Raw genomic sequence first — 72,089 nt, forward strand, 5'->3', positions numbered from 1 at the left:
CAGCGAAGCGCAAAAAAAAAATAGTAGAAAGTGTGTACGTAACAAATAGGAAAGGAGGCGAATGTGAATGTGAATGAGCATACGTAGCGGACATATATGCATAAATTGCGGCCAACGTGGCGTATACACAACGTGGAACGTGGAACGTAGAGCGACGCACACAACTTGCAGCAACACCGCATACTCTGGCGCATATTTTTCGCCTTATGAATTCGTAGTTTATATGAAATTTGCTTGTTGGGCGCCGCAACTGCGTGTGTATGAGTGTATAAGTGTGTGTGTGTGTGGCGTGAAGTTGCCGCGCTGCTTGTGGCATGGGTAATTTCAGCAGCGTTGCAACACAGCAATGCATAAAAATGCCATATTTCAAAATGCAAATATATTCTTTTAGCTTTTTTTGATAAATGACACCGCGGTGGTCTGATGAAAATGCTTCTATGCTGTGTAAGCAATATGAAGCGTGCCAACAGCCAAGTGCAAGTTGAAACCTTGCAGCTGCTGCTGTGCAACAAACCTTTTGAGTTTGTGTTGCGTGTTGGCATTTTAATTTAATTCGCCCACACAGAGGCATTGATAAGGCGCCACAATCTGTTTGCTTTCTTTCTACTCTGCCGATTATCAACACACAAAAACAAGGCAACGAGTGTCAAGTGCATGCCCTTAAATAAATAACACAATCCTTTCAGTTCTTTTTCCATTTCAACAATTTTATGGAAATAAACTCGAATTTTTTCTTGCTTATTTTAAATTTAAATTCGTGTGTGTGTGACACGTTTAAAATAATATTAAACACATTTCTGTGACGTATGCGCAATTTATTAATTAACCATACGCACCGTACGACGTGTTAATTTCGCATTTTTTTTTTTGTTACCGATGAGCTGCCTTTTGTTGGCTTCATTAAGCTTGGTGGCGGCAAAACCCGAGTCTTTGGCAACCTGCATAGCATTTATTTAATGATTCGACGATGCCGATGCCGATGCCGACAGACAGCAAAGCACCGAAAGCCTCGTCGGAGTTTGACATTTTTGACGTGGCTGCAATTGCAGCACGTAACGGCACGGGAAATTGCGTGGCTCAGCGGAAAAACGGAAAACAGCAGCCAAAAGCGAATAACTAAAAAATGAGAAGCACACACACACACGCATATGACAGCAACAATAACCGAGCGGATGTAAGAAACTGTAGAATGTTGCGTTCAACTAACAAACACTCTGCTTTAAATATTCGATACACAGCATTAAATTGTTGTTATGAATTATACAAAAGACTGCAAACAGGAACTTTATTGTATATTATTTAAGCAAATAAATTATATATCAGCTACTTATATGTATTGCGACTTCCTGGTGTGATTAAAAGGCGAAACTAACATTACTTGTACATTTTATTTTTATTGCTTTACTTTCGGCTTTCTGTGCTTATGATTTGAAAGAGACTTTGGACTCTGTTGCTTGTTGATTAGCAAGTCTTTGCATTCTGCTAACAAAACAAATACTATATTGAGGCGATTTAAATAATAACAACAATATTAACTCAATTTTATTGAAGTAGGTTTAATAACCTATTAATATTAACTTTTCTAGTCAGCTATATAATGCATTATTGATTGTAGGAAAGCAATTACGATTAATGATTCGCATTTGACTGATGCCGTTATGAATTTAGACATTTCTGGCTATCTTTATCTTATGGTATTGGTTTTAAGACATGGTAATTGAATAGTTTTATTAGAATAGAATATTCTCTGATTTAAGATATATCAATGATTTCCTCTTTTTCTTACAGTTGTGTCGATTAAAATTTGAAAAGCGTCGTTTTATTTTCTTATCTTGCACTAAATACTCTTTACTCTGAGAGAAAACTGAGGACAATAGCAACTATTTTATTTAAAGCGCACTTTTTTTACGATTTGTATTTATATTTTAGTCCAATGTATATTTTTTATATGTTCTTTCGATTCTTGTCAAAAATATTCCGATATTTTAGTTTTAATATATATTTTAGTTATATAGTAAATGTTAAGTGGTGTGTAGTGTATTTTTTTAACGGAAGAAGTTTTCTGTTGAGGTTTAACAAGTCACAAACTTATTTTCCGACTTAATTTAGCAATTTTTCGTTGAAATTGAATCTCTGCTTTTAATATACATACCCAAATGAACATTTTAAAGGGTAAAAAGCAAACATACTGCGTTTTTAAAGTCGCTAAGCGAACGTTGTCGTCTTTACCAACAACAGCAACAGCGACAGCAACAACAAAATGTCATATTTTTGTAGTCAAATAAACTGTCGCCTGTCCATCCCTTCCAAAAGCTGGCAGATGATGCACGAGCTGAGATTTCTTAGCCAAGAACAAGAACAACATCAAGAACAAGAACAAGACTAAGACCCGACTAAGACGAAGCCACAAAAGCAGCCGCATCGCAAAGAAAAGCACAAATACAAATTCATGCGAAATGACATAAGTCACCGCAAAAGTAATTTTTCACTAATGAGCTTGCCGCAGTCAACTTTGCTAGGTAAACTCCAGCACAGTGGGTCAAAGTGGCTAATTCACCTGTAAAAAAAATTGAGTGGAGCAATTCAATATCCATGTTCAATAAAAACAAAACAGAGTGGCATTATTTGGTATATTCATATACTAAATATACCATAAAGTATAAAATATGCCAGATATAAAATCATTTATATATTATGTGACAACACAATTAAACTTTTATTACATTAATCAAAAAGATAGCAATTTTTAATTTAAAACGATTTAAATTGCGTAAAGTTTTTATTGATATACAGCTCTAATAATCCTCAGGATCTTTAATCCCATTGTAACATGACGTTTATTGAAATTAAGAAAATAATGACTGCTGCTATTTTTACACAATAACATTATTCACACTTGGCGTAATAATTGGCTCACATTTTTCTCCGATTTTTGGTTTCTTTGCCATTTTAATCGAATGACTTTATTATCAAAGATTCTCACTGAAGCACTAAACGTAGATCTATCAACGACCTGTTGCTTTTCAGCCTGTATTCTTTCAGTTTCCTCACGATCCTGAAACTCTTGAGTGGCCTGCCTTTCAGCCCTTAGATTACAATTCACGCTGTTGTCTCGTTCCTGTTCACAACATTTCTGGAATAAGTTGTCTTTGCGTTCGTACCAAGAGCGAAGTAATTTATTGCAGGCAGCCAAATATTCGTCATTGCCTGTCTCACAGATGGGATCCGATGCAACGTCTCCAATCAGCAGGCACAACACAATGCTCCACAAGCAACAAGTTCTCATCTCGATGAACGTCGTCGTATTACTAAACACAGATTATTTTGTCATGAAATTTTTCTATTGCCTCTGCTTTATCTCTCCCGAAACAATTTTTCTCGGAGAGAAAGAAACAAGAGTTAGTTTAATCTCTAGTTAAGAATGTGATTTATTGAAACAAAATGAATTCAACTTTACTTGAACGAAGCGAAAATCGTTTACATTAAATTAATTTCATTTCAAAACTTTAAATCTTAATACATAATAATTATCCTTTTTCGACTTTTCCTTGCTATGGGATGGCCATTAAGTGTTCTCATATCAGGACCAAGAGCTACTTTAGGGACACTATTATCATCATCGGCATCATTATCATCTTCGTGTCGCTCTTCAGACTGCATTCGTTCAATTCCTTTACGTTGCTGTAACTCTTCAGTAGCTCGTCTTTCGGCATGTAAATCACACTTTTTTACGTCATTTCGATTCCGATCCAAACATTCCTGATACAGAATATCTTTGCGTTCGTACCAACGGCGAAGTAATTTATTGCAGGCACGATAGCCTTCCTCACATCTGGGTACCGATGCAAGACTCCCAATCAGGAGGCCCAATACAATGCTCCACAAGTACAGAGTTCTCATCTCGATGAACGTCTTCGTAACACTGAACTCTTGACATAGTCGATTTTTATATAAATTTCGTTGAGTTGTTTTCTTATCTTTCACCAAGCACTTTTTACTGAGCGAGAAAAACAAGAATTCTTTTTATCTTCACTTACACAAAATGTTAAAAAAAAACGCTAAAAATAACTTTTCACTTTAATTTGTATTTTACTGAGGGATAATTAAACATTTATTACAAGAAATGATCAATAATAAAAAAATACTTAGCGAAAAAACAGGATTGCTTTTAAGAATGCAAAAATAAACGGCTGAATATAACTTCAATTAAACTTTTATTATACAAAATGGTACATAAATGTTACAAGAACTCACCAACAAAAAAGGAGGAAGAGTTGCAGTCAAGTGGGCTCGACTGTGAGATTCTTCCAACCCAATGTTAGTATATGCAATACAGTGAAGTATTATTCTAAAAATATATCAAATCAACATACCGAAAAATACTTCAACATAGTGAAAACTACATTTAATATAAAAATTAATTATTATAGAACACAAAGTGTAGATCAGATTGTCAACGAAAACAACTTAGACTCGACAATATTTGGTATATCAATATACTATTGCATTCAAAATATACCAGATTGTCATACAAAATTATTTCTTAAATAACTTTTACAAGTTTTATCTGAACGTAACCAAATTTTCAAACATTTTAAATTAAAATTTGGTATTTTTTATTTATAAGTATTGAGTGTATGCTAATTGTTCGAAATTCTGAAATAAGTTAACTAACTAACTAATTAACTCACTCATTTGCTTAATTACAGTTCATAAAACTTTAATCTTTTAACCACTGTGCAGTAAACTGCCGCGGCACACGTTGCTTTACAGACTTTGTCTTTAGAGCTCGCTTTGTATCATTCTATTTAATCTAATGATGTATCTCAGGTGTTTGTTTGTGAAATTTATCGTGAAAATGTTATGCGTATTCTTTGGCTTAAGGCGTTTCACATTCCCCACTTCCCCCATTGCGAGACAATTTCCTTCCGCTTCCTTGTCTACGATTTATATGCAGCTATTAGTTTGGATAAGAAAAAAATGCGGCCAAATTGTTGTAGCATCTATTTGTTTTATTTGCCGAGAGTAAGAGAATGGAAAGTGGATGAGTGGGAGTGTATTTTTGGGGATTTTTGGGGGCTATAATTAGCTGGCTGGTTGGCGCATGCAATTACCAAAATATCCGCAACAAGCGCTCGCTGCTCTAATTACTGCAGCTGAAGTCGAACAACGAGAGTGAGAGAGCCACACACCTAATGCAGAAATTACAAAATGAATATTCATATTTGTGCTGGAGTGGCATCAACATCAGAGCATGATGCCGCAATCGTCGCCACAGCTTATTGCAAATGAAAGCCGGATAGTTTTTCATTATTTCGCATTTGCAGCAAAACTTGTTTGTAGCTCCTCTTCTCATTGTTCTTGTTGTTGTTGTTGTTGTGCCTCAAAATACAAATCTGCATGCAGTTGGAGTTTTTTTTTTTTCAAAAGGTTTTTCCCTCATATTGTGTTGTCTGTTTGTTGTTTATTTGTTTTTCGGGTGCCTGGACCTACAAGAGACGACCTCTGTGCCCAGCGAGGAATGGACTGTTGTTTGGCTCTTTTGCATAGCTTTACAGTGCGCTTAACAATGAAATTTGCGCATAACCACATGCAAATTGCCAACCCACAACATCCCACACACACAGAGACACACGGGGCAGATTGGAAAATTTACAAATAATAATCTACGCGCCAGGCAAAAGAGAGGTTTGCCTGGGATTGGAATGTCAAAACGAAATTTGCAGCAAGCCACAGAAACATGAAAAAAAATAATGCATATAAATAAAATAATAAGTGCATTACTCTATACGAACAGCAAATGCTCTTTTTATTAAAAAAAAAAGAACAACGGAAATCAGCAAACAATGCAAACAGTTTTGAAATTACATGCTAAAAGGAAATTAAATAGCAAACCATGTTTTTTATGCAAGTTTGTTGACCATTTGTAGAGCACATAACTTTGGCTGTACGCCTGGGGCACATTTAGTGGAGGTAGAACATAACAACATATTGCAACATATAACATGTCGTGGCTGTTGGATGGTTGCACACTCTTCTGGCCAGCGATTAATCGATAAACGGTATTATAATTGGCGTTGTGCTGCTGCATTACGCATACGCTATGTTGTCTACCATAATATTTCATTTTCGACAACGCACAACATTTTTGTTGTATTTATCAGTTAATTAGAATTTGTGCCTAGTTATAAAAGTCTGTGAAGCTGTCTCTGTCTACCCGGAAATGGCCAAAAATTGTTAGCAACATTTTGCACATCCGTTTCAATTTAACTTTCGCTTGATGTGATGCAGCAGAAGGAAAGAAAGAACGCAGAAAAAAAAAGCTGCAAACAATTCGTAAATGCAAACCGAACTACAGCTTGTTACTTTTTTGTTAAAAACTCCACACACACACACATACACACACACAGAGAGTCACACACATATACATGCTCATAAATTTAAAAAATGTAATATCCCTCTTACGGAAATGACAATTTATTGGTGGTTTTTACTATTCGCAATTTATTTCAACTCCGCAAGGAAATGCATTGCGGATGTAACGCCCCGACGTTCCACAAACGTACTCCCAACCTCCCCCTTGCCTCTTCCCTCCTCCCTTTGCACAGTTCGCAGTTTGCCGTGACCATTGCCATTTGCTCGGGCTGGCAAAAGTTGACGCTGCAAACAAACAGAGCGACAGAGCGAAAGACAGACAGACGGACAGACGGACGATGCACGGGACAAGCAAACATGTACGACAGTGTAAATATAAAAATAAAATAAAAATAAATATAAATATCGGCTGCAAAGTGGCCAAGGCAGCCACAGGAAGAGGAGGGAGGGAGGCGTGGCAGCAACCACAGCAGCCCACAGATGCTGCTGCCGGACACCAAACGTTGCCCGGGACGCGGCTGAGATTGAAAATCCGTTAAGTCATCGCCACTGCTAACCGCTGTGGCCATTGCTCCTCGCTCTTTTTTTATCCCACACACATTTCCCTGCTGCTGCTGCTATTTTTCTGTTCTTTTACTGACTGTCAATGCACGTTGTATTTGTTTGTACTGTTGCTTTGCTGCTGCTGTTGCTGTTGCTACTGTGGCCAAATCCTATGACAAATAAACGCTTCTCCTGCAATTTGTCGTTGCTGCGTTGCTGCTGCAACTTTGCTTTTAATTTAAGCGCCTCTCGCATGCCCAAGGGATTTGACATGGCGGTCATTGAGATTCACAAAATCCTGCTGCCAATACAAGATTGAGCCAACCAATTTCATACACTGGAAGAGACCTCACAAAACTGGGCTACAAACTGAAGCAAATTGCTGTTAACGTATTCGGAATGAAATACGAGCGGAACTTAAAATGTTTTTTTAAAAGTATCAGAAACTAAGAACTCAGAATATATCACAAAATAATTAAAATGAAATACGAGCGAAACTTAAAATGTTTTTTAAAAAAACTAAAAGAACTCATAATAAATCTGAAAATAATTAAACTTAACATTTCAATTGGCGGAAAGGTAAAAATTAGATTTATAAATAATGCAAAATAATATCGTTGAATAGAAAATGAACGAGAAAATAAATGTGTATTACTTGTATGCCAAGGGCTTTAAGGAAATTTTTATTTATATAGTGATTTCGCATATTTAGAACAGGAAATAAACTCTTTAGTCCCAACAATAATGTCTAATGTCATAACTAAGCTAAACTATAGTAAGTACCTAATGGTATGACTCTAATAACTTGTGAAAAATGTATCAAATAAACTTGAGAGTGAATAAGCTGATTCTTTATACAACAAATTCAAATAAAGTATGAAACTTTAACTTTCTTGAGATTTGATTCATTCTGCTCTGCGATTTTTTACAATGAATAATATGTTATGTATCCATTATATGTTATTCATTGTATCACATCATTCATGGAAAGAATTTTGAATGTTTTTGGAAATATTACTTTAAGCTTCAGAATCTTAATAAAGCTGAAAATTACAATTTAATATCAATAAATTAAAAGAATACATACAATGCGATTGATGAACTTATGAAAAAGTGTATACAAAGTATGGCCATGCATGGGAGTGATTAAATTCTCTGGAAAAATAACCCCTCCAAAATTCTGCGGGCTGTACAATATATAATGTGACATTTTTCATTGAAGAAATTCTTGAATAACATCGGAATTATTACTTTAAGTTTTGAAATAATAAACTAATTTAATACTAAAATTGCAAACTCAAAAGATGAGAAGGAAGAAGAAGAAGACTTTGTGTAAGTAATCCCATCATACTTTAAAAGAAACTCTAAAAGAAATCTAATAAATTTCCAATTTCTCTAATACTTATTCATTGTAGGCTTTTAAAAAATCTATGGAATCTTGTTCGTATTTCAATACACTACTATCACAAGGCAAACAATCTCAACTCATTTATATGCAGCTCGCGCAAACAGTTGTAGCAAGCATATAAATAATTGAACAATTACAAAATTAATAAAACAAGTATATATGCTCTACACTTCAAACAGTTCATTTATCAGTTGGGTATTCCACAATATTGCTCTTAATCTCATGCATTTTGAATAACGTATTTACCCACAAAATTTACATATATAAAACTTCCAGATAACTAGAACATTTTCTTGCTCAGATCAACTCAAGAGCCTACGCAAAGCTCGGCTCATTGAGAGCGTAAATGTAGATTTGGGAAAGCTTCTGTCCGAGCGTGAATTGTAAGCTTCGTGCTGTGACTTTATTGATAATTTCATTTTCGATTTCACTTTAGTCGTAAAGTAACGCAACGCCTGTCAACATGAATACAAGCACTTTGCTCTGTCTCGCAATATGTGGCTTTATGCTGTTCAACTACACTGTATCGTTGCCGGCCTGCGATCGTGTTCACCCGGAGCGGTTGAAGGATTGTCAGATTTTAGTGCGTCGGTGGTATGAGCTTAAAGATCAATTCTTTAAAAAGTGCTGTGAGGAGAGTAAAGCGCCCGGCTGTCCAGGCTGTGAAGCAGCCGCCAAACGTGATGCAGCCGCAAAAATTAAGGCCGAAAAGAAGGCTGCAAGAGATGCGGAAAATTTGAAAACCGAAAACCTGGATGCAATTGTGCCAGTTTCTATTGAGGATCGCGTTGCCTTGGGCTTTGGTAATCGCCGAACCAACACCTTCAGAAATAGCAGACATTAAGAGAATTTAATACTCGATTAACTAACATTTAACTATACGAATTTCAACGTGAAGTGGAAAATATTGTATTCGGAAACAGTTTTATATTCATCATCAATAAAACACATTATTTTAAAATGTAACTCTAAGAATTTCTAAGTGAAGTGCAATGAAAATTTGTGACGGAATGTGGAAAATATTGTATTGTATTGAGAAACAGGTTTATATTCATCATCAATAAAAGACATTATTTCAACTGTATGTTATAATCTTGTTTTACTAGCTGCTAAGCAAGAGGTGTAAAGCGCTAGTTCAAGCACTAGATTACTAGTTTTTGTGTTGACGTCGCGAGCTTTGTAATTATTATGATTATACTATAAAATGTGCGTCGCAGGCTTTGAATTCTTGTGGTTTCTTCGTTATTGTGCTTCGCTGATTCATTCAAATTGTATTTTGTATGTTGAGAATGACAATAAGACATTTCAATCGCGCTTGAGATAAGCGATGCCCGAGCTTAAAATAATTATTTGATTTTTTCAAGCGCTCGCTTATCAGCACGTTGATTTTTACGGCTAGAGCAAACTGCGATCGTTCATTGTGAAATCAACAGCGAAGCGATGAAGTCTTACTTGTCTTCAATTGTTCTAGTTTTTGTGCTGGAAGCTTGCTTCGCAGTGGCAGAGCCTGATTGCGATCTGAATCTAGAAGCATGTCGAAGGGAAGTGCGTCGCTTTTACGAGCTGAAAGATGAATACTTTGTGGAATGTTTTGAAACGCATCGCAATGTGGCAGAATGCAATCAATCTGCCATTCAAAAGGCAATGGACAAACTAAAGGAAACTGCAAAAATCATAGTTGCTGAGGATGGTGACTTTAGAAATACTATTGGGCCATGTGACCAAGAGTATAAAAATAGAGCAGTGTTTAAAAATCACAACAAATAACAGTAGAAAGCATTGAATAAAACTAAATCTCATATCATCTTCTAAGGAAATCTGTGAAATATTTATCAATTAGTGACATTGAATTTGAAGTAAACATTTCGGTTAAACTCTTTAGTGGTTGAGTCATTGAGAATTTTGTTTAAATTTTCGCTGGCGCACGCAAAATTTATAATAACAAGCAATTAGTTTAATGGACTCTAAACTGGTTTATCTGGATCTTAATTTTATGCGACTGTCATGACTGGCTTCGCTCCCAATACTTTCTAGTCTTCCCTATGTTATTGAGTTTATTTTCGCTAAAGTGTTTTATATTTTACCTAATCGGCGAAACAAATATGTTAAATTATATCATTAAAATGATCTGCTGTTAAAAGAGTGAAATTATTACACAATTTAATGTGAAGACAAGACAAGAATTTTATCATGATACAATCAATGATTTTTCCCCAGTTAAACTCGTGTTTCTCCCGGCAAGTATAAAACGTTTTTTTTTCATTGCTTTTTATTGTCTTGCTGACCCAATGCAAGGCGGCATATTCAATTCACACATTCACTCGCAAAACTTCGCAAATAATCGAATTCGCGTCGAATACTACAACAGGTCTAATACAAGACTAATTTGTGTGTGTTGAATATTTATATATATTTATACAAAATAATGTTCGTATCGATCGTCAGTATCAAAACATCTGCGAAACGATGCGAACATATCTCAAGCTCTGCATTTGGCTACTCTGCTTTATAATATTCATCACATTTGGCGATCACAGAAGCAAAAAAATGGATTAAAATATTCGGCTCAACGCGGTAAGCGTAAATGTCACACGAAATCTAATAAAAATATTTCATTCTCATGGTCGTTTTCATTCAATGTGTTTCAATATAAATAATTTCTATATATATTTCTTACCTTACAGACCACCGAACACAGGTCGCTGAATTGCTGTTGCCATAATGTATTACTGCAAATAAATAAAAATAAGATCATCTGTTATTATATATAATTTTTATAAGAAAACAAGAATTGAAAAATAAGTTTAAAATGATTTACGAATGTTATGAAATAAATTAAAATATTTGCATTTGAAATTAACGAATTAACGTAAGCAACAAAATGATAATCTGGTAACTCTAAGTTAAGCATATATTAATCTGGCATCCTTGTATTGTATTTCACCATAGACATAGAATGTTGTGAAATAAAAGAAGTTCGCTTTGAGTTGTGAAGCAAATGAGTTGGCTGTATAATAAACATTTATTATAATTTCCGCGTAATTAACCCTTGTCTTTTTATTTGCACTACTGCGATCTGATCGTTGGACCAAATTCCAACAGTTCTTAAAAAAACTTTGCCATGACCTACAACAAAACGCTTTGATAACAACGTATATAAATGTTATAAAAAAATATGCTTTGCTTTTTTTAATCTTTAGTCGTTCAAGCTATCAACTCTCTAGTCTACGATTGATAATACAGTGTTTACATTTGTTCATTCGCTTTCATTGTGTGACCTTGGAGCGCAATCACAATTATTCTAATCAGTTATAAATAAATTGAGATTCTCTAGAATATTGTTATCGGTTGCGGAGAACACGAATTAGAATAAAATGTAATTACCAATTAGCCTTGAATAATTTGCACTAGTAAATACTTAGAATTTTATTATCAATCTATATATATTAAGCTTAATATAATGATTGATAAGCCATGGATTAATTGCATTTGAGATTACATAGAATTTTATTATCAGCAAAGGAGAATAGGTTAATATATTAAGACACATCTGGCGATATTCTCACGAAACTGATTTACTTCAAAGTATTTTATAATGTTTTGTTTAGGTTTTTTAACCTGATAAGAAAAGTTGCTTGCTGATTAATACACACAACTAAAACAGACAATTATTTATAAATCACTGTTGATATAAATATAAATACTCTGCCTGATTACCAGTTCTATGCTGTTTACATATAGCTAGTAAATGGAAAAGTTGTGCCAACAAGTGCAGCATCTAACAAATTTGATATTTGCCAAGCGAAATTGCATTTTCCAATTGACTTGTGATTGGGCTGCAGCTGCAGCACAGCAAACTCGATTAATTATACGCTGAACTAATTGAATTAGAATAACTTAAATTAGGTAAACACAGCGCAACGAATTGAAGATGTCGACAAGGATGCGAAGGAGGGCGAAGGCCTCATGCTAATGTTATTGACAATATAAAAAAAAATAAGATAAAAAAACACACACAGAAAATGAAAATAAAACAAACATATTTTCAAAATCGAATTTGAAATGGCAAATGCCTTTTCCCTCGAGAATTAATTAAGTGCATTAAAACTTATTGAACTGTATGAAAAGCGGAAAGTGGTGGAATATGGAATGAGGCAAACAGACGACAGACAGAGAAGTTGCAGAGGAGATGGATGTGGATGTGGATGGGAAATGGGATGGTGCAAGGGACCAGCAGCAGCACTTTCCAGTTGCATGGAAAATTATTTAACTAGCACACGGGCTTTGCGTCTGTGCCCGTCGGAGCATTTGTGTCGTTCGCCTGGTTGACTGCAGTCAAATGCTAAATGCCGCCACAGAGGCGATGCCAACACACACACACACACATACACTTGTACACACACATGCATACACTCTAACACATATGTATGTATATATACAATTCTGGCACACACATAAAATCCACACTCACGTACGCGGCAGCACAGGAAAAGGAACGTGCCCCAGCACCAGGGACAGCCAACAGATACAGCTACAAATACACTAACGGACCCATATAAAAACGAGGGCCGCCTCTGCAGTTATATCAATTAGCTAGGCAATTGAGCAACAGATAGGCCAACACTTTAAGCAAAGATTTAGTATTTGACTTCATTATTATTATTATTATTTTTTTGATGTTTCGAATACAATTCCTTATTGCAATAAGGGAAGCTACTAGAGTGACTAAAGCCTTCAGACTCGGCTAGATAGTAAACTTATGGTATATATATTTTTGCATTCTTTTAAAACTTTTCTTTTGTACATTCATAAATTAATGATTACAAATTATTTACTTTTGCTTTTGTATAATTTACCCTTTCAGAAATTGAATTGCGTTGTTTTGAGTTGGCACTATTAAATATAATACTTATACTATTATATATTTTGAATATAGTACTATATAAATATAAAAAACATAGATTTTGGTAAATTTTGGTATTTTAACGGCATATTTAAAGAATAATACCACACTATTTCGCTTTTATTCGAAATGAGTATCGGGTATCTGACTTTTTATTTTCGCTTAAAGTTTTTATACAACCAAGAGATCTGGAGTTCATTTCCCATTGGAGTTTATCTTTGGTAGGTAGCGGGTATCTCACAGTCGAGTACACTCGACTGTAGCTTTCTTACTTGTTTATTAACACTTTTGTGTATTTAATAGACCTTTCATTATTTTGAATATATTTGAAATATATTGAAGAAAATTATATCACAATGTCAGGTGAATAAGAGAGAGAGCGAGCGAGAGAGAGAGAGAGAATAAATTCGGAAAAATGTATCTTGAAAAAAGGTAAGTTCAAGTTCAATTTATGAAAGAATCGAATAAATGTCTGATAATCAGCTTTTTATAAAATTACAAAAAATTTACTGCACTTTTCGATGAGGAAAATCAACAGCTGCTATTTCAGTGTGCATCCATAAGCAAACCTAACGGGATTTTTGTTTGTTTCTTATCCCTATATCACACTGCTATTTCATAGTTCAACTATTTAAATTTATTAAAGCATCAATTAAATGTCCGACAAGGTCTACGATAATCAGCTTTTCACAAAATTACAACAATTTTCGGCTCTTTTTGAAGAAGAAAATCAACAGCTGCTATTTCAATGTGTGACACAATTCGAAAGCAAACCTAATGGGATATTTGTTTGTTTCTTATCCCTATATCGCATAGTTCACATCTGTTTATATGTACAATATGTATATTGGCAATTAATGAAAAATAGTAAACAGTGGCAAACTTTAGTGACTGCCCTCGCACTGCATTGCCACTGTGAATGTAATGCGTGATGGAAAAGTTGCTGCTGGCGCGTGATTCCAATCGAGTTATTACAGAAATTAATCATGTTGAACATGCATGGGAATTGCATATATCGTACAGAAAGTGAGCGAGATGGCTGCAGTGAGTGAGTGGGACAGAAAGAGTGGGGATGTATATATACTTGTATGTATACATATGCAATCTGCTGCATTTGCATAGCACAGCGAGGACATTTGTCTGTGTGTGTGTGTGCGAGTGTGTGTGTATAAAAAATGGCAACCTGGCAGCTGAATGTGGAAGCAAAACGACCAAAGATTATCATTGTAAGCATTCTTTGAGTGAGTGATTAAAATGCGTGCATGAAAAATGTAAAATTGCGGTACAGCGAACGCTTGAAAAACGACTATTGTCATAGCCATGCACTCACAATACACACACACATTCACACAGCACTCACACAGCACTCACACAGCACTCACATAGTCAGAGTTGCACTCTCCGAGTGGCCATGTGTTAAGTTTAAAGCATTGTCAGAGCTGCGTAATTTGCATTGATTTATGTAAGGTGACCTGCAGCCTGTGTAGCTTGCAACCTGTGCAACTGGCAACCAGCAACCAGCAACCTGCAACCTGCAGTGGCAACTGTAAATGCAAGTGCAACTGCAATGGCAACTGCAGCAATGAAACGATGTCAAGGTGCCACACACATGTAGCAGACGGCGATGCACTGTTAATGTGTCTACGGCTACGTTCCGGGGCACGTACATTCAATTAAACGCCCTTGAGTGCCAGCCACGCCTCTGGGCGTACGCCTCTCTCCCCCTCTCTCCCCTTCTCTCTCTCTCTCTCTCTCTGTGTGTGTAAGGGAGTTTATTGGCATGTCAGTGGCATTGGCAAGCGACAGTGGCCGAGAGCAATGAGCTAAAGATAAATAACAAGCCATATAACGCATACGCACTGTATGCCCAAAGTGCAGGCGTGCGTTGCTTATGCAAAAAGAAAGCGCATGTGTTTGGCCATTGCCATTGCCCTACAAGTCTCCTCTGTCTCTCTCTTTGTCTATCTCTCTTCATCTGTATCTGTCTCTGTCTCTGTATGGGTGACACAATCGCTTGGCAAAGCCCGGACAACAGTAAACAAGCACGCAGCGAGATAGAGACTACCACATGGGCTTCACTCTTCTCTTCTTCTCCTCTGTCGGGGGTATAACTTTGGCGCTTGTCAACGCTGCCCACTGCCCGTCCAGCGCTTTTGTGCTTCACCCCGCTCCCCCTCCTCCACCCGCTTCTCTCTCTCATGTACTGCTGTCCTGTTTGTCTCTCGCTCGTTTTTCGGTGGAGCAGCTTGTGTGCGTGTTGCATGCTTTCAGGCGTTGATTTCCACAACTGCCAAACGCTTGTCTTTTGATCTTACCGTGACCTCGTTGCATGCTGTCCCCTCGGGTCCACCTACCTCCCCCTAGGACTTGCAGCAAATGCAATTTCAATTAAATTTTAAATATTTATGCAGCTGCAACAAAACAAGCAAATACACACAAAAAAAATTAAAAATACTTGAAACAAAACAAAACAATTGCAAAACCAAATGACTTAATCCGCTGCAGCAGAATTTCTCTCGCACTTTCTGTTTTGTAGTCGAGTCTATGGATTAGCATATGGTCTGCATTTCACATTCTGATCGGACATTCAAAACCAAAAAGAGTTGAACTGAATAAAAATTGTCATTGCCTTAAAAGTGCTAAGTTCAAATGTTATTCTTAAGACTACCGAGACATAGGTAAAGTATTAAAGGAATGTTTGTAATAAAGATATATATTTTAAATAATAGTTGTAAGATATGTTACAAACCACCACAGAAAATATTTCAGTTTAAATTTAAAATGGTAACAAAAAACTAAGCTCGTAAAGTCTTTTTTCTAACAGTATTTGAGACAGCTTCTAAAATAGTAAGTACATAAATATTCTCAACTTAAATTGATGTAAATTTGATTGTCAATTAATTAGAATAGTTCAAAATGTGAAAAGAGAGTATTAACTATCAGCCAGACTAAAATAAGTACTTGATTTAAAAAATTAAATTATAAATAACTTTTGAGTTCCATGCAAATAAAATAAATGTAAATTACATAAATAAATAAATAAAATAAAAACAAATTAATAAATAAAATGGAACAAGATGTACGCTAAATAGTTGATTATTTAATTATAAACAACTTTTGAATTTAAAGTCAATGAAGTAAATGTAATTTATATAAAAAAACACAATACAAAAAAAAATGATAAAGAATATTGTATAAAGTATTTGACTACAAAAATTGAATTAAAAATTACTTTTGAATTTAAAGTAAATAAAATAAATGTAGAATTCTCTAAATGAAGAAGAATTAATTAAATAACATTAAGCAACTTACAAATTGTTGAAAATTGAACGATTTTAAAGAATTTAAAGAAGTATACAAAAAATATAAGTATATAAAAATCATATTTCATGAGAAATATGCAAAACTTAAGCTGGTAGAGTAAATTCAAGGGAAGTGAACTTATCACCAAATATTTTTTATTTTGTCGATGTTGTGCTCCGCTGATTCATTAAATGGAAAATTCCAAAAACATTTAAATTATAACTTATGCTTCACATTAGAGATTTCTGCGATAAAGCTAAGCATTTACTTTGCCTCAAGAGCTTACTTATTGCTACGTTTCTTTTTTGAGAGAACAAACCGCGATCGTTCATTGTGAAATCAACAACGAAACGATGAAGTTTTACTTGGCTTCAATTGTGCTAATTCTACTGCTGGAAGCTAGCTTCGTGGTGACAGAGCCTGATTGCGATCAGAATCTAGAAAGATCTAGCTCTCACGAGCTGAAGGATGCAAACTTGTTGGAGTGTCTTGGGCCGAATCGCAATTTTGCAGTCTGCATGCAATTGGTCTTTCAGGAAGGAATAGTTAAATTAAGCGACATTACAAATGAACCGCTGGATTAATTTTAAAGTATCATTAACTTTAAATTATCTTTAACTTTAAAGTTTATAATGGACCAAATACAACTTTAAAGTTCGGCCTTATCGTGTAAAGAAAATGCTAAATTGAGTTACAAAATATAAAAGCATTGAATAAAACTAAATCTTATAAATAAATCTGTGAATTATTTCATCAATTAGTGACGTGGACAAAGTGAAGGATATTTGAAACTTAATACGGTCACGGTTATGCTAATTACGATATTTATAATATGGGCACATTTAAAAAATAAAGTCAGTTCTCATTTTTGAAAAGTATATTAATCGTAATTGGTTAATAAAGTGTTTGAGCGGAAATATAACTTTTAAAATCACTATAACAGAAAAAGTTTGATCGATGCTATGCAAGATTTGTATAATAAAGTTATTAACTAGATATAGAGTATGTGTTAACTCTTTCTTGGCTTGCATTATTTGCAGTGAAATAAGTAAGGAAATACATTTTAGTTTTAGCTAAATATTAATTAGAATAGTTCAAAATGTGGAAAGAGAGTATTAACTATTAGCCAGACATGTTTCCAGTAAAAGAAGTAAGTAAATGGTTTTGAATTTGATATGAAATTGTTCGGGAAACAAAATTGGTTTGTCAGAATTACATTTTAGGAAGAATATAAACTGTTGCCGCTTTTAAAGAAGACAAATTGTACATGACAACGTTACTTAATAAATAGTTAATAGTTTATACAGAGTATTAACTAACTGAAATAAGTTGAATTTGAATTTGAACTTAAATAGTTGGAGACACAAAATTAGTTTATCAATAGTTGACAGTTTAGGAAGAAAATAATATCTCGAACTTTTTAAAGAATGCATATGACAAAGTTACCAAATGAATAGTAAATAGTTTAGACGGAGTATTAACTCTCGGCTTGCCATTTTAGCAGTGAAGTTGCTAAAGAATTTCGCTTGGTTTATCCTTTGAAAAGTTCGCCAGGTAACCCTAGTGTGCTATGCGCTGCAATGTTAGCTCAAATCAAGACAAATTGATTTCAATTACCTCCAACTGTCTTTTACATCCACGAGCATTTTCTCACTTGCTCTAGCTCTAAAGCTATCTGCTGTTGTTGTTCTTATTCGTGTACTTCTTATCAGTCGCAAAGTTATGCTCTGGCTATGACTTTGAGTTTCCCGGCAAATGTCACAGTGGCCATAATTCACTGTCTCATAAGAGAGTGTGTTTTCTGTGTGTGTGTGTGTGTGGCGGAGTTAAGCGTGTAAATCATGCCAGACGCGTGAGTTGCCTTTGCGAGTTACTTAAAACGAGCAATTGTACTGCCACGCCCCTTCACACACACACACACACATATCGTAGCTACTTGACGGCCAAATAATGCCACAAATAAATCTAATAACGCCCCGCATAATTTGCATAATTCTCGTATTTAATAGACATGGAACGACGACGACGACGACGGCAGGTAGCCAAAGCAATTGAAGCTGCCGCAGTCTCGCGGCAGGTAATCGTCAGGATCTGGCTACAGTTGCCTGCTTCCCGACTGAGCGCCAACATAAAACACTCAAAGGATATGCTGACAATGAGGCTTAACTCGCATACTCACACACACATATAAAGTGACTGCAATGTGGCACGAGGCAACCATGGAGCTGAAGCTGAAGCTGAAGCTTATGCCCCGAGTGTAGCTTGTGCCTCGGCATGCGCCTAAAAGCGCGCTTAAATAAATTCAATTTAACGTGACTAATACCATTTTATCGCATTGTTTAAAGCATGAAGCGCTGCACAGGATACGAGCAGTGAGCTTCGCATTCTCGCCCCCCTTTCCACTCCAATTACCCCCTCTGTCTGTGTGTTCCAGGCAGGCAACCAGGCAACCAGGCAGATAGACAGACAGACAGATTACCTGCCTCACGTTGTCTTTTTGCCCGTGTGTTTGTGTGTTTGTGCTCCAACAATATTGTCAAATTTCATACACAATTCTGTTTCTGTTTATGTGTCTGTCTGTCTGTTTGTTGTTTCTGTTGTTGCTCCTTTTGTCTGTGTACTCGTGTATTACTATCTGTATTTATGTTTGTCAGTCTGCATGTATGTGTGTGTGTGTGTGTTTAACTGTTGCGATTTACGGACTAAACGGCAACCAGGACGTCGACTTCAACAACGACGAACGAACGAACGTCGTCGACGATGCAATGAGGAAATAATAAATACAACATTTGAGGAAATTGAATTGTATGTGCTTATATGTGTATCTTCAAAGTATACACACACACATATTTGTGCACACACTCACACGCACATATATAACATATACACGAGCCTACATACTGAGTGTTGGTTTGTATAAATATGACTGAGGCTCGTGCAGGCGACAAAAGTGAACCATATTGAATGCTTTTTGCAAACATATTATGATGCAGAAATTATATATATAAATAATAAATAAAACAAGTAAAAAAGTTACAGTCGAATGTGCTCGACTGTGAGATACCCACTAACCATTTTTAATAAAGGCAAAATATTGCGGTATTATTTTCAAAATATACCGAAAATACTAAAAAATATACCAAATGGTATGTTTAGTGTATTCGAAATTTTCAGGAATCATAACTACTATAGTAATTATTGTATATACCAAAACAACTTTAGCTTTAAAATTGCGCTTGTTATTCGATTATTTTGATTTGCGGGGGCGGAAGTGGGCGTGTCAAAAATTTGAAACAAACTTGATCTGCGTGCAAACATAACAAATGCTGTCGAAAAAAAATTATAGCTCTATCTCTTATAGTCTCTGAGATCTAGGTGTTCATACGGACGGACGGACAGACACACAGACGGACAGACGGACAGACGGATATGGCTAGATCGTCTCGGCTGTTGACACTGATCAAGAATATATATACTTTATAGGGTCGGCGACCTGTTACATACATTTCCTGCCAGCACAAAGTTATAATACCCTTCTACCCTATGAGTACCGGGTATAATAAAAATATATATATACAAATAAGTAAAAAAGAATTTGATTTCAAAAATTAAATTATCAATCATTTTTGAGTTGGAAATAAGTACATATGCGGATTTTAAAAAATTTAAAGAAGTATACAAAAAAATATAAAAAATTTATTTCAAATATGCAAAACTTAAGCTGATAAAGTAAATTTAATAAAAGACAATTTATCACAAAATTCTTGTTGTTTTGTCGATGTTGTGCTCCGCTGACTCATTAAAATTGTATTTAATATGTTGATAATTTCCAAAAATATTTAAATTTAACTCATGCTTAAGATTAGCAGACTTCTGCGTTTAAGCTAAGCATTTACTTTGTTTCAAGTGCTTACTTATTGCTACGTTTCTTTTTTGAGAGAACAAACCTCGAGCGTTCATTGTGAAATCAACAACGAAACGATGAAGTTTTACTTGGCTGCAATTGTGCTAATTCTACTGCTGGAAGCTAGCTTCGTGGTGACAGAGCCTGTTTGTGATGTGAATCTAGATGCATGTCGTCTCTTTTACGAGCTGAAGGATGAATACCTTCTGGAATGTCTTGAAGTGCGTCACAATGTGGCAATATGCCTTCCCCGTGCCACTCAAAGGGCAATGGATGAATCTGGAATTCAATTGTAACAACAAAAAAGCCTAACTCCTGTTGATCCTAACTGTAAAGCTTATTTCAACGGGTGCGGCCAAACGTGTAAAGAAAATGATAAGTGGAAAAACTATGGATAAAAGAATTGAATAAAACGAAATCTCATATCATCTTCTTAGAAAATCTGTGTATTATTTATCAATTAGTGACGTGGAATTTAACACAACATTTCGGTTTAATAGATGCATACAATATAATAACAACAAGCAATTAGTTTAATGGGCTCTTATTGACGCCGTTGTATTAGTGCTTCTTTGTATTCACGTCAACCTCAAAAATTTTACTAGAAACATTTGAACATTTCGTTGTTGAAATTTTTGTCGGCTAGCTGAGAGTTCTTCGCGTTGCGTCGCCTCGATTGTTCTGTTTGTGTATGTGCTTATAGGCCACTTTGTTGTCGTTGTTGTTGCTCTGCTGTGGCTGTAGCTGCAGCCAGTAAATACTACAACAACACTCTACAGTTCCCCCGCGCTTCATGCTTCAACATGCCGCTGGAGCCCAGCGTTATTTGTATTGAAGTTAATAAAACTGCCTTTTATGGGGCGCTGCTCAATATGTTTTCATGGCCATTTGAGCGCCTGAACGTATGCAGCAATCAAATTAAATGTTATGTACGCTTTTAAAGAGAACGGAAGTGAAGTGGCGAAAGGGAGAGAGAATGTAAAAGAGAGAGAGGAAGCTGATACATATTGGCGCATCGATGCGTTGATAGCCGACTCCCGGGGCCGATCATCGACAATGCCAATTTGGCAATTTGGCAATGCTTACTTATGCCAATCAAGTGCTCAATGAAATCACAAATTTTTGTGTCCGTCGGGCAACTCGTTTCCTTTATGCCAGAGGCTTGCTGTGATTATGATTATGCAATCATTATGGCCAAATCTTTGCTTTTATGCGAAATTTGCATTTTTCGTATGCTCCTCTGCTTCTAATTGAGTTAACAGCTTTGCTTTAGGCTGATACTCTGATGGAGCCCATAACTGAATATTAGTTAAATTTTTGAGTATTCAATATACATATATATGTATATATATTTTTTATATCTATCACGCACAGTTTTGCATAACAAATTTGCTCAGCTTCCAAATCCGCAAACTCAATTTGTGCTCGGTTTTTTTCCATTTGCTTTTTTCTGTTTTTTTTTGGTGTGGCCATGAAAAGCAAAAGCAAAAGCAAAGACATGAAAAGTCTGTGTGAAAAATCCATGGAACATTTGTCAATTTTATTTATGGTCACGTAGCGTTTATATTTTGCTTTAGATTCCTTTCTTAATGGCTGCAACAAGAACAATGCAGATGCCACAACAGCAGCAGCAGCAGCAGCGGGTGTTAAAGGCCACTTAAGTGCTGAAAAATGTTAGCTAGCAGGTGAAGCTTTAGCCTAAGTACGCGCTTGCAGTCTGCAGTTCACCTGGCATAATTACCTTTCGCTATTGCAACACACTCCACACTCCGGAGCACGATCGTGGGCAGCACGAAAGGTAACCAAAGTGTGCAGAAGGTGTCTGGGATAATGCACAAACAAGTGGCAGTAGCAACCAGGAGTTGTGTAGAGTGGAGGCAACAACATTCTGCTGCCATTAAATTGCAAAATATTTTCAAGGTTTATTATTAAATGGCCAAAGTCAGCGAACTGCGCTTAATGTGAAGCTAACCAACTTAAATTGATTAGCTGCAGCAACGGAAACAGCTCTGTAAATTATGTAGTCTAATACAATAAAAGATTTATAGCAACAATAACAAGCAGCTAAACAATGCAAATTTCTTGTGATACAATTCACACTGCATAACTTCAATTTCTGTGGAAATTAACTTAAATATTTAAGCAACCCACATTATTAGTATTTATTTCTAGGAATTCAACTAAAAGATGAATATAATGATGTATAACAATTTTACAATTTTACTTTTAAACGTAGTTAATAAAAGATTTTTACTTTTGAAGTTCATAAAGAAATACTTTTGTGTCTTAGTTACTTTGGCTGGATATGTGATAAATCTATGGTATATTTTGAATGTATTAGTATATTGATTTTTTATTTGACAATTTGGTATATTTTGTATATTTTCAATGTATTAGTATATTGATGATTTATTGGACAATTTGGAATATTTTATACTCTATGGTATATTTGGAATGTATTAGTATATTGATGAATTATCTGGCAATTTGGTATATTTTGTATTTTATGGTATATTTTAAATGCAGTAATATAGCAGAATTCCAAATATATCATTCAGTATATTTCAGTATCTTCGCGGTATTTTAATTTTGTATATTTTTAAAATATGGTTTTATTAAAAATAAGTAGTAATCTAAAGTAGTATTTTTATTATTGTTTATATTTGTGCTAATTAACTATTTACTTATTTTTAATATATTTTTTATTAAAATGGAATTAAAGGTTTTTAAATATTTGGCGTGTTAGTTTTTTAAAAATTTCGCTGAATCAAAAATGACCAATTACAATATATTATAAATTTTACTTTTAAACTTTTTTCTATTTTATTATATTTTAAATTCAAATTAATGCTACAAAAAGGTAACTAAAATCTTATTTATTTAAATTTTTTTTGCATTTCTGCTGTATTTTTCTACCCTTACATTTTATTTGGAGCAATTTGACATTCAATTTTGCAACGCTGGCTAAGGCGCAAACAATGTCAGCAATTTTAAGCCGCAACACTTAAAGTGTGAACTTGCACCGAGGCACTGTGTGTGTGTGTGTGTGTGAGTGCACAAGGAGATGCCACATTATGCCTTGTTAAAAATGCCCAAAGAGTGAAAGCGCCACAAAAACTGAAGCGAAATGTTATAAACTTGTGTACAGGTAAGTCGCACATATATATGTTTGTCTGAGTGTGTGTGTGTGTGTGGGTGGGGATTTGTGTGTGTGTGTTGCAAAGTCTCATCATCATTGTGTTAACAAAAGAGCATACTCAAGTTTCATACGAAATGCAATTCCACTTTTGCGCACTTTATGTCAACATGTTGTACGTAAATCTTTGTGTAAGACTATGCCAAACGCTTTGGCTCTTTTTGGGTTCAGAGGGTAGTAGTTCAGCACAGAGAAGGGGGAGGGAGGGGAAGGGGAAGGGGAAGAGGCTGTCATGACACAAGGGACAGTGTCCTGCGTGTGTGTGCTTTTCTTTTTTTTTGGTGGGTGGTATTGGTTACACATATGGCCTTCGTAACGCTGCTTGTAAAAGTGTCAAAAGTGCTTGAAATTTCAGCAGGCTTTACAGCCAGACAGAGACGACTACAGAGTGAGAGAGAGAGAGGGAGGCAGTACAGTGGAGAAACTGGACAGACGAAACTTTCATTTCTGGGCTCAAATGCAGAAATCACGCTCATATGCTCAGTTGCACGCAAAGTCAAAAGTCTCTTTGAGTATGCCCCGCACATAACTCTCGCCCTCAACTAGTTTTTCCCTGCTGGCGCAAAATTTGATATGCGTATTTGTGTTGCGCTTTTCTTTTTTTGGCTGCCATCCAGAACAGAACAGCAGCAACAACAACAACAACAAAAAGAAAACAGAGTAGAAGAAAAATCTTTTGGTCCCCGCCAAACGATGTTTAGGCGTCGTAAATAAACAAACACGCTGCTAGACATACACTGCCACGCCTACCGCCCCCACAGCGTGTGTGTGTGTTGATGTTCAGTTGCCATGAAATATTTGGCGCTTGTAGCGCTTTTCACGTTGTGGCGGGAAAAGCAAGGGAAAGCGAGCAAAAGCGTTCGTTTGCTTTCCATCACAACCGGAAGTCGTAGAAGGAAGTTCTCAAGGAAACCAAGCATCTGGCTTTGGGATGCTGCCTGCAACGTTCTCTGCAGTGCATTGAATACGCTCTGCCAGCTGCAGTTGATGTGCTGATTAATATGCTAAGCAACTTGCTGAATGTCACTTTAATTAAATTGATAGGATGGCAAATAGAATTCAAGATAATTAAATCAATCAATAAAAATAAAAATCAATTTGTGCTCAAATAATTGTGTTTTGAGCAGAAGTATTCAATTTAAACCACATCTTAAAATAATTAAAGAATTATGAAGAATATTTAGCTCCCTCCCTAAAAATTATTTGCAGTCATATTATGTAATTTTTACCTTAATTTTTTTTTTGGTCTTGTATACATTTTTTGTATAAACTTTAAACAAAATTCTATCACTTCAAATACAATTTTTTAAGTATTTCATTAGTCAGATTGTTAGCTTATAATGTAAACTTGTTTTTCCCTAAGAAAAGAAAGAAGTTTAACTTAAATAATAAAAAGAACCAACTCCTCCATTAATGTTTTTTTTTAATTGCCTTTAAAAGAAGGAGCATTAAATTGTTTTAGATTCTGTATAAATGTTTCGTTGCAGAATTATATTTTTTTGGTAACTATATTAGAGAATAAAATGTTGAATTTTGTCTGAAGGCCTAAGTAGCTCTTTCTCATCTCATTGCAGTAAGGAATTGTATTCAATAAAACAATAAAATAATAATAATAAAAAGATGAAGAGAATGCATTGAAGTGTGAAGAATTCGCTCTAGCATTTTCTAAATATAACACAGTTAATATGAAACTATATTTCTGCTGTGTTCTTTAATTAACTTTCATAATTGGCTTAGTATTTCCTTGCCAGTATTGGTTACAAACAATTTCCATTCTAAACCCAACTTCAATCTATATTCTCCGCTTCAAAATTTAAAAACCTTGTTGAAGAAAATGCTAATTGCATGGCAAATTTGTGGAGCTAAACGTTAGCTTCGAAATGGCCATAATATTTACCATACTATATGCATAAATCCTTAGCGATAAAGTGCATGTTCTCTACGTGTGAAATGGCAGCGCATTGTGACACTTCCGTACAGAGAGAGAGAGAGAGCCCAATCCATATTTACCACAGCCCCCGCAGCAACCTCAGCGAACAACAGAACAGGAAAGCAGCTCATGTGCAAGCACGAAGCAGGAGACGGGAGGAGGAAGAGACGGGCAATATAACTGTTATTGACACGGCATCATATTGAAAATATGCAGTTTTTCTTCTTTTTTTTTCGTTGCTCTGCGCTTTTCACAGTGCAACTGAGCTGACGTGGGAAATGGGAAAAGTCGAAAAGAGAGAAGGACAGGGGGAGGCGGAGGGGGATTCATGAAGTGGTTCCAATGGTTGGGTAAATAAATGCGACAACATGGCGGCGCATACATGCTTTGATGCTATACTATATATCAAAGTGCAGTATCGTGCATATTTTATGTGCCTCACCCCACTGCAAACAGGACACTGTCAAGAGACGGGGATAAAGAGAGCGGGAGTGAGAGATACAGAGAGAGAGAGAGAGAGAGGGAGCTACACACAGGAGACATCATCATCATATTACACAGATAAACGCCTTAGGCAGACGCCTGTCAAATGCACAGATAGAGATAGCACTAGCTAGAGAAAGAGCAAACAAGAGGGAGAGAGAGAGAGAGTTTGCTGACAGCTTATGATTTTGTAATTAAATGCTGTTATAAGCAAACATGGGAAGGCTTTCCCTTCCCTTCAATTCCCTGCTCATCTCCTAGCAATCACGCCCATTTTCCCCAAAGGATTCCACATATATTGTGCATAACATATATATAATTCACAGTCACAGTTGCGATCAATCAATCTCCATTGACTCGAAGGCCAATGCACTTGTCTATTTATTCGCTCTCTAATTAAAATCTATTAATCTTCAAAATACGCACATTATTATACAGCATATTTCACTTCTGTGTGTGTTTGGCATTTATCTAGCATACTTCCTGGCGCTCTGTCAAATTCCATTCAATATTGCATTGATTAGGTGTAAATTTATGCACAAACTTTATTGTTATTGTTGCTCTCTGCTGTTTGCTATTTGCTGTTTGCATTTTGCGTAAGTATCTATGCATAATTTATGCACGTGCCTTAAGCCAAAACTTGGAATTGCGGTTAAGTATTTGATTTGCGATTTTGGTTGCTTTTCTTGCCACTTAAAATGTCTCTCAACTTGAGGTTAAATCTGCTAAATTGCTAAATATGCTTGCCACATTGTTTAGCAGCTCTCTCTCGATGCACAAAATGCATTGCAAATATTTCTATTACATATTTTTTGATGCATTAAAAACAATTTTCCTGCTTAATGATTTACAATAATAAGTGCTAAATATCTTAAGCACTTCAAGTGTTAACGTTTTGCATTAAATTCGTAAATTAAAAGATAAATTAAAGATTGGGCAGCGAAATATAGTACTCTGTAGCAAGTTAACAATTTAATTTTAATATAATTGAGATTTTAGTAAAATGCATAAAAAAAAATTTTAAAAATTAAAATTAACATAAAAATCAATTCGGAAGTAAGTAGTTATTATTTTCATCTTTGAATACCTTGTCAACAAGCAGCTAAAAAGTTTCTTAAACTAAAGTAGTCAAGTTATTTTGAAATCATATTAGTAATGATACTATTAAAACCCCTTAACAATTTGCTTAATTAAACCAAAACCAATCAACATATAATTTGTATTATGTAAAAAAACAAAAGGCATTTTAATTAAATCATATTTTTCAGTTAGCCATAAACGTATGATATTTTATATTCGATTATTTTCAAGTAATACAAATTAACATATATAACGAGTGTCTTTATGCACTCTTTGTTATTATGGGCTTAATATAGTAAACTTACTGTTAACTAGAATAAAATGTTAAATAAAATGAAAAAAGCGCCATCAACTATCTTATATCTAGCTTAAAAATGCCCTAAATTAAGGTGGTCTACTTATTGTATAAAATTATACAGAATAATATAGTCAATTCAATTAGTAATAACACCACCAAATATCCTGTAGATGGCTTAAATATGTCTGAAATTAAGGTTGTTGAAATGCGCGAAATAAAATAGCAAATGGAAGAAGTCATGTCATTGCGAAATACCCTGTAACAAACTCATTAATTTCTTGGTATACTGATGCTACAATTATTGTCATATTTTAGTGATGATAATAGCACTCTAAATACTCATAAATTCTCTTATATTATAAACTAACTTCAATATTGTATATTCATTTCATAAATTTATTTTAATATCTCTAGCAATACTAAAGCAAGGTTTTTCGATTTCAATATTTAAATTCGGCAACTTTTTAGCCTGCCCACAAAATTGAAATACCCATTGTGTTTAACATTTAAAAATGCCCAGCTGCATGTCAAATGTAATTGGGCAAAAAGTTGTTGGATTTCGGCGAGGTTTTAAGCACAGCACAGGACAGGACAGAACAGAAGAGTACAGGCCACGCTCAATTGCACAGCAAACAGCAACAGTTACTCATAGAGCATGTTTCGACCAACCGCAAGAAGGCCTTTCAACTGACTCTCTCCCTCTATATAAGTATATATGTCTGTATATATGTATTTATGTTCATGCATACATATAGACATAAATCCTTTAGTGACCCAAAAAATATGAACCCCTTCGGTGTGCGGCGCTAGGGACGTGACTGCATAATTTGCCGTTGTCCTTTTCCGCAACTCAACTGAACTGAACTCAACTCAACTCGACACTGGCAATTTTTGCGTTTTAATTTTCATGTCGCTCTCGCTCTCCGTTGCTCTCTGTACTTTTGTACTCAACTGACAGTCAAATAAATTATTACGCTGTCGTGTAAAAGCCGCAGAGATTAAGCAATTATGTGGCACTTAATGCTGGACCAGGCTCAGCATCAGCAGCAGCAACAGCAGCCACAGTCGGAGCAACAGCAGCCAGCGGCTAACTGGTTATTTTAAGGCAGCAGCCGCCACACACTTTTCGCCTTAACATAAATTTTTGATTGCCCAAACTATTGCGCGGATGCCGGACGTTTAGCATCCGGTAAAGCTTCCCGCTTTATATGAAGTGCTCGGTTACGCACGCTTAACCGCAATTTGATTGGCTGCTGTGCGCTGCAAAAGTTTTTGGCTGCATCAGCTAAATGCAAAACACAAGAAAACCAGGTGCAGCAGCAGCCGCTCAACTTCCAAGGAAAATGAAAACGAAAACAAGAAGGAGAGCTACAGTCGAGTATGCTCAACTGTGAAATACCTGCTAGTTCTTAAAATATACCAAATTAATATACCAATAAAATTCAAAAGTATATTAAAGACTTTAATTGGTACACATCGTGAATAAAATAAAAACAGTGAGGTATTAATGTTAAAATATACCAACATTAATATACCGAAAAAATACTAATAATATACCAAAGGATATAATTCGTGTATTGATAACGACTGTGTGATACTCGCTACAGAGAGGAATTATTCTTCAAATGTACCAAATTAATATACCGCAAAAATACTAAAAATATTCCAATGACTATATTTGGTATATTGATATCGTCTGTGAGATGTCAGCTACACATTGTGGATGAAATCAAACTAGTGCGGTATTAATGTTAAAATATACCAAATTCATATACAGTAAAAATACTTAAAAAATATACCGCATGTTACATTTGGTATATTGATATACCAGATTGTCAGCCATTATATCACTATCTTCATATACCATAGGCTAAATTTGGTATGTTGATATATAACTTTAATCAAAATATACCATAGAGTACAAAATATACCAGATTGTCAGCTATTATGTTTCTATCTTTTATAGTCTCTGAGATCTAGGTGTTCATAAGGATGGACAAGAGTATATATATACTTTATAGGTTCGGAGATGCCTCTTCCTTCGTCCATTTCCTCGAGGCACAAAGTTATAATACCCTTCTACCTTTTAAATTAGCGGATAAAATGAACATTTTCGGCGCTATAAACTCCTAAGACAGAGCAGAAGTTGGCTTTTGTTGTAGTTGATGTAGTTGATTCTGTTGTTGTTTTTGTCTAAAGTTTTTGGTGCGTGCGCGAAACCATAAAACCCAACGATGTGGCAAAAGCCTTTCGTTGATGTTGCCCACAAAATCGTTTTTCAATATTTCGACTTGAAGCGAATTTAATGCAAAAACACAGCACACAAAAAAAAAACGAAAACAAAACATTTGTGTTGTCACATTTAAATTGCTTTTGAATGCAATTTCTGTGATAAATATTACTTGACCCGAAAGCATTTTACAGCTGCAAGTGCTTTTCGTATATATGTTTTAATTTAAATTTTCTAATTTACGTTATTGTTATTACTAGACGAAGATGTTGCTGCAACAACAGCAGCAGCAGCAGTCAAAAAACAAAAACATTTACAAAAACTGTCGCATGCAAATCAATCTCAGCTGTCGCCCAGCCGAGTGAGAGAAAGAGCGAGACAATTTATGCATGCTGGCAAAGCATTTCGGGTCGCAATTGTCCTTTGGCTGCCAGCCAGGCAATGTTGTCAGTTGTCCTTCTGACTGACTGTCTCTCTTACTGTCTGTTCGTCTGTCTGTCTGTTGTTATCCACCATGTTTCATTACATTTTTGCAGCTCCTCACCGGCCACTTGTGAGCTGAGCAGAAACGTTACTACAATGGCTATAGTAATCGGTGGCAATGCACAGATATAGAATGGGAATGTGCAAACTATAGAGCGACAGTGCAGTGGCCCATGTCATTTGTCATTAAACACTTTGGAGCAGCCAAGCAGAGCTGAGCACAGCAGAAGCAAAGGCGGCAGCAAGTGGCAGAAACAGCTGTTGACAACGAGGCAAGCTTATGGTTAACATGGCGTATGCGCAATATGTTTGCTTATGCACATCTGTATACCGGCTATGCATTGTAAGCTTTTGGTCATTGTTCCTGCCTTCTCATGCTGCCATTCTGTGTATGTGTGTGTGTGTGTGTTTGTGTCTGCTTTGTTTGTCCTGTCTTGTGGTAGCACACTGAGATTCAGTTTCTCTTCTCTTCACTTCTCTTCTCTCGTCGGCAAACCATAAGTAAAGATTTTAAGCGCATTTTCTAAAAATTTCCATGGCAACCAAGCAACAACAACCGAAAAGCAAATCTAGCAATCACATAAAAGCTGCATACACAGACAGAGAAAATGAAACCGTACAAAAAAAAAGAAAAGCTACGAAATCGAAATGGAGAGAAAAGATATCATCATAAATTTTCATCAGTTCTTAAATTCTTTCATTTTGCATTCGATGCATGACAAATTCCCAACGCACACACACACAAACAATTCACTTGGAACATTTTCTATTACCGTACGCAGGGATTTAGCACTCAATTCACTTACTGCTCTAGAAAATTATTTGGCCACTCAAAAAAGCCAAAAATGTTCTCAAGCAATTTTACAAATGAAAGGGCCGCAAGGCAACAAACCAAATGCCAAACAGCAAGAACAACTAATAAACTCGGGAAAGTAGCTTTAACCTCAGACCCAAAAAAACACAGAGCCAGACTGGCAAATACAAATTTTTATTTTTGCTCTCCACAATTAAAATGCACTTTCATCTTTTGGCAGATCATGTGTTTGCCCCTTGGTCTATTTACTATTTCAACTGCACAATGTTCGCAGTCTTCAACCACAATTGTGAAGAGCTATTTGGCTATTTGGGTTTAATTTTAATTTTATATTACGAGCACATTGCCTGAAGCAGTCCAAAAAAGAAGAGCGTAGTATTAAATTTATACTGCATTTTATACTAACCTCAAAAGTGAGAGATTTTTCAATAAAATTGATGCAAGATGTTAAAGAAATAATGAAATAATTATGCTGCAGGCAAATATCTTTCATTATGGTGAAGTAATTTTCGAGTCTGTTTTGCTAAAATGCACAAGAAATAGTACATTAAAGAGAACGCTGTATTAAATTAATACTGAATTTTATAATAACCTCAAAAGTGAGAAATATGTCAATAAAAATGAAGCATAAAGTTAATGTCAAATTTAATTTTAGTTTAGTTTCATTGTAATTTGCCTAAAGCAGTACAAAAAAAGAAGAGCATAGTATTAAATCTATACTGCATTTCATACTAACCTCAAATGTGAGAAAATTGTCAATAAAATTGAAGAAGGGGAATAAATATTGAAATAATTATTCCAGGCAAATATCTTTCATTATGGTGAAGTCACTTTCGAATATGTTTTGCTAAATTGCACTAAAAGCAGTACAATAAAAAGAATGTGGTATTAAATTAATACTGAATTTTATAATAACCTCAAAAGTGAGAAATTTGTCAATAAAATTGAAGAAGTCATTCTTGCTGCAAACAAATATCAATTAGTCTGCCAAAGTAACTTTCTAAATTACACAAAGAAAGTATAAAAATATATATTAATTAAATATTTTCCACTCGGTTGACACAAACAATTCGAAATGGTATTTTACGGCAAGCGAAAGTATTTAATTTAAATATTCGTTGCATAAGAAAGGCAACACAAAGTGTGTATATGCTGGGCATTTAAAATGCAGCAAGCAATTTACCTTTCGCCCATCTACAACAATTTGCAGCCGCCATTCTCTACGAAAAGTGGCATTTGGTTCATGTTAGCAACAAAAAAAGCAGTCTCGAGAAAGTTCAAGTGCAAAAAGTGCGGCTGAAAATGCAATTTATTCGAAAAGTACACACTTTGGCATATTGAATTTGTGATTAGGCAAATAAACTGAATGGAATTACAAGTGGCATATACAAGCGAAACAGTTTATTGTGGCCCATATGCGTGGCACCTGACAAAAAAATGATCGTGTGTGTGTGTCGCTTAAAGTAAATATTCATTCGCATTACTTAAGCCTAACAACAACACATTAAGAGGGACAACAAAAGAGCCAAAGCATTCGCCATGCCAAATTTCACTTTTGCCAAGTGTGGCAAGTGGCAAATGGCGTGTGGCAAGTGGCAAGTGTCAAGGTTGCTTGGTTTGGGGCAAATAAGTAGAAATTGTTGTTCCATCAGCAAAAAAAATATGTATTGATGTTGCCAGGCGGGTGGGCGGTGTTTTTTTGAATAAGGGAGATTTCCAAAACTCAAGTTGCAGAAGTTGGGATTGAAGCCTGGATGTCTGGAGTTGGGTGAGAGTTCGACACACACTGTTATTGGCATTGTTCGTTGGCGCTTATGTTTTCATAATAAATTCATAGATTCGATTTATTTTTCAATCAAAATAAATATTCGCATTTTGCTTGTGTTGTGTTGGGGAATCAAATTTTGTTGATTTCGTTTGCAAATCCATGTTATTGATTGTTTATAGAGAAAACAGCATGCAACACAGAGCAGCAGAGCGTCAGAGAGACAGCATAATGTAATTTATTAAGCGTTCTATGTTAATTCCAGTTAACATATGTGCGTTGAGTGCTCAACTAATTAAAATAATATTCAAACGCATTATAAAAAAAAATCGTTGGAGAATTTAATGTTGGCTGCTGGCAGGTGAATAACTGTGTGCTCCATGGTAATCAAATGAGAGCAGACGAGGGGGAGCAACAAATCTGCATAGCAACAACATAAATTATGCGCAAAAATACCAGCGCCAGTGTTTTATCTTGTCTATCAAGAGTGTTTAGCAAGTTTTTGAAACACTGGAACCATTATGCAAATATGCATACGGCTGCTGCGAGTTTGCTCTGTGTGGCAAGTTGTTGCGGGTGGCGTGAGGGGCACAGCGGGTGGCAGCTTCTGGCTCGTAAGCAATCTCAGAGTAAGTACATATACATATATATAGTAGAGAGTATAGAGTATAAGTGAATATAGCACTCACACACACACTCCCTCACGCATGTATTCATTTTGTGTGCCGACTTTTCACATAATTTTTAAATGCATTTCCGCAAGCGTCAAGTGACGCCCACAACTGAAATTGGCTTAAAAAGTTGGCTCTATTAGCTAGAGTGTGCGTGTGAAGCAGATAACAGACAGCTGATTGTGTAAAGAGTGATAGCAGCAGTTAACATAACAGTAGTGGAAGTTAGCAGCAATGTCTTAGCAACAGTTAACAGCAGCCAAGGCAGTTAACAGCAGCGTTGAAGCGTCACTTAACAGTGCGCTCCATCGCCATTTAACAGCAGCGCTGTAACGCCCCTTAACAGCAGCTCTGTTAATGTAAAGCTTCGCTCCGCAGTTTCCAGAAATGAACGCTGTTAAGGGTTGCCTGCTTCCAGACTGGGGCAATAACAGTTCTCTGTTATAGCGGCCCTTGCTATGCTTTAACAGTTCGCTGTTAAAGCTGCTGCCCTTACTGCTGTTGATGCTGCGACTTAACAGCGCACTTGGCAATAAGTAAATTGCTAAAGAGAAATAAAATGAGGCAAAATGGATGAAAATAAAAAAGGGGAAAAACTGCCGCACATAATGCAAAATAAAATCAACAATTTTTGCTTCACTTTGCGCACGGTAATTATGGAAAATGTCAACAAGCCAGCGTTGTTATTGTAGGTTAAGCGTGGCTCGAGCCTTGGCCACTGTTGGTTTTTAATTTCAAACGCGGAAACTGGCAAAAAAAAAACAACAAAAAGCAAAAAGAATACGAATAAAGAGAAAAAAGCCAGTTGGCTTGGCTTATGCCATCAGTGGGCGGCAGGAGTTACGCTGCTCAAAGGATATACGAGTGCGCACTCAAAGTTGCGTTTTCTGCATTTCATGCCGCGGCGCGGCAAGCAAGTTGACACCAGTAATTAACATAAGACAAAAGGCAGCGCGAGTCCAGTTTTAAGTGTTTTTCCCCCGCTTTGCACTTTGCAGTGATTAAAGTAAATTTACCTGCAAAACACTCACACACACACAATCGCACTATGAGTGTACTCACAAGTGTGTTTGTAAGACTCAGGTTAGCCAAACAAAGCAAACAAGCAAGCGAGCTGCGGTCATTGGGGGTCGGGGTCGGGGTCGCTTTCTCTCAGTCTCTTGACGAGGTCGCTTTTCAACTTTGCACTAAATTACATTGCTGTCCTTGTGTGTCTGTGTGTGTATGAGTTGTTGTAAGTGTTGCTGTTTGTCATTTCCGCCTGTCGCGCCCAAAAGTATGCAACAGTTAAGTGTCTGCCTTCGACACTTGCCGCTTACCTCTCGCTGCTTGCCACTTGCCACTTGGCAATGCATCAGCGTCAATATTGGCACTGAACTGTCACTCGATTATGCCAAGAGGCTCCCAAAACCCGATATGAGCTTGACTATAAATAAATGTATATTGCTTCGCTGGCGTATGTGTATAAGTGTGCTTGGATGTGTGTGTGTCTGCTGTAAACAGCTGCCAAGTATGTTATGTTTGTTAATATCGGTTACTTAGCGGTGGCATAAATTGACATTTTGCTTGGGCTGCCAAGAGTTGGCCACAATATTGCAGCTATGCTGATGGCTTGAAGGTGAGTTTGAACCAACGCAAACTTGCTGATTGAAACACATACAAACTAGAGCAACTTCTGAAGCTATTGAAAGCGTTGAAGGAATGCGAATATTCCATACTCAGGCAACTTTATCTCAGAAGAAGGCTTCTCGAAGAATCTGAGTAACAAAGAAGATGGCTTCTCGAAGAATCCGAGTAACTAATCTCGCTCATAGATCTGTTTGATTATACAAATTAGAACTACTTCTTCTAAACTATTTAAATTGTTTAAGAATTGGGAAAAATTCATTCTCAGACAAACTTTATCTTAAAAGAAGTCTTCCCGAAGATCAAACTTACTAATCTGCCTAATAGATCTAATAAAATATATTATTTTTCGCTATTATTTACTCTATCTATGATCCTTTATTTCTAATTTAACAGTAATTGACAACTTACATATCAAAATATTTATATGTCCCACTTTCACTACAATTGATCCTTTTCAATAATATTAGTTTCAAGTCAAAATATAATTCCATTATTTCCTTTTCAGCTGTCGGTTTTTTTTTACTTTTTTAGTCCACATCTTGCTCTCGAACTACTTCAAAATAATCTGCTTAGTAACTTCAAAATACTAAAATAAGTTAATATATAGATTATTTAGGCATCTCATACTATTTGCTTTCCTATTTCCCTGAATTACTTCCAAAAATATGAGTGCAAAAAAAACTCTTTTACTTCAAAGCGAAGCAAAGCTGGCGCCATCTAGCGCTCGTTGCTTTGCAAGGTGTTTCACACAACTTTTGCAAAACAAATGAGAAAATATAGCAAAAATGTTAATAAATTGTGCCGTTAGCTTGTTTTACACTTGCGTGAAATACAATACAACTTTGCCAACTAAATGCTCTTGCCATTTTTAGACTAGAAATGGGAAATAATATCAAAATTAACTGGAAAAAGCAAATGAATCTTTGAACCTTTGACCGAAAGTTTTCGTTGTTTTTTTTTTTCGTTCCGGCGTGTGTCCTTTTCAATAAAGTGTAGTTTATGATTGCGCATTTTGTTGTTTTCAAGAGTTATTTTCGGGTAGCCAAGTTCTTATCGAGAATGGACAATTTCATATTTCAAAGGGCAGCAAAACACAAAACAAATGCAGTTGACATCTTAACGTCTTTAAACTTTTATTGGTTTTATGTGCGAGTGTGTTTTCGATTTGTTTGCTCCCTTTGCTCCTTACACATATGTCAAACTCAATGCTTCACAAAACTCCAATCTTCAACCAAAACAAAACAAAAAATAAAAGGTTGCCCGTTGAACAATGGGCAGTGAAAAGGACACTTTAGGCGTTCGAGCAGCTTCAAAGTGACAGCAACAAATTCGCCTTTTGTTTTATATTTGATCCTACCTGGAAACGTGTAAGTATGTATAGCCACTGGCTGTGGGAGGTCAAAGGAGGTCTCTCTGCTAGGTGGGTGGCTGTAATTTAATGCCGCTTCAAGCAAGTGGGCAAACATCGAAATGGTGCGTAAAACTGGCTTCCAAATATTTTATTGCAGCTGCAAACATCGTTTTAGGCAATAGCACATAAATTATGCAAATTTTTAGGGATATTACTTTAAGCCATTTTCTCAAATTAACAAAGAAATAAACCACAAGAAAAAATGCTGCTAATATTCAAAATTATCTGTAAATAATGAATAAAATATTTAAAATATATTTTAATGTATTTTTCAGTCTAACAAATGGCCAGCTAAGCGAAAGGCCTGCGAGCAAAACAAAAACAAAAATCGTGTGTCTTAAGCGAAGCAGAAGCACATTACGCATACGACAGGTTGCACACGCGCCCAAAAGCTGTTTCAGCTTTAGCGAAACGCGCAGCAACATTGTTGTAGTTTTTAATGGATTTTCATTAAGTAAAATGATATAGATGCAAAAAAAAAAGAAAAGAAGCAGAAAACAATGCGAGTTGGAGAGAATGGAAAGCTCTTAAGAAGTTCATTACAGCGATAGCTGAAGCATAGAGAAACTGACTGGGCAAAAGTTTATTTGGCCATTTAGTGGCAGCTGAAGATGTTTTACTTAAGAACCCCGAAAAACCCGTTGTGTGTGTGTGTTTTGGATGTGGCTGAGCAGCATTTATCTATCATGTTTGTAATCACTTTTCATTAGGTTTTTGTGGCTTTAGAGTCTTCCTTCGGTTCTTGGAGTCTGATTCCTTGATTCCGATACTCTTATTCTCTTTCTGCTTCTGTTGCTGTTGCTGTTGTTGTTGTTGCTGTTGCTGTTACTGACTGTTGGTTGGCGTTGCCCCGTTTTGGCCGGAATGGCATTCGCATAAAAGATTTTCGCACATGCTCGAAAATTTTCAAGTGTAGAAAACTTTTTTAATTGGAAAACACATTTAAGTGGATTTTGTTCTGCCAGACTCTCACGCACACACACACACACACGCACACGCATACCCTTTTTAGTGTGGGGAAACTTTTAATGCTGTTTATTTTACGGACCAAGCCCCTTCCCCTTCTTCCCTCTTTCCTTGAAAAGTATCGCATTTAAAGTGCAAGCGCAAAACAACAAAACTTTCAATGTTGTTGTTGCTGTTGTTGCTGTTGCATTTGACTTGTGCAATGTGCAATTGCAATTATGAGCCAGATAGTTTTCAAGCATTTCCCAGTGCATTACTAACTCATAGTTTATGCATACTGTCGACTCATTTCATTAGTTCCTCCGCTTTTTACGTTCTGCAACTGCAGCGCATAAATAAATGTTTTCGTTTTGCGTTTGCCTTCCTCCTCCTTTGCTGCCAAAGTAGTAAACAACATTTTAATGTTTTTAATATTTCATAACTCCCCCATGTTGCACAGGTTCAACTCCCTCCTCCCCCTTCATTCTGCTCCCCTCTCTCTGTAGCATATTAGCCAAGTTCGAAGGCAGCTTCTGGTTCTGCTTCTGCTGCAGCCTATTACGAGCCAGCGACTCTCCAGTCAACGTAGCTCATTAAAACTTCGTTGCCTTCGTGTTGCTCGCCTTCTGCCCAACGGACACTTTCACCAGCCAAGCTAACTACATCTCACACATCCTGCTTCACTACGTTCTGCTTCTCCTTTTTTTATTCTCCGCTGGCGTTGGCACATGCCACATGCCACATGGCCACAAGACCCAGACTGACAACACACACACACACACACCAACGCCCAGTTTATGCACAATTTGTTGTGGGACATGTATTTCATGCATAGCCAAACATAATGGACGGCATTGCCAGCGTTGAGTGCATATACAGGAAAACATATTTATTCAAAATTGAAACTCTATACTTTCAATAAAGTCAGCTTAACAAACTTTAAGGTAGAGCTAAGAATTGTGAAAGATTAATCTTATTAAGATAAATATTATAGATACGATATCATAGTGACTAATTTCTTTTAAGTATTTTAGATATAATATCAATGACTAATTCCTTTGGAAACTTTACAAATATTGTAGGAAAGCATTTTTATAGAAAATTGCAAAGTCAGCTTTACAAACTTCAGATATAACTGAAAAAAATTGAAATATTAAGCTTAATAATATAAATATTATAAATATAATAATTGACTAATTCCTTTGGAATCTTTACAAATATTGTACAGAGTCTGAAGTCTTTCCAAAATGAGTTTTAAAACCTTTGATTACATAGTTTTTCTATTTTTAAGTAAATATTCATTTCTGTAAACCTAAAACTTCTATTGCAAAATAAATAAAATAATTTTTCATGCACTTTTTTCATTTAATTCTATTTTAAATTTACAATTTTTACATTAAAATGAAATAAATAATTTTTTTTAAAGAACTTTTTTCATTTAATTTAAATTTAAATATACAATTTTGACATAAAAATGTAAAAAATAATTTTTTGGTTGTAAATTAAAGGCGCACTTCAAGAAAATTTAAATGAAAAGAAATATTCTTATTACATTTTTGTTTATATGAAGATATCAAATATTATGCCAAAGAGGGAAAACAAAATAATTGAAGAATATTGTCGAAATTTTACGTCCTTACAAAGCTTGCTTATTTAACTTGCTTATTGACACAATCTAAAAATATTTTTGATTTTCAATATTCATAACCTACAGCTCGATTTGTCATTGAAATTTGTTTAAATTTTTGTAACCCAGTTGCTGCATATTCCTAAAGGTAAATAAAATATAAAAGAGTAGGTGAGGAGAGACTTTTAACAGCATGTTCAACTACATTTTTTCCTATATTTTTTTGTGTGCAGTGAAAAATATTTCACAAACTTTATGCCCTACAGCCATATGGCAGTAAAACGCTCATACGTCATGTTGGTTAAGCATTGAAGCTGCTGCTGTTGTGGGCGTTTAGTTACCCGCAGCATAATTGCAGCAAAGCAGTCAAAATAGAGCAGACAAGGTATGTTAATGATAGCAGGCAAAAGACGAGTTTATTTAATTAATTTGCCAAGGCAACAAGGAGAAAAAAGAAAGGAAATGCAGAGACGCACAGAGAAGCAATGGCATTGCTTTAAGAAAAGCAGCAACAGCTTATGAGAAGGGAAGCAGGCAAAAAAAAAGCAAGGTAAAAAATTATCGCACTGCGTGACTGAGACGCAGTGAAGCAGACAAAACAAACTGCGCAGACAACGAGTAACTCAACATACTGCAGCTCAACTGGATAAACAGACGGGTGAAGAAAGAGTGAGTGAGTGGGAGAGAGAGGGAAAGACTGCCACACATTGTGGCAAGTATATCCTTTTTACGGAGCACTGTAGTCAAGTCATTTGTCTGCCTGAATGCGAAGCCGTCTCATCAGTGCGCCAACATAAAGAAGGCAAAAGGAGATGTGTAACAAACAAACTCAAAACCCAAACCAAAAGCAAAAAAAAGGGTAAGAACGCATAGTTATTTATCATGTTATAAGTTATGATGTCAGCATGCCGGCATTATGTGACTGATAAGCGCCAGAAAATGAGCACAAACACATTCACACACACACACTCACTCACACATGTGAATGTCTTGCTTAAATAACATAAATGGAATGAAAAATCGAGGTGTGAAAAAGTTGTGCAGTGTTTTTTCATGTGCCCTGTCATTTGTTCACTGACGTCTAGGCCGTGTTCCTTTTGAATAATGGACGCTTCTTGTTGAGCAACAAATAAAGTCAAATTCAGTCTCTCACTCACACACACACACGCACGCACACACACATGCGCATTTGCATAATAAATGAAATCAACAAACAGGCAGCTTGCTTGCCGCAGTTGTAAATTAAAAGTTCATGCCAAGGACATGCAGCGACATGCACACACTTGTCTCTGAATGCACACTGAAGGACATACAGCAACTGAAGTCTCGAGGCTTGGCCCGCTAAGTGCCGTCGTCGTCATCCCCAGAGCTGCTGCAAGTCAAGTCAAGACATCAAGGCCAAGACCTCAGCTATCAGTTTGGACTTTAAGGATAATGACAAACTGCTTCGGATGCTGCTGCTGCTAATTGCATGGCATACTTTAGCAAAGCTGCTATTTGACAACTGTCCGATTGCTTGGACTTTGTGTAGAACTTTAAGCACTAACTGTCTATTAGAGGGTTGGCCGAGTCAATTAGCCAAAACACTTTTTGCCACTGCGCTGCATAATTCATGAAGATAGCAGAGTGCTGACTACAAATTAAAAGCATAAATAAATATTTGAGCTACACATTTTCTTCTTCGTTTTTTTTTTTTTGTTGTTTGAAAGCGCTCTGTAATCTGCCGCAATTTTTGGCCACTAATTTCGCCTTGAGACAAATCCGCCTACTTCTGAGTACGAGCAAAAACTTGACTTGACTTAACTTGGCCTAGGCCCGCTTCACTTCACTTGCCCCTGACTTGACTTCACTTCACTTGACTTGACTTGCCTTGAGTTGAGTTGGTGGCTCTCGGCTGGAGGGCAGCAACAACAACAACAGCAAAGGAAAAGCAAGCGAGTGAGCCACGCGCGCAATTGAAGTCGGGGCACACAAAAATGGCGAGCGTAATTGAAATATTGGCAGCTGGAAGCGAGTTGAATTCGTAAATTATTCAAGCAAAAACAACTGTGAAGGCAGCACTGAAGCTGAAGATACTGCGTAAAGTTTAAGAGAAGATAAAGCTGATTAAATAATAATGTTAATTACACAAAATGAAAAACAGTAAATATTATTTTCATTTAATTAAATAAATAGTTATGTTTAATTTGATATCAATAATAAAAAGATTATTATGTAGCTTAAATAAAAGAACTTTTATAAATATATGTTAATCTCAAAAAGAGAAAAAACAGATTAAAGAACAATTTTTAAAAAATAAAATTAAATAAAGTAAATAATATTTTAATTTAATTTTTACTTGGTTTAATTTTCTATTAATAAAAAAAGAGATTTTTATATAACTTAAATAAAATAACTATTGATAATATTTATTAATCTCAAAAGAAGAAAAAAATCAAACGAGAAATACTATTTTAACTTAATTCATTAAATATGAATTTTTAATTTACTGTTGATAATTATAAAAAAAGAGTATTTAACTAAAATAAATTAACTTTTGTTAATATTCATTTATATTTCGCATACCTAAAACTTGTTTACTTTAATTACTAATAAAGAAAAAACTAAATTACTAATATTTTGTTTTCTTTTTTATATATTAAATATAATTTACTATAATAAATAAATAAATTAAGTATAAATTTCGATTAATTGTTACGTAATATAGTGAATTAAATTAATTTAATTTATTAAGATAGTTTTCAATAAGCTGTTTTACTTATGAAATACAGCATTTATTTCATATATTATTGTTAATACGGAGTTAAATAAAAAATAATAATAAATATAAAAATAAATTAAATTAATCTATAATTATATAGATTGAAGTAAATACAATTGTTTATGAATATAAGTATTTATTGTATTGATTTTTAAAATGGAATAAATATTTACATGTTTTCTTCTAACCCAAAGTTAATCTTAGAAGGAAGGAGTTGTCTTCTGGCACCGCACTCCCCGTTTATCAATTTTCACTTTTACAGGGTATATTTAAAAGAAAGCTGGCCGCACTAACTGCTTTGCAAAGCCGCGCTGCACTTTCAAAAATTCACTTTAATTTATAATTTATCAGTTGAGAGCTGCGAATTGCGCTTTGAAGTTGGGCGCATTGTTTAGGGAATATGCGGCCAAAACTTTGATTGTGTTAATTAGCAAATTGGCGCCTGCTCAGGCCGCAGAATTTTGTGAGGGCCGGAGTCGACCACGCCCCCATTTTGTTGAGAGCGAGAGTCTCAGCTGCCCGGGAAAAAGCATCTCGATTGTCAACAACAATTTGTTGGCCACATAAAATGAAGTGAAAAGGGTAACCAATTTGGTTCGCTTTTTTGGTCGAAAATACGTTTTTGGCCATATAAAATGCACAATGAAATTGCCTATGTTGGCAATAGTTTCTTCTTCTTTTTCAGCATAAATGTGGTTGTTGTTGTTGATGTTGTATTCAGCTTTTATTGTTGTTACCTTGTGTATGTGTTATGCTCTCTTTTCTGTTCGTTCGTTTTATTTGCTGGCTTTTTTCCCCTACTTTCTCTGCTTTTGTTCGTCAGGTATAACGTAAGCTAAGCAAACATGCAAAAAAGTGTTAGTATGCTCCACGCGGCACTCGGCTATCAAAAAATGTCCTTTTACCACACACACACACACACATGCAGACGCACACGCACACACATATATGTAAAAACTCAGACGTGATGTAAATTTCTATTGAATGCTGAATGGGCAGAAAAAATATTTTTAATGGTCTTTGGGCAGCCCGAAACCAGCAGAGCCGTTGACAGTTGCCTGAATTTGCGGAAGAATGAAAGAGAGAGAGGGAGAGAGAGAGAACGTGAAAGAGAGAGGAAAAGCTCTACATATGTAAAGTAATGTCATGCGTTTGGTTTAGTAAGCCAACAAATCGTGTGGCTATTTAAAGTCTAGCTGCAACCGGAAAGTATGCTATCTTTGTGTTTTTTTTTTTCAAGTTCGTTTATGACCAACAAAATGTTCAATATCAAATTGACTGAAGTCGCATAAAAAGGGCCAACTTTGCTCCTAATACTGTTAACGAAATGCTGTTCAAGCTGAGCGCATTAAAATGCAAAAGAATTTCCAGCTCAAAGTAGATGCAAAAGTAGCAACTGAATGTGAAGCGAAGGACACAGAAATTTGCTGAAATTGAAACGATGGAATTATAGATTGCTTTCTACAAGACTGCGAAATACATAAATATACATTTTTAATATTCATTTATATAGCTATTTTAAAAAGAAAGCGACTAAACGAATGGAGTATTGTAAAATAATAAATTACACTCACTTTAGAAAACTTTCTATAATAAGAAATGATCGAATTCAGAATTCTTGAGCTCCATCAAAACTTAAAAACGAATGCAACGTTTATCAATGCTCAATTCTTTGCATCAGCTAGAAAATAAGTAAAACGTCCGTCAATTCGAGGTCGATCTATTTGCACACGCTGCTGTTGCTCAGCCATCAAAAACGATTTGTCAATGTCATAATTACACATTCAAACATCAGTGTAACAATATTCAAAACACAAAACACATTGAGTCGGCAGACAGAGAGAGAGACGTAAACCTTTCAAATCAACCGAATTCATAACAGCAACAATGACCTTGCCAAAATACCAAAAAAAAAAAAATAAAAATAACAAAATACATGCATAAATTTGTTGTATAAAATATACATGAAAACATGCACATATATGTAGTGCAAAAATACAAATAAATAACTATGTCTGTATGTGTGTAGTTAGATGTCATTATATTGTTATGACAGGCGAATTCGAAATGCAGCATCGATTGCCTCGATAAGGCCGCAGGACGCGACAGCAACACGAATAAACATGTCGCCTGCAATTAGTGATGCTGGTTTGGCCATTTTCTAGCTAGATTTGGCTACTTTGCTGAGTTTAGAAAGCTGTAGTCAAGTTCTAAGACTTTATATTTATAAACACCATTTTTGATGTGTAGCAAAAATCGAATCAACAAAAATTTTAAGTAAAAATTAAAAATGTATTTGAAATTTTTTTCTTAAAAGGAATGTTATTTTAGGATTGTTTTTTTCATTTATGTTGAATATATTGTAGTACGAAATGTAACAAAAATGTTTTCATATAAATCTAGCCAAAATCTAGTCTTTTTGTCACCCATTTTCGCTTTAAGAAATTTGGCAGCACTGCAACCAACTGTCTTCATACATATTGAAAGGACATCTGTGTGTGTCTGTGTGCAAATATTTGAATATGTATTGTATTTGGAATTTTTTGCATAATTTGGCATGTAAAACATTTACAACAATGCAGCGATTGCATGTAAATATTCCATTCGATGTGCTTGGCAAAAGTTGTGCGGCTTTTCATTTTGATTGCAGCTGTTGCAGCTCGTTACCATTGTTGTTGTTGTTGTTGTTGTCGCCGTTGTTGTTGCACGTGCTTAGGCACATACATAATTATATGCAGTAAAATCTGTTGAATAAAATCTCTATAAATGCGTGTGTGTGTGTGAATTTTTAACGCCCCACGCTTGCATTGTTTATGGCCCGCTGCTGTTGACAATATTTATATAGACATTTTTTGCTGCTTACCTGTGTTTATGTTTCGGTGTCAGAGTGGAACATTTTTTCTTGCTTATGCAAATATGCCAAGTTTATTCTGCTGCAGTCTTGTCTCATTTTCACACTTGTATATTTCGCATTTTTTGTCTCACTCGCGCGCGTGTTTTTCTTTATCGAACGAACGATGCGACAAAACTTCTTCTTTGGCGTCGCACAAATTTCGTGCATTATTTTGCTTCACTTTGTTTTTGTGTGCATTGGTATTATTATTTATGTGAGATTTGATTTCGTTGTTCACATGCTTTTATTATTCAAGGTTTTTGTGTTTTCACTTTAAATTGCTTACTTTGCATTAGATAAAAGACAAAGAGATAAAGTTGGTTAAAATTCTCTTTGATTCGCTATTATATGTCGCGCTCTTTACTACTGCAATGCACTCTCTTCGCTAAAAAAAAAACTTGCGCCAATTTGCGCATTTGCTTAGTGCACTATTTTCACTCACCTCACATTACACATTTTAATAAAAATATTTTATTATTTTAATATTTATTTATTATTTTATTGGCATTTAAATTCACTTTACAAAAAACACTGCGCAAGAACTCTTCTTCTAAATTGCGGCTCACTTTATTTGAAATGTCGCTGCTCCGTTCAACTGGCAAAATTGCACACTACCGAAAGTACTATAACTTTGTTGCGCAGTATGTAACGCCTGCTGAACCATAAGTGTCCTGCTTACATATGTCACTTAAAGAGGATTTGCTCTTCGCTGACTTCGTTTACAAATCGCCTAAGCTGCGCGCGCTTTTTTGCGTTCTCTTTGCTCCTTTTGCGCAACGCATTTTTAATAGCTCGCTTTACTTTGCGTAGGAGAGAAGAGTGCAGAAATTTTTTGAAGCCGTACTTTTTTTTGCAGCTTGTCAGTTTTCAGTTGCCTAAGCTGCGTGCGCGTCGTGTTAGTGAAATTATTTTTTTTGTGGTGTAAATAAGTGCAATTAATTATTTTGTTTGTTTGTTTAGTGCATAAAGTGAGTGAATATTGTTAATATGCAGTTAAGAAAGCTGTAGAAGTGTTAAATAAGTGTGCGTTGTCGTTTTTGCTGTAGTTTTGCACGCGTCGAAAAATTTTCAGCGCGTCGGTTTTTGGTGCAAGTGTTCGAAGCCGCGCTTTTTTGTGTACGTCGTCAGTTGTTTAAGCTGCGCGTGCGTTGTGTAAGTGATTTTTTTTTTAGTGAAAATAAGTGCAATTGATTGTTTCTTTTTGTTTGTTTTTTTCTTTTTGTGAGTAAATATTGTTAAGATGAAAGCCAGAAAATTTGCAAGCAAGCTGCAAAAGTGTTAAGCAATTGTGCGTAGTCGTTTTTTCTCGTCGTTTTGCGTTCGTAGTTTGGCGCGAGTGGAAAGATTTACAGCGCGTCGGTTTTAAGTGCAATTGTGTGTGTGTGTGAAAGTGTTTGTTCCCTTGTCTGGCCGTCATCTGATTTATTTAAGGTATTTGCATACATTTATATACGTTTATACATTTTATTATTTATTTTAATAAGCAATTTCCAAGCATAACTCTGACTGTGAGATAAAGCAGCACTCTTGACTGTCTATTAAGCAAGAGCGAAGCGCGTATGTTAGGCATATCCTTCTCTCTCACTCTATGTCTGCCTATCTATGACCACCTGCTGTAAGTGTATGAGTGTATGTGTATTTTATGCATGCATGTATTTTATGTGTGTTTGTTGTGTGCATGCCAAGTACATTTGAGCATCGCATGCGGAAAAGAGACAGTGCATCAGCGAGTGAAAGCTCTAGAGAGCAGAGTTGCCCATAAAAGTGCTTTTATTGCTCATTTGACAATATGGTCGCTGCACCCCTTGCGTTTTGGCCACCCCTCGGGGAGTTGTTGTTGTTGCGATGTTGCCGGTAAATCTAAATAATTTGGCAATTTTGTGCTGATTTTATTACACGCCACAAAGGTACATTAAAAACGCAACTTTTGCATGGCAACAGCGCCGATAAGGCTGAATTACAATTTGGCCAAAAAAAAAACACACGTGGCTTAAACAAGAGTAAATACATACCATAATGCTGTGTACTATATAAAGTAAGCTGTGCACTTTGGAAAAAATTGCTAATTAAGTGACGGGCTGAACCACAAGAAAAATCTCAAGTGTTTCCACTAAACTTTACTTTTAATTTTCCACACTTTTTCCCTACACTTTACTTTTGCCTTCACTCTTTTTCTCTCTCTCTGTGTGTGTTGGCCTGCAAAAGTTATGCATTTTATGGCAAGCGTCTGATTAAACTTTGCCAGCTGCACTTTCGACAACATAAATGTGCTTAACTTCATGTGAATTGCTGCGGGGGCAACAAAGAAGTTTTTAGCTTTAATTTCTTTCATGCCACGTGGCACACACAACTGAGCAACTGTCAAATTACCTGGCAACTCCCGAGAGAAAGAGAGAGAGAGAGAGGGAATTGAACATTTCTTAGCTTTGCTTCCTGGAAATGCACTGCCAGGAAATTCATAAACATTTTTGCTTTCATTTTATGCTATGCTGGTCAAGTGGACACTCACGTTTAGGGAATACGATGACAGATTTACATAGCTTTATGGCATTCAACTCTTTTCCTTCTGTGCTTATGATAAGTGGCTTTATTTTCAAAGGTATTTTGCAAAGCTTTTGTAAAATACAAAAGTTTCGAGTAATAGCAAGTGAATACATTAAAAGTGTTCACTTGACAGTTAATTAACTTGAAAATAAGGTGGACTTTGGGTTGATAAATATTTACTGAAATAAATGTAAGATTAGAAAATGATGTAGAGTACGAAAATTGTGATTTTACCCAGTTTATTTGCAGTTATTGAAAATATACTAATTAATTTAACTCAAAATAAAGTTTTTACAGTTTCCTAAAGAATTTTGAGGCTAATATTATATTATAATAATATTTGCCTAAGCAGAAATTCAATTTATCTCATTTATGTTAAACATCTTTAAGGAATTTACGACTCTCTGAATATAATACGCGTCTTTAACGGTTAGAGTTCCTTAAAAATCATTATGATTTCATTTCTAGTGTCGCCATCTATGCCTGTTATTCTTAATATATGAGTATGGTAATAAAGTTATATTACATTTATTGTAAATGAGTTTTGTTTAGATTACTATTCGATAGTTTTTGATTGTTCTGTAAGATATCTGAGTCAAATTTCTATAAACGATTTAAAAAGGAAAGCTTTTTTTGATAGTTTAATCAATTATGTTACTTTATACGGACTTATTCTTCTATTCTCTACTTGAAACTTATCAATTCATACGGACAGAAGAATATCTTCTCTTCTCTACTTGAAATTGTGCTTTAAGTAGACATTTTATTGACTCCTTTAAATAGTCGCAGTTAAAATGTAAAATACGAAGAGAGGCGAAAAATGTACTCAGCAGCCGTTGGTCAACAAGTTTTTAATTATAAAATAACTTTCGACCAGTTTCACATGGCAGCAGCGACTGTGTGAGGGTGTGTGTGTGTAGGAGGCCAAAGCACATATGCGAGTGCAAAAGAATTACGTATGCCGCCCCAAATGGGGCCAACAACAAGAAGAACATAACATAACACTAGGCTGGTGGGTGGTGGCTTCAATTGATGGCAATGCTGCGTAATTAGCCACAAATTGTTTAGGCCTAGTTGCACACGCTGCCTGCCAGATGTTCGGCTGACCAGCCGAAATCCAAATATGCGCACATCCAAAACCAAAGATGACACAATTTGGGGCATTCGCCTAGTCTCTGCGGCTGAGTGGATGAGTCTGTATGAGTGTGTGTATGTGTGTGTGGTGTTTGTGTTTAACTGTATTTGGCCAATTAAGTAAGCTGCTCTCGTACACAACACGGGCTCATGTAGACGCAAATTAAAATTAAATTTTTTCCTTTCAGCTGCTCGCACAAAACTTGTCGCAATTGAACTTTTATATGCGTAGAGTGCGTTTCACGTGTCGTATACGCAATTTTCTAGGCGTGGCAACAGCAGTGATACAACAACACATTTTACACTTACATTGAAGAGTGAATCAAATTTGCTGGTGTAGCTTAAATTTAATTGAATTTGCTGCCAAATATTTTTATTTATACTTTTTCTAGCTTTTTTTTGTCGTTGCTATTGCATAAATATTCAAATAAAACGTAGAGAAAATATGTGTATAATTAATTTGCGTACATATATTTTTTTTAGCGTTAGTTGGCAAAATATTAGCTTTTCATTTTGGGCTAATAAATTGCATTGCATATGTTGTTGCGCATACGCAACGTTAGCCGCAACAGCAACAGTAACAGACAACAGACAGAATAGTGTAATATAAACAGCAGACATTTGCAAAGCATTTGGCAAAAGCATTTTTGGCCATTTCAATGCATTTCAAGCAGTTGTTGGCTGCTTGTCGACAACAGATGCATTGCCTTTTGCTTGAAGTTCAACTTGCTTTCTTTCCGTCTCCGTCTCTTTCCCTTTGTCTATTTCTTTCTCTATCTGTGAACTGTTTCCCTTGGCTGTGTAACAGGTGCAGTCTTCTGTTGTTTCGCTTGTTGTTGCTGCCACAACTCAATTTATTTCAACATGTACTTTTGAAACAATGAATTTCACTTTAGTTGCTAATGGATTTTGTACGAAGCTGGTGTGCGCGTGTGTGTGTGTGTGTTTTTGTCTGTCTGGCAGGTTTACTTGTTGTGTGTGTGTGTGTGTGTGGGGTCAGCTGCCAAGAAAACTGCGTGAGACAAGCCAAGCACTAGTTGAGGACTCGTCGACTCGTCGAGTTCTTTGCTTTAATGCATTTTGTTTGCTTTTTCGGGGCGAAATTTTTTTTGTGCTTGCCACACACACAATGACAAATGAAAGTTGACGTGCAACGCGCACATTATTGAGACAAATGGCTGCTGCTGCTGCTGATGCAAGGACATTAAAGGGCAGATAATTATGCAAATGCCAAATGATTGCAGCTAGCACAATGCGAATTAAAAATGCAACCAAATTGCTGCAGCTCAGCTTTCCACTCAGTCTCTGGAAGGACACTTAATTAATTTTCTTTTTGCATTACCATTTGCCCATTGCCAGTTGGCCAGTTGTATCAACAATTTTGTGGCAACCAGCAACGCAATTCAATTCATTGTTGACACTAAAAAGTAAATTTTTGCAGGCAGTTTGCTTACTTCTCCGAGCTTTTTCCACTTCTTGTCTACGCAAATACTCTAAGCCATTTTGAGACTCTGCTCCTTCTCCAGCTCCTGTTCGTGCTTATGCTGTCCTGTTGTCCTGTCCTGGCTGTCCTTGCGGCCATTGTCATTGCTGCTGCTGCTGTTGTTGCTTTTATGCTGTGTTTATAGTTTTCATGTTATTTTGTGCCTACGGCCAGACACTGTGCCACATAATAAAAGTTGCCTCGTTGCAACCTGTCTCCCTCCCTCCCTTCGTTGTCTCTTTGCCACCTTCTGCGCTTTCGTTCCCTGTAGGCTTTACATTTACATTACATCTACATGTGTCTGTGATTTAGTTAACAACTCGTATTACACGCCGTGAACTTGTAAGCCTCAATTGCTTTCTGCAACAGATACTTGTGTTATTTTTCTCCCAACAACGCCAGAAAAGTTGACACAGGTTGAGTGCCTATATATGTGTGTGTTGTGTCTGTGTGTGTGTTTTTAGGGCAAGTAATTGCCTTCTGGCCTGCAGCTTTATGGTCATAAGTGTAAAGCCAAAATTATAATTAGGTCAATTTGACAGTTAATAAATTAAGTTATGTTTTGTTAAAAGTATAAAAGACAATTTTAGTACATTAGTATAAAAATTGAGGAATTCTCTTTATTTCGTTATTTCAAAATATTACAATTTTACATATTTATTTCAAAAAATTAAAAGCAAAAATGGTTCTCTATTTTAGTACCATAAATAATAATATTCAAACACAAATAGTAGAAAGACAATGGCTGACAATCTGGTATATTCTGTACTGTATAGTATATTTTAAATCTTATAGTATAATATATCGAAATTCCAAATATACCTTTTGTACAGTCAGGTCTTAGCTGCTTTGGTTGACAATCTGGGATATTTTGTACTCTATAGTATATTTTAAATTTTATAGTATATTAATATACCCAATTCAGTTTTTGTGTAGTCTGGTCTTAGACGATTTTTTGAAAATCTGGTACATTTTATACTCTTTGGTATATTTTAAATGTAATAGTATATTAATACACCAAGTGCAGCCTTTGGGCAGTCAGGTCTTAACTGCTTTGGTTGAAAATCTGGTATATTTTCTGCTCTATGGTATATTTTAAACGTAATAGTACATTAATATACCCAATTCAGTTTTTGTCTAAGATGCTTTTTTGATAATCTGGTTCATTTTATACTCTTTGGTATATTTTAAATGTGATAGTAGATTAATATACCCAATTAAATTTTTTGGGTAGTCTTGTCTTAGATGCTTTTTTGACAATCTAGTACATTTTTTCTTCGGTATATTTTTAATGCAATAGTATATTAATATACCAAGTGCAGCCTTTGAGCAGTCTGGGCTTAGCTGCTTTGGTTGACAATCTGGTATATTTGATACTTTATGGAATACTTTAAATATAATATTATATATATATAAGCATTTTAGTATATTAATTTTGTATATTTTAAGAATAATATAGCAATTATACCGATTTTGTTTATTGCTAGTTTTCGTTCTCATAAATCATAAATTCTATCTTAATTTTTGGATCCAGTTGTTCAACAATGGCTTTTCTGTTTCAGTTTCAATGTTCTTTTGGTTAAATAATACTTGTTTTCTTCACTTGTTCAACTAGTATTTAAAATGTTAACATATTGATGTGAGGATATTCAATCAATGCGCTGTGCTCTGAATTCCGTGTTCGTATGTGTTTTAGTAGATACAAACACTTTCGAGTTTGTGCTGAGGCTTAGTTACCGATGACATGTGTCAGGTGCAATCAAATACGCTTTCAAAGCTTAAACGCTTTTGCGGCACTTCGTACAGAGAGAGAGAGAAATAGAGAGAGAGAGAGAGAGAGGAAGTGAAAAGAGAAGAGTTGTTGCCACAGCAACTGGCAGCAAGGCAAGTGGCAGAGGACTAGGATGAGAAATGGGTTTTTGGTTGAGAGAAGCCATCACGTTACGTGGCCCAAAATTTAGGCTGGCAAGCGAGTGAGTGTGTGTGTGTGTGGCAGTGTATGTGTGTTGGTTATGCTTTTACTTTTGTGGCATTGCTTACTAATTGAATTAATGTACACAATTTGGAAACAAAGTTTCTTACAGGAAAGCCCCCAGAATACCAAAAAGCCAGGAGAATGTTTTAGGTATTTTCGTATGTGTTTTTTACCACGGCACATGTGTGCGCGATTGAAATCAGTTTTGGCAGCGCCAAGCGAATTGAATTTGCAGCCGCTTCTCTTCCCTTCTCACTCTCACACACTCTTGCTATCCCTATCTATCTGTTGCTCTCACTGTTGTGTGTGTGCAGCAATTTTAAAACAATTTGCTCGTTTAATGCCAAAACATGTAAAGTTTTTTAATTGTCTACAAATTGGCAACATTTGTCGCTGGCAAAACACTCGAGGGAAAATGGGGAGCGGGGTGAGGGGGGAGCTGGGAATTCAAAGCCAAAGACATTGAAAAGTCGTCGCCAAAAAGTTGGCGCCGCCTTCTGCCAGCCCAGAAATTGTTTTGGCGTCACATGTTGCACTTGGCGCCTGGTTTGCAGCCTTTTAATTATATTTAATTGAAATTCGAAACCACAAACCGGGCTCGTATCCATCTTGTGTTTAAATGGCTTTCGTTAAACACTTGCAACAGTTTGTGCCCGGGCATAAATCTAGTTTATTACCCAGATTTTTGCATTTAAAGCAGAGAAAGAGTTGTGACATTTATTTAAGGTTGTTAGGAATGAAAAGTCTTAATTGAATTTCAACTGATACTAGCTTGAATTTAAACTAATTATTTTTAAGACAAAGTCACAAAGTTGTGGCTGCTTTTTTGTCTTCAAATGGAAAATCGATTGATAAATGTTGGCTACCATTTAACAGCCTATGAAAAGACATAAAGTGAGTAAATTCATTCAAATATTTTGTCCTGGGCGTAAACTACATTTTGGCATTCAATTTCGAGAAACAATTTTGACATTGATTTAAGTTGCTTATCAGTTTTATTTAATACAATTATTTTGGTCAGTAAATTGACTAAATTGTGGGCAGTTTTCTTAGTCTTATTTTAATAAGAAATTGGTAGTAAAATGATTGATAAATATTGGCTTAAGTTTTGCTAAAGTGAGCGAACAGTTTGTGTTACTAAATTAAATCAAGTTTAAACTTGAATTCGATTCATACTTTCGAATGTTTTTATTGCTGAAATTATTGTTGTTGCTTTAAATCAAGTTTAATTCTGAAAATCTGTTTTATTGCCAAAATTGTTTCTCTAATTTGAAGATAAAATGAAGGCAATAAAAGTAGATTTTAAGTCTGTAGCAAATTCAAGCTGAAACTCTATTTAATGAAGTGTAATTATTTTGTAAGCAAGTTGACAAAATTTTGACACATTTTTCTGACATATTTTCTCGCTTTGAAAAAGGATAATCAACAGAGCTTAGAAGTCATTAAATTTTATCTCAAGTAAGCTAATTTTAAATCAAAATTCTAAGTCACAATCAGCAATCCGTAATCCTTAATCTTTACATCAGTAAGTCGTTTTATCTATCCATAAATATTAATGAATCAATTGTGCTTAAATTGCTGAACAACTTAAAGAGCTCAGCGCAAATGATTTGTGCTTTATTATCTCCAACTTTTCTCTTTCCACTTTATGAAATAATTGTGCATATTTACACAATATTTATATTTTATATACAATTTTGCACATATCACATGCAGACTAATTAGTTCTATTTAATTATTCATAATATCCAAGCGAATGTCAGCTTTTCTTTTGTCTATGACCTCTAGGCGATGTGTTGTCATTAGAGCAAACACACACAAACACACACACACATTCACAGTAAATGCAAATTTATGTGCCATTTTTATTGTGCAATGAAATTTCACACGCTTTCGCTATCTCTTTCTCTCTGCCACATGCAACTGGAGAGCGACAGTTTTGTAGCGTGCACAAAACTAATTTGCACTTGAAACCGCAACAGCTAAAGTCACTGAAAGAGAGTGATAAAAAGAGTGTGAAGGGGAGGGGGAAACGAGGCAACCGCAAAGTGTGGCGTATGCCGCATGCCTCGGCAGTTTTTGAGCTGCCGCCGGCTTGGCTCATGTGTCCTTGCCTCTTGGCTTGTTCGCTGTTGTCCTGCCGAATGAAGTGTAAATGAGATTTTTATGCAACACCAGAACCGACCACAAGATGCAACCAAGTGCTGCCGTTGTTGTTGCTTTTTGTTGCAGTTAAGTCAGACAGAGTTTTGCCCCATTCTTTCGTTTCGTTTCGTGCGTTCACGTCGTTTGCCATTGTGGTTGTTCTTGTTTTGTGTTATTTTATTGCTTAAGTTGCTAGTCATAAAGCTCATTATGGCTAGGAAATTGCATATAACATTACACACAACATCATAACATGGGGAAGCAAACGTTAGCTGCTAAGCAACCCGAAGAGGCAAAAGTGAAGCAGAGCTTAATTAATGTGCAAGTTACACACACACACACACATACACAGCAAGTAGTTTTGCGGCATGTGGCAGCAGCTCGTCTTGCAACACTTTTAACGCTGCTGCCTCGGTTGCTGCTGCTGTTGTTGACGTTGGTAAACGAAATAGAAAATGAAAACATGTCAGGCTTCAAAAACATAATTGTGTTAAATTTGCAGCAAATATGTTTTTCTTAGACCCATCATCCAATTGTTGTTGTTGTTGTTATTGTTGCCGCAGCCGCCTGTGCGAAAATATTGCTTTTTGCCATGTTGCCATTTTACATTCGTTTTGTGTGTGTGTGTTTTCACATTTTCCTGCCTTGGCATTTACTCTAGTTTCCTTCAACTTTTGTGGCTTTTGACGTATGCGCAACGTGTGTGCATAAGATTAAGCATACGCACGGTTGGCTGCCTGACTGGTTGGCTGGCCCCAACTATGAATGTTACACGAATGTCATGCCATGACATTCAATGTCGCTTCCGTCCACTCACTTAGGATACACGTATCTGCATTATGCATTCCAAATACAAATACGGCAAAATGCATTTAGATTCACAAAACGCATATAAATTGCCAGACTCTAAGCTCTCAATTTAGTGCCAAGGGATGCAAAAAGATAACTCACAATTAAAACAAGCATAAGTCGAGTTTTGGGTCAACTAAATTTATAAATTAAACGCCATCAATCACAGTACAAACTTTATAAAGTTTTCTTGCAGTTTTCTAAATTAAATTTGAGTAAACTTACTTGTTATTTTTCAATGTTGCGAGTTGTTGACGAGCTTATTGATATAGAAATCAACGCTTAATTACAGCTGGCTTCAACAGCAGCAACTCGCTGTGGGCACTTCGTCTGACAAACTGACAGCAAATTGCTCAATCAACACAATCTCAGCAAGTGGGGAATTAAGTTGTTCAGCTTATTGCGAAGTGATTGTGAGTAATGTGCCATTTGAGTCTTAGACAAAGGGTAGAGATTAGTTCGGTTTAGTTTTTGTTTTATGTATGAAAACTATTCGATTTATAAAAGTCTCTGTTTTAAGCTGTGCTATTTGATACGGTTAAATCATGTATTGAATTAGATATGTTTGTGTTGAAATAGCACAAAAATATAGTCAAAGACATGTATATTTGACTTTTTAATTTGTATATGTTTTGAAAGTATTTAATTTATTCAAATTGTTATTTGTAGCACTTGTAATTTGGTATTGTTGAAGCATGCTTCGATTTACAATGTTGTTAAATATTTATAATCATTTAATTAATGTTTTTCAATATCAACTTTATTTCAATCCTATTTTAAACAATAAATATTATATTAAACAAAATTATATTAAAAAAGACAAAGAGTGAATATTAAATGGTGACCTTGTTTGATATTTCTATTTTATTTTTGAATTTATTCTATTTTTATCAATTTTGACCAGACGCCTTTACAATATATATTGTTGAAACATGTGTTTAAAATTGAAAATGCCTCCTTCAGGTAATAATTACTATAGTTCTTATGATTTCTGAAAATTTTGGTTGCGATGAGATAAAAATTGTAGAAGTTATTTAAGAAATACTTTTGTGTGGACAAAAGCAACTTTTATGGTATATTTTCCATTCTACGGTATCATAATTAGGGCTATATTTGGTAAGCCTTTGGAATATTTATAGTATTTTTACGGTATATTTATATGGTATATTAATTTGGTATATATTATGAATAATTACGCACTGTTTGGCTTTTCTTCACTCAAAGTTGAGCACACTCGGCTGTAGCTTTCTTATTATAACTTTCATTTCATTTTAAACATACCATGATTTAATTAGCACAGCTTTTCTTATTCATTTTAAAACTCTCTGATTAATATTATTATTTGATTTACATTATATTAAATGTATATTATATTTGATTAAATCAACACAGCTCTTTATTATGCATTTTCAAATAAACTTTTCTATACAATTAAAAGGACGTATCGATTTAACAAAGTTCACAATTACAAAGTTATTTATAATTGGCATGTTGTTGTATTTTGCCAATGATATTTTCTATTATTTTCTGTTACAAATTTGAAACAGTTGTTGTGTAGTCTCTATGAATAAATTGTAATAACAATATCTCTCACTCACTTTGTGATGCTGATACCAATTAATTGATATCCGTTGAAACCGCCAAACTCATCTCAAATCAACAACTTGTGTCCGAGTGTGTGTGTGTGTGTGTGTGTGTTCGATTAATTAGGCCTGTCATCGTATAAATTTAGCTAAATTATTATCAAAACTGTTTTGCCAGCGACAACTGTAGAGGATTTGTACATTATGTCACAAGGATAGACATTAATATGACGACAGACATACAAATATATATACAAAGCGGGAGGGAGGGGGGCGGGGGCCTAGGGACACATGTTGATGGCACCAAATTGCAATTGCGATATGACAATAAAGCAATCAAACAATCAATCAATTAATGTCTGCTTGAATTAATGTTGAATATTATGTATTATCATCAATGTCATCATTAGCACTAAATTCAATTATCTCTCGCTTCGCTCGTAGGCAGCCAAAGTCGACAAAGTCGCTGAAATAGCAGCGGGGAAAGTCAAGCAACTGCTGCTTGACATCCCACCAAATGATGATTCATCATTGTTAGGCATTTTCCGATGAACAAAGCCAGGGGGGAGGAGATGAAAGCCAACACAGACAGTAGACTTTGTTTTCAAATTCACAGCAAAATGAAATTTTTTTGGGAAATTTGTGTGTGAAAATTAAATAATATTCCAGCATGGCGGGCAAGAGCCATTGTGCCGCTGTACTCAATACTCAACCGATGCTGCACATCAATCGCGATGATTATGTGGACGTCTATCGCGATGTCTATAATACCGGATACTTTTCAATTTGGTGCACAATACTCGCCTTCACAGCCTTTGTGCTTTTTCACACATTACGTTGAAAGAATATTACGCCATGCTGATGATTAAACTTATCTCGGTTTTTTGTGTTTCTGCCTTGGAAAAGAATTGTGAGCATATGAGATTTTTAAATGGCTATTGATTTAATATTTACCTTTTAAGAAGCAAATCATTGGAAAGAATTTAACATATAATTTTAAGCAGCAATCCAAGAAAGGAGTTAAAAATAAAAAACATTTTCAAATTGAATATTTGAATGTAAGGTTAATTTATTTATCAAGCTGCAAATCATCGAATGGAATCTAGAAAATTTTAATTTATTAAATTTTAAAATACTATCAAAATCTTTGTATAATATTGTAATGTTATTCAAATTATTAAAAAGTAAAATGTAAAAGCTGAACCGTAGATTTTTATACAAGCTAGTATATTTTTGCGGTATAATAATTTAGTATATTATATAAATTTTAAAAAAATGATTATACCTCTATGGTATATTTTGAATATGCTATATATACACTTAATCGATATATCAAAAATTAGCTTTGGTATATTTTAATATATTTATGGTATATAATTTGGTATATTTAAAAGATAATACCGCACAGTCTTACTTATATACCAAATATGTCATTCAGTATATTTTAGTATTTTTGGTATAATATTCGGTATATTTTAACATTAATATCGCACTGTTTTGCTATTTATTCGAGCACACCCAACTATAGCTTTTCTACTTGTTGATGTTTCAATTTCGCAATTGAATAAAACTCTCAATTTGTTCAATAAACTTAATCTGAGCAGTCAATTGACTAACACAACACACACTCAATTTTGCTACTATTTGTTCAACAAATAAATCGAGAATGAATGAATTCAATATTCAATGCTTTTATTGCAAATCTATCATAGTTTTAACTATTAAATTGTATTTTTTTCTGTGCTCTTTGTGTGTGCATTTAAACACCTTGTCAATTTGCCAGCACATTTGTCAAGTGATTCTTCACTTTGCGCACAGCAATCGGTCAATTTGTCTGGTCGTTGCCGATTGTCAATTTTTCAGGGTTATCAATTGAGTGTGTTTATCAATCATTTGCATTTGGCATTAAGTCAATATTATAATACGCATTGCAATCGTGTAATCGGCAGCTTTGTATCTTAATGTTGAGGTTTTGGTTGCCACCCTCAACGACAGAAAAAAAAGAAATGCGAAGCGTTAAAAGAGGCGTTGCTGGCATCACTCATACGCCGCGTATGGCCGATGTCTCACTCATGCCCTTTTTTCGCTCGCTTTGTGCGTGTGACATATGCAAATATTTATGCCCCGATGTGCTCCCTGTGTGTGTGTGTGTGTGTACAGTTGTGCATAACATTATGCAAATGCGGTGTCTGTGTGAGAAAACAAATACACACACATACAGAGACACTTACATGGAAACAAAGAGGCAATGCCATAAAAGTTAAGTAAATATATAAACACGCAGCGGCTTACGCATGCCTGACTGTCAGTTGTTGTTGTTCTTGTTGTTGTTGTCGTTATAGCTGCATGTTGATGTTGTTATTGATACAAACACACACACAGACGCACGCACAGCATAAATCAAAATGCTTGTAAGTCGAGTAAACATTGAAAATCAGTTATGTTTGCTGCATTATGTATCAAAAAGTCAAACGAATATTCCCAGCATTCATTCGACTATATGAATATGAATATGAATATGAAGCCTTCTACTTACATCACTCCCACCTCTCGCTCACCCCTCTCTCCCTCTCTTTCTCGTTCAGTCAATTTTCGATAAATTGCGCGTGAATGATGCATAAATCAAATAAAGTTAAAAAATTATATGTATGGCAGCGAGGCATGATCCTTTGTCGACGCATTCGACTGTGCGTGTAAAAAATTTGTGTAACGCACTTTTTCTTCTTCTTTTTTTGGGTAGGTTTGTGTGTGTGTGAGTGTATGTGTGTGCTGCTGTCAGAACTCTCATATATATATGCATACACATTTAAAGTGTAAAGCAAATTGCATTAAGGTGAATCGTTTGTTGATAAATAAACATAACTTTATTGCATCGCCACAATATATTTGTATACGGGCAAAAGGGTATATCGACTACGAAAAAATTCTATAAAAGAAAGATTGAACTTATTTATTACACTTGTTTGAACAAGCTAAATGCAATAATGTAAATAAAAAATTTAATTAATTTTCTAATCTTGGTAATTTAAGCAAGAAAATCTAGCTAAAATCAAATAAAACAAGTACGAAAGATTCAGTCGAGTGTGAAATATATACCAAATTTATATACCACAAAAATACTGAAAATATACCAAAAACTGTATTTGTCATATTGTAAATACTACATTCAAAATATACCACAGAGTGCGAAATATACTAAATTGTTTGATATTTGCACACAAATACTGAAAATATACTAACAACTATATTTGCCATATTGTAAGTACTACATTTAAAATATACCACAGAGTGCAAAATATACTAAATTGTTTCATATTTGTAGCTTGCACTTTATAGAGAAACAAGTATGAAAGATTCAGTCGAGTGTAAAATATATTAAACTTATATACCAAGAAAATACTGAATATATACCATCAACTATATTTGTCATATTATAAGTACTACATTCAAAATATACCACAGAGTGCAAAATATACTAAATTGTTTCATATTTGTAGCTTGCACTTTATAGAGTATCTCTCAGTTATATGCAATTATTTTGCATTGCTTTTTCTTTGTCGTATCGGGCAATATCAAAGTGTTTGTCAAGTTTTTTGTATGGCTTACAAATAGTTGGATATTTCATATGATGATGCTTTACACATTTTTTTTGCACGCTGCCTGCAAAATAAACACAATTTAATTAAAAAGTTTTTGCGTTTTTGGACATTTTAACATCATTTTGAGTTAAAATTGAGATTCAAATTTTTCAAGCATTGCTTAAATTGAAATGCAGATGATAAATTCTATTAACTAGCTAAAATTGCATTAAATAATGAGAGGAATGTTTTTCAGGTGATGAAGGAAATATAAAATGCCAGTTATAAAACAGTAAATATTATTTTGAATGATATGTGTATTATTCTTGTATACTTCAGCGTAATTTTTATGGTGAAAACTTGTTGGAATATTAATATTAACAATCAAAAATTATAGAAATACTCTATTAAAAGTACTGTAATGAAAGTTGCGTTCAAAAAGTAATAGAAATACGCTGTTAACAATACTTTAATGGAACTTTCGTTTAGAAAATGATACAAACATTAGCATAATGAATACTTTAATGGATCTTTTGGTGATAGATTTTTATGGTATACATATCAAAGAATTGAGAAGTTCATTTTAAAGTAGAGTTGTTCAATCTCCAGCATATCTTGCAGTCAATCATTTTGCTTTTTTGTTGGGCTTTTTAATGCAATCCAATATTTACACGATGTTGCAAGCATTTGCCTAGCTATTAGTTCTGTTTGGTTGGACGTCAGCTGCAGCAGCTTGGTAGCTGCAGATGCTCCAAGCACTTGGCTCATCTTGCTCTGCTTTGGGCTTGGCAATTTGCTAAAAGTGTTATCAACATTCATCGATTCGTATTTCGCTTTTTTGCATATGCAAAAGTCAATTTACAGCTGGTCTCTCAAGCGTTATCATTTCCCCCTCGGAGCTAACTTTATCTATATTTCGTTTCTCCTTTTCTCCATTTTTTGTGTGCGTTTTTCCTTTTGTCTTTGGGAACTACATAGAACAGAGAGCGAGCGTCGCTCGGTGTGCCACAAAATTGAGGATGCTGCGTCAGGGAGGTTGTCACAGTGTCAAGTTTGCTGGGGAGTCACCAGAGTCGCAGGCAAGCAACCAACTTGAGACAGCAGCCGCAGGATGTCAGCTGCTTTTGCTTCTACTGCTGCTGTCCTCACTAATGAAACAAAAACAGACAAGTTAATGTACAGTTGATGTACATTCTAATGGGCTTGGTCACTCTCGTTGTCTTTGTCTTTGCCATTCGCCCTCTCTCTCTCTTGCTTTTGGCCACAACTGTCTGCAGATTTGCATAGAAAGTAGCGTTGGCCGTGCTAATTGAGTGACTAAGCATTTCGCTGCCAAAAGTTTTCGACATTCTAATGCCATTGTCAAGCTTCAGCTGAAGCTGCCTCAAAAACTAAGTAGTTAACATTTCCGCTGGCACTTACCTGCAGCAATAGCAATAGAAGCTTGTGGCCTGTTCTCAATTCGCCCATGAATATGGGGCTGCCTTTTATAAATAATTCAAGCGCATGCTGATAACTGCTGCTGCTATTGCTTCTACTGCTCTTAAGTCTTTTTCTAGAGCAACGCAAATTAACAGAGCGCATTGAATGGGGCAACTCATACACACACACACACACACACACACAAAAGACTAAAAGCCTGCCTGCACAAATGTCACAGCGAAGCTGAAAAACTTGCGGAAGTTGCTCTTTTGAAATGCAAAACTTACAAGGCTTTTCGCCTTTTGGCATTGGATGTTGTTCGACAATTTTCGGGCATTAAAATCAACTGTGCATGTTTTTTTGGAATTATTCTAGCATAATTTCTCTCTCTCTGGCAGCAGCTGTGTGCTCAGTATTGACTTCCTTCTAGTTCTTTATATTTTGGCACAATTTACTTAATGTGCGCACAAAAGTGTTGCCTACTTTTCAGAGCAGCACGCGCCATTGCAAATTAACAGCAGCAACAACTGTCAGCAGAGCGAGAGAGAGAGAGAGAGAGAGAGAGGAAGAGAGAGCGAAGCAAACAAAATAACACAATTTACAGTTAATCTAAATGTTGGTTTTTTATTAGCCAGCAGAAGTTTCTGCGGCTGCGACTGCAACTGAACTTGATAAAAGTTAAGCCACAGTCGATGGCAGAAGAGGAGGGGAGAGCAGGAGAGCAGGAGAGAGCGGCAGATGCTGAGCTGGAGTGCATGATATAGCTACAGCAAAAGTGACTTTATTATAATTTTCAACTTTTGATTTACTGCGCACTTTGAGCGTCTCTCTTTGTGTGTGTGTGTTCGGCTCAAGATGCCAACAAGGCCAACTCTGGACTCCAAACCCAACACAAAAGCCAACCACACACAAACACACACATACACAAAATGATGCTAATTTTTACACACACAACAACAACAACAAATACAATGGCAGCCAGCGCCAAATTGTTGCGAGAGAGAGATAACAGCAAAAGAACGGCAAGAAAACACAATTGTAAAAGTTTTGCACAAAAAGATTTACAAAATTACAATAATAAAAACAACAATAAAATTAAGCATTGTAATATGGTGACACAAAAATTTTGTGTGGAACAATGGCACAAATCAAATCAATCTGCCAGCAAAACGAATAACAAATACTCTCTGAAGGTAGAGATTTTCTTTAATTGAGCGGAAAATTATGATGAATAGCAGACAAAAATGGAAGAAGAGGGGAACAAGTTTAGTTCGGATAATAAAAAATGAATGGAAAAATATTCATTGTTTTCTATATTAGACTAGAATAAAATAAAAGCAAGTTTAGCATGGAAATTTATCTTCTTTATTTATTTGTAGACTTTTAAATATTGTGGAATAAGAAGAAAGCCAGTTTATTACAAATACGATAATCTATTTTGCAATTTGAATGTGAAGGCACATACCTTAGACTATATTGAAAGCCATAAAGTTAATTATTGAATTGTAGTATAAAAATAATAGTCAATTTTTCGAAATTTCTCCTTCTTATATAAAATAAGAGAGAAACAAGCTTAGTATAAAACGCATAGTACAATATATGTTTTAATATGAATTATAAAAATGATAGTATAATCTTTGATTTTGTAGTATAAAAATTATAGTATATTTTTTATTTGTAGTATAAAAATTAAAGTATGTTTTTGATTTCTAGTAAAATTTTCCACTATATTCTTTGATTTCAAATTATAGCATATTCTTTGATTTCTAGTATAAATTTGTAGTATATTCTTTGATTTTAGTATACATTTTTTAGTATATTCTTTGATTTCAAGTATACATTTTTAGTATATTCTTTGATTTGTAGATTAAAAATTATAGTATATTCTGCCATAAATATGAAGCTTAATTTCTGCAAGCAAACCATAAATAATATTTATACGTTTTCCTCTTTCTTTGCAGAAGCTCGACTGAAGCTGCCCGTTCCAAAGCATTCCACAAAATCGGTGAGTTATTTCTCATTTAAATTTGCAATAAATTTATGCGTTTTCCCCAAACGAAATATGCAATAAATATTTGACAATTTGAGTGCCGTTTGATTTAAATCAATTTGCACTTTTCGGCAAACTCGAAACAATTAACTAAATCAGGAATTATTGAGCTATCAAAAAAAAGATGATTGAACTGCATCAAAGAACTGCAAATGACGCTCTTGAAATGTGAAATTAATTTGTGTGTAGTCAAACAGCTTGTTCAAAGTCATATGCCACTTAAATACCTCAACATAACATTTCAAGTTTTGTGGCGAGTTGAAGAGCTTGTTAAATGGATGCTTGAGCTGAGAAATCCCAAATCGCTTTTAATTTGATGGGCGACACGGAGCCCGACATAAATTGCGCATTCTACAAAACGATTTTCGGTTTTATGTCGCGACTTAAAGCGTGGCAAATCTATATATATATACTCTATATATAAAATGTAGGTGTTGATTTGTAGAGGTGAGTTTAAAGCGTTGTGCCTGGCACGTGTCATAATTGCAAATCAATGAGCTGCAATACAATGGACGCTCTGATTATGACGATGCCATAACGATGATTACGCCAATTGTGTGTGTATGAGTGTGGGTGCTGCAAATGTACGTGCATGTATGTGTGTGTGTGTAGCATTTTAATAAATTACGTGACAAACTGCACTGCTCTAAGCCTTCCCATGTGGCTTACACATTGGTAGAGTAGAGTAGCAAGTTGTACTGGCGAGAAAGGAAGGAAGGGGAGAGGGGGAGCAGCAGCAGCAGCAGGTGGCTCTCGCGGCGTTGCGTGCCCGAATTCCCGTTAATGTAGGCTCATTAGTTGGGGCATTAAAGCAGTATTATGGGGCAACATTACGAGCTGGGATTTGACAACGCCTTTGAATCGGTCGTGTTGCATTTGCATTTGCTTTGCAGCAGCGTCTTGCACATTTGCATGCTCCGATTGTATCTTGTATTCACAGTTGTTACCCCTTCTCCCCTTCCCCTCTCTAGTTTCCTCGCTTTGCAGTGTAATTTGCAAAATGAAATGACAAAGTTTTGCACACAGTTAACAATATTAAATCGGATTTCAAAGGCACACCGACGACCGACTCCAAATGTAATTACATTTTCTGTTTTGTGTGTTAACAAACCGTATAATTGGCCCGGCGCTTTGTCGCGCTCTCATCGCAGCCAGCATTCAACTTTGTTGTTGTTATCCTCGCATCCAACATTCAACATTCAGCATGTTGCCAGCTAACAGTTGTTAGCTGCCTTTGCCTTGGCCGATAAGCAACAGTTAGTACGCATTAACACACGCACAGAGTTTACCTGCTACATCTCATCTTGCATCCTTGCTCTACACATGGTTAATGGCTTCGTCCAGTGACTTGCATGCAATTAATGTGAAAGCAATGCGTTGCGATTTACCTAATGGATTGCTAGAATTAAATAAATTAGTGCAAGTCTTCCGTGTCTGACTCTCTTCAACTTGATGCTGAGCTGGGGAAATATGAACAGTTGAGCACTGGACAAATGAGTGAGCTCGACTTTAGCACACTGCATTTGCTAGTTCTGAGCATAACGTTATTAGTGTAGGGATGTTATTAAATAACGTTATTAGTTTAGGGAGATAAACGTATAAATAGATCTACATAAGTTTATTAAGAGTACAATTTATGCTGCTTAAATTAGGAATATGTTGGCAACTGATGAAAGGAAATTATGTGTGTTTTTTCTATAAGTGATGTAGTTTTGTTTAATTCTTAGTCTTATTGATGTTGCGTCGTAGAATTCAAAGACTCTGACTTCAAAAAGGTTTATAGCGAAGTAAGTAACTAACAAGCTTCGATTATTGACAGCTTTCTTAAATAAACACTTGTAAGGTTGTCAGATTCATATACAAATAATAAGATTGTGGAACGTACTTTCAGATAGTTAAACATGTAGAAATCATATCAAATTTCAATCTTCTAAAATTGCCTTGGACACTATTACTATATAATATAATTTAAATTGCAGTTGTTGTTTTAATAATATAGTAAGCTAATTCAAATTCTTTTTGTATTAAAGAAAATGTATTTAATACTTTCAAAATATAATTAAAAATTTATATATGAAAACTTAGATATGTGCCTGATGTGTAGATAACGAAAATGTATTTACTATTTTCAAAATATATTTAAAAATGTATAGATGGATGATGTGTAGATTATTATGCCCTTTTATGGAATTATAGCAAATGTTTTATGTTATTTAAATAGGAATTAATAAATAATTCCTTTGTCTTTAATCTTGAAAATATGCATAACAGTGCATACTAGAATTTCACTTAAATTTCGATTTTTAGAATTTTTGGTTAGAAATTGCAAAAGCTTTATTTTTATTCATATTAAAACTCCTTTGTTTACCATAAAAAAAATGAAGTGCTTAAAAAGACTAATATTTTGCTAATCTTTCTGTTTTGATAAACATTTTTAAATGAAAAAATCATACATTAAAAATTCCTTTATATTTTGTATAAATTTAAAAGTTTATAAATTAATAATCACTCAGCCCTTAATCTATACAAAATGCAAACAAACACAATATAAATTCCCTTCAATTTCTTTTTTTTATGAAACTACAATAAGAATAAACATATTTCTATGCATTAAAAATTCCTTTATTTACTGGCGAAAACTGAAATTGTTTTCGTTGTTGCAGCAGAGAACTGAGAACCACAACTATTGCAGTTATTAGCTAGCAACTTGGTTAATTGCAGAATTTTATTATATTAAGCATTGCAAACGTACAAAGGGGGAGAGAAAAGAAGTGCATTTTGTTCCTCAGCAAGATGTTAAATTCTCGTCGAGGCAACAAACTGGAATAAAGCCTTGCGAATGTGGTTTGACGCTTTTCCAATTACCAACATTTTCGAGTAGGTATGTAAGTGTGAATGTGTGTGTGTGTGTGGGCACCTGCGTCATTCCAAAAACGAGAGATAGAGATAGAGAAAGAGAGAGAGAGAGAGAGATGCGAGCGATGCGCTCGTGTGTAAATATGCAGCTGGCATATTACTTGGGTACAATTGCATAGTCCCTTTGTCATATTTTCGGCATGCCATCAAGTAAATTTAATGAAATTGTTGCGGCTTTTCCAGTTGCCAGGGAACAGAGCAAAGTCTGCGGTCTTTGGATGAGTCGCCAGTCGCTTGTTCTTGTTGTTGCCCAGTCGTCAACGTCGTCGTCATCGTCATCGTCAACGACAGAGTCATCAGCGCCGTCAACGTCATCATCATCATCTTTGGCACTCGCTTGTTTGCTCAGGCGTTTGCCCAGCCTCCTTACCCTTCCCCTTTCCCTTCCCCTATCCCTTTCTCCCCTTTCGATGAAAAGTGGGTCAGTTGCACAGGCAATGCGGCATGAAATTTGAGTTGCTTGGCATGTTAAACAAATTTTGTGGTCAGTTGTCAGCAACAAAAAGCGAAGCAGCCAAATATTTGCTCAACCAGCTCAATATATACCCCAGGGTCTAACCTTCGCCCCGCCTCCCGCCTCCCTTCTTGGCCAAGGCTCTCAGTAGTATAGTGTGTGTGTGTTCTTGATCTCATTATAAAGGCGAACTATACAAAAATTACCACAACAGAGACTATGTGCTGTGGCCACATCACAACTCCCTCTTTAAGGAGCAGAAGAGAAGATGAAGGATGGGTTCTCTGCTTGGCCAAAATTGATTTGCTCTCTCGGGTCACAGGTTTGTTTGAGTTGCACTTGACACATGCTGAAGCCATGCGTAAATCTTTTAAAACAACTTGAAAAGGAAACAGCACATTAATTGATTTCCAGCACGCTTCAATGAACATTCAAGTTCGCACAAACACACAACTACAACTAGCTCATGGAAATTAACTGTGGTGCGACTAAAAGATGCCCTTTGAAAAGATACAGTTTTATTATTAAAAGTAATGTAAGTAACTTTTGAACCTTATAAAAAGTAAGGAAAGATTTGTTGGTTTTAGCGCTTAGTTTCTGGAAATATTCATTCAAATAAACATGTTTTGTAAGTTTATTAAACTCGTTCTAATGATGGAATTTACTAGATGACAAAGATTAATTACTAAACGATATTTAATGCCCTTGAATAGAAAGAGTTGTAATACAAATTTTAGAGAAATTAGTTATGCAAAAATTAAGGAAAGACTTATTAGATTTTTCGCTTCGTTTCTACAACTCTTCATTAAAATAAACAACAAGTTTTATTGGCTTGTTCAACTCGTAGAATAATACTAATTATTGAATTTACTGGTTGCCGAAAGAGTACTTATTAAACGATACTTTATGCCCTGGAAAAGATACACTTTTAACGGCAAACATAAGGCAATTAGTAATGTAAAAAGAAGGGAAACATTTTGTGGACTTTGCGCTTAGTTTGAAAAACTATTTATGAAAATAGACAACAAACTTAATTGGCTTATTCAACTAGTAAATTAATATGTATTAATGATGGAATTTACGGAAAGAGTACAACTCTTTATAAAGCATTCATACGTTCATAGAACTGCTAAACAAAAATTATCTGAAATATGAAAGAAACTTAAAAGGTTATCTTTAATTACACCTCATAAGAAAAAGTATTTTGTATAATAATACAAAAAATTGCATCTATTTCACTAGCATTTACTTAAAATTGCTTAATTCATGGCATACATATGCTTATAATACAATTTCCGATTAAAATTTCTTCTATTTTTGTGAAGAAATATAAATCTTTAAATATTTGCATTAAAAGAATAATTATTTTATTTTTCAAATGTAGAGAATTGTGCAAGATATTAAGATGAAATTAATAAGTTATCCAATTTCTTAAGTCTATAAATTTAATTTAAATAAAATTTAATAAGTATTGTGTTTTTTAAATGTAGAGAAATATGCTACATCTTGAGATGAAATAAATTAGTTACTCAGTTTCTTAAGTTTAAGCATGAAATAATAAATTATATATATAAATATATATTATTATATTAAAAAAAATTATAATTATATTATAAAAATTAGTGATATAAGTTGGGACAATAAGTATTTCGCTATCACACTAGTAATAAGCAGAAATCAGGACGATTTTGAAATTAATTTTATTATTCTTGAAATTTCTTGCAAAAGGAATTCATTAAACGAGTACGAAAAAAAGTATGGGAATAAGTACTTTCTTCTGTACTGCTAGTAGTCTTTTATTGCCTTTTTCGACACAAAAGCGTTGCAGGGTATTTGCAAAAATGAAGCTGATTTGCGGCGCGACGCATAAGCAGAGCCTAGAAGGAGCAGAAGTAGGAGTAGGGGGAGGAGAAAGAGAAGGAGGGGAAAACCAGGCCTGGGCCAGGGCCAGTGAAGCGTGACAGGCGCGTGGCCAACTGACAATGGCAGCAACAAAAGCAAAAGGCAGAAAAGCAGAAAAAGCAAAGCAGAAAAAGAAAACGAAAAGAGATACGCGCAAAAAAGCAAAACAAGAATAAAAAAAGAAAAGCATACGTACGAAATGTTAAAATGGTTGCTTTGCATGCCAAGCGGCGCAGTGTGCCAATTTTTCAGTTAAAAGGCCGGAGAATAAACCAAAAAAAAAAAGAAGAAATTTGCGCAAAAGCAATGTAATAAATGCGTCTGCTTTGTGTGTGGCAGGCAAACTGATGAACAGCGTCGAAAAAGTGAAACAGCAGCCGATAGAAGAAGCACGAACCAAAAACTTGAACTGTAACTGAAGCCCGACTTTGATCCCATAAAATGTTGCTCGAATTTTCACATTCATTTTGTTTTTTGTTTTCCGTTGTGTAGAGTCACATCAATGCATTCCATCAGTGTGTGTGTGTGTGTGTTTTACCTGTCGCTCCAATTTTTATGTAGCACACTTTAAGGCGCATAAAAATGGCCATCGCCATTTTGGGGACGCGTTTATCTTTTAGCCGTTTTATGTCGCATTTGCGTAGCGCACAACTTTGGAGCCAGAGCTCGTTTTATTGTAATAAATTTAAAACATTTTGCACTCATACACATTTTATGAATCTTGAAGATGCCAGCGAATAAAGTGCAGCTGAGCTAAGCTGCGTCGTTGTCGTGTCGTTTGCTTTTGCTTTTGCCATTTCCCGAGTACAGATATTTTATTTGGCCATTGAGACACACGGGCATGGCAAAGTGCACTGCAATTGGGATTTATGCAAATGGTGATATATACTATAAATATATATATATTTTGTATGTGACCCTCTATCTTCCTTCTCTTTCTCTCTCTCTGAAGTTGAACTGTGCAAAACTTTCAACATAGATTAAAAAATGTCAGCGGAATGTATGCGAAATTATGCAACAGCAACGCAGCAACAACTCGAAGTCTCTGGCATGCATATGCAAAGTTGATATTACGCATACGCCACATACGGCAAAAGTTGTTGTCGAGTTGCTTTCAATGCCACATAACGCGTTTGCTAACAATGCACCTACTCGTCACCATCGTAGTTTTCAGTTGTTGCTGCTGCTGGTTTTTTAATAATGCTGCCAAATACATATTTTATGATAGCACAAATCGTTGCCAGCTGCACGATAAATCAACATGCATTTTAATAACTTGAACTGTAACTGGAATTGCAGCAGCAACATCAACATCAACGGCAGCGGGAGCAAAAGTCACAATCGCATCGACAACGGCAGTAAAATCAACAAGAAAATGAAGCTTCATTATGGCAGCCAGCAAAAATTGTTATGAAAATTGACTTTTTAGCCGCAAGCTAAACTAATTTTGTGTGGCGCATTCTTCCTCTCCCTCTCTTCTCTGCCTGGCATAAAAGTCAATTGGCAACGGCATTGACTTTGGCTTCGACTGCGAATGTGCCTCACTCCCATTTCTCTCTCCCAGCAGCAGCAGCAGTTATCGATACGGTAGTTATCGTTATCATTTGACTGGCCATTTGCTGCTTATCAAAGCTGATTGCAATGCCCCAAGCTGCTCCTCTTCAGCTACGCTTTCACTTCGCTCTTACTCTGCAGTAAAAATCTCTCTCACTGCATACTTATTATTGCACGATGTCTGACTTTTGCCTTTTTCGATTGGATTCTGAGCTGTAGGATTCCTCTTCATTCGTTCTCTCTCTCTCTCTCTTCGTTGGCAATGTTATTGCATATAAACTTCATAAATCTTTTGCTCGCTTAAACTTTTGCAATTGAGTTGTGGATACAAATTAACTCGACTTGCTGCTCAAAAAACTTTTTCCTAAATAACAACAATAATAACAAACAGACAACAACAAAAAGAACAACGCTGCATTCGACCTCTGCTGCTCTCTCTTTCTCTTTTTCTCTGTGGCATCTGTGGAAGCAACAATAATATTTACAAATAGTATATCTTGAGCTTAACAACTTTTTCCGGTTCGCCGAGAACTGTATATTAACTTAAGCTGGAATTTATGAATGGAAATGGTAGTTACAAAAAAAAATAAGGAATAAGAGATATATTTCTGCAAAAAAAAGCTTAAAACATGTTTATTATTGGAGTAAAAAAGAGTCTATTTACTTTCTAGAATGCCATTTAAAATGTATCAAAAACTTGTAAGAGCGAAAGTAATTTCATAGCTCCAAAATAGTGCAACGAAGTAAAGGTATATTTATAAAAATAATTTCTAATAAATCATATACTAAAAATGGTTTATTAATTTCATAAAATAAGATTTAAAATTAATCAAAAACTTGCAAGAAACTCAAGTAGTTAGTTAGCCATTACAAAAGCTACAAAATAGTGGAAAAAAAATTGGAGATAATTTTGTCAAAAAAATATCATCAACATGTTACTTATTGAAATACAAATTGTCAATTTATTCCCTAAAATGACATTTGTAATGTATTGAAATCTTTAAAAGAACTAAAGTAGTTTCTTAGGTTTTAAATAGTGCAAAGAAGTCTTCTGATAGTTCTGCAAATAAAACATTATGAATCAAGTTAATTATTACAATAAAAGTTGTCTGTTAATTCCCTAATATTTAATTTAAAATGAATCAAAAACTTGTAAGGAACTAAGGTAGTCTCTTAGCTAAATCTTTCAGAAAACTTAAGTGGTTTTTAGCTACAAAATAGTTACAAAATAGCTTCAAAATAGTGAAAAAAGTGGAGATATATTTGTGAAAAAACTATAATGAATTATGGTAATTATGACAGTAAAAAGTGTTTATTAATTCCGTTAAATTAAATTTAAAATTTATAAACAACTAAACTTAAACTAAAGTTGTCTCCTAGCTGCAAAATAGTGCAACAAAGTAAAGATATATTTAGAAAAAAAATATCTTAAATTATTAGACTAAAAATTGTCTATTAATTCTCTAAAATTTCATTTAAAATGTTTCGAAAACTAAACAAAAACTAAAGTAGTTTCTTACATAAAGAATTCCGTACTTTAAAAACTAAAACTAAAGTAGTTTCTCAGATGAAGTATTCCGTACTTTATCTCAATCATTTGCAGTAGCATTGCTTTAATAAATATTCAAATAGCATCTCCTCTTGGATTCGATTTAAATGTGAAAACATTCAAACACCTTTTTTCTGGCCACTTCAACGGCAAATTGGGTCAAATTGAAAAATAAATTTCATTTTGATTAGAATTTCAACTTGATTAAAACTAACTCAGCACACAAATGGCATGCAGTCCATTTAAATATGGGCCTAAAAATAACTTTTTTTTTTTTTTTGGAGTGAGCAGGAAGAGTC

General features: G+C 35.2%; 1 long non-coding RNA gene across 2 annotated transcripts; it reads left to right on the forward strand.

Moving 5' to 3' along the window:
* The first annotated feature begins 39,010 nt into the window (after window positions 1-39,010).
* Window positions 39,011-40,033, forward strand: LOC133850726 (uncharacterized). Of its 2 annotated transcripts, XR_009895689.1 has the most exons (3): window positions 39,011-39,146; window positions 39,232-39,383; window positions 39,436-40,033. It is a non-coding gene; the product is annotated as an uncharacterized LOC133850726 (long non-coding RNA). The 2 variants fall into 2 exon arrangements; XR_009895688.1 differs by having other exon boundaries at window positions 39,232-40,033.
* Window positions 40,034-72,089: the final 32,056 nt, after the last annotated feature.

The sequence above is a fragment of the Drosophila sulfurigaster genome, chromosome 2L (assembly GCF_023558435.1).
Source record: "Drosophila sulfurigaster albostrigata strain 15112-1811.04 chromosome 2L, ASM2355843v2, whole genome shotgun sequence".
Taxonomy (NCBI): domain Eukaryota; kingdom Metazoa; phylum Arthropoda; class Insecta; order Diptera; family Drosophilidae; genus Drosophila; species Drosophila sulfurigaster.